The following is a 69055-nucleotide window of genomic DNA, read 5'->3' on the forward strand; positions in this document are numbered from 1 at the left end:
ACCAGAGCAGAAGTCCCAAAGCGTCCGGAGCCCAGGCTGGGCTGGTGGGGGTGGGGAGAAACTGAAGGTGAGAACGGAGCTCCCACGTCTGAAGTCATTGCCTCCACCCACCCCAACACTCCTCTTGGTTGACCCTGCAGAGGGAGAGCAATGGAAAACTCCCAGATGTTTGCAGGAGACCCTGAAAGCAGCGCACTGAGCACCAGGTTCTGTGTGCATCCGTGGGAGCAGACAGCTTCTCAGAGGGCTCATGGGGGGGTACCAGACAAGAAGGGCCACCACGGCTGTTCAGGTAGAGGGAGGCCTGCGAGCCCGCTCAGGTCCCAGGACCTGAAGATCACATGAAAATAAGCCAAGGGTGCCCACAGGCCCCAGGATTCCTAGCCACAAGCAACGGTTGCTATTTAAAGCAGAAGAAAATTTATTAAAAGGTAGAGGGAGATAACCATTTCTAGGGAAGCCAGAGACCCAGGCTCGGAAAGAACAAACCAGCAGTGATGCTCAAGGCCATCCCGAGGCTGCTTCGGAGAGAGGCCATCTTCACGGTCGCTCGCTGGCAGAGATCTTGTTCCTCAGTCCAACATGCTGGAGTCTCACACAGGATGCCGACGAGTGGACACCAAAAGCTTGCCACGCAGGCCGTAAAGACTGGAATGCTTCCACCACCACCTTGCACCCACAACACACAAAACAAGTTCTTTCTCTCCTGCTTCTCCACCTCTCGCTCTGAATCAATCTTGCACGGGGGCATCTGAGGAGCCGAGCCTGAGTCATGTAGCTCCAGGCAGCCAGGAAGACCTGGGAATAAGGTCTGCTCCCATCCCCGGGAAACAGGATTTATGAAATGGGAAACTCTCTAGTTGGAAGAAGGGTGTTCAAATGATGCTGCGCAGCCCAAACATGACAATTTCCACTGTCGGGGAGCCATGGGTGAGGTGTGTGGCTGAGAATCAAGAGTCCCTTTTCCCAGGCATTGCCCTGAGCAGGCAGGAGATGTGCTGGGAAAGCTGCAGAGCCAAGAGCCCAACCAGGGAAGGAACGAAGGGCCAGAGATTGAGGGGACTCAGAGAGACCCCGGCGGAGGGGCTCCCATCAGGGGAAGATGTTGGAGCCATGCCGCACCCCCAGGGAATTACAAAGCATTGTCCATGATAAGAAATTGAAACACAGGTTACACTGGTTGTGAGCCTCCAGGAGCAAACACAGTGAGAAAAGAGGTGAATTCCCAGAGCCCCAGAGGCCCTGTCCCGTGCCCTGGATAAGTCAGACCCCCCCCCCCCACCGTTCCGGGTGCCACTGTTGGAAAGAAGAAGGGAGAGGAAGACCGTTGAGTGGGGAGAGACGAACTTAGAGAGTGTTTGAACTCTGAAGTTCAAACTTGACAGAGCGAGAGACTATTTTAAAATGAAACGGTATCGTACAACAAAATTTAAATTCCATTTTTACTACTGTATGGGAATGGGGGCTCCAGAACAAGAGGCGACAAGATGTACAGTTTTTAAAAAGTCAAGGTAGAATGTTTGCACGCTAAACCCCGGAAAGCAGATTTCCATTCTGCTGTGCCTGGGGTTCAAGGCATCCTAGGGTCTGTGCACAGCATCAACCTGCAGCCCCTGAGGGAGGCCCGGGAAGCTGTCCTCTTGGAATGAGACCAAACTGCAGGGACAGAGGCACCAGAGGGTCAGCAGAAGGAAGCCAGGGATATTGGTCTTTCTTCCGCACTGAAATTGTATTTTATTTTTCTAAAGATTTATTTATTTATTTGAGAGAGAGAGAAGAGAAAGGGCAGAGGGAGAAAGAGTCCTAAGCAGACTCCACGCTGAGCATGGAGCCCCATGTGGGGCTCGATGTCATGACCCCGAGGTCACAACCTGCACCAAAACCAAGAGCTGGACGCTTAACCGACTGCACCACCCAGGCGCCCCCACGATGAAAGGTTACAGAGTGAAATCCCTCAGCAATGCAAAGGCAATTTCAACAGTGTCACCTTGGGCCGTAGGGCAGGAGCCTAGTGCTTATCTGGGGCGACAAGGCCTTGGAGGAAACGATCCCACAGTCAAGCCAGAAAGCAAGCCCGCAGCCGAGGAGCTCTGGGAAACCGAGGGCAACCATCAGCAGCTGATGAGTGTGCGTCTCCGAGCTGGAGGCTCTCCGCAGTCATACAACTGAGGCCAAAGACTGGGCAGAGCGCCTGGGGAAGACCTGGGCCCGGTGCCCAAAGGTGACCTCCTGCCCTGTGAGGCCATGCTGCTGTGGGTGGTCCACTGGGGAGGAGGGGTGGGTAGCCGGATGCTGGAACGGGGGCTGTTCCGGGGAGGACACGTCCTGGGGAAGGAAGTAAGAGGCTCACCTGGGACCCAGGCTTCCCAGTGTGAACCTGGGAGGTCATAGAGGGAGTTTTGCCCCCAGGTGTCACAGCCCCCCTCCCCCCCCCCGGGCATGATCTTCGCATCCCTCTGCCCTGAGCACAAACCCACCTGGGCTTGGAAAGGAAAACAAAACACATTCAGTGCAGGCCAGCAGTGTGGAGGGGAAGGACTAGTAGGCCCCCCGAGGCCCTGGTAAGGATCAATTAATTTAGAATTCACTTCAGCACATTGTGCTGTCAACGGGAAGGGGATATAGCTCAAATGATGAATGGTCCCCATGAGGCTCACAGGGCTCGAAGCCACCCATGTCTCTCTCTAGGCTGGTGACAAGCAGACAGACCTCATTACAAGAAATGCACCTCATTCCCACGGGCAGACCCACGGACCTTCCCCTCCGAGGTGTTCAGAGCGTTCCCAGGGTGTGTGAGGGGGTGTGTATGAGAGGGGCTGCTTGCAGGAGGTGTGCAGGGCCTGCCGGGCATCCAGACGGTGTGGCTGAAGTTCCTCTATTTCCCATCCTGAGATGGAACTCAAGAACCAACAGTCTGAGCCCTTACCCAGGTGCAGCCACTTTGCCCGAGGAGTCCAGTGGCCTTGGACATCGGAGCGGGGCAGACGGACTCTCCCTTACCAGGTCGTGCCAAGCGCGCAAACCAGACCCGATCCTGCGACGGGGATTGTTCTGTGTTCCGTGCCTGGCTCAGCGGCGCTGGGTGCTGTGAGCAGAATGGCTGGGGCGGCTGGAGGAAGAGTCCGGAGGGGAGGGGAGCCAGGGTGCGCGCCCAGGTGTCCGGGGGAAAGGGGCCACGGCTTTCCAAGGTTTGGAAATGGTGGCTAATACTTTTATTATATTGCCTCCAACCTCTGAACCTCATTTCTTCTCAAATGTGAAATTGTGTTTGTAGAGTTTTACAGGACACAGAATTTTACTAATATGATATCTGCTTTTGCAAATATTTCCTAACACTGACTGCCAGGAATGTTGGAGAACAGAGGCTCCTGTACCCTGGAGGAGGAGCTGATGTCCTCTGTGTGTACACCGTATCAGGGGTCAGTCACCAAATTCCGGCTGGATGACATCCGGCCCCCCGGCTGCTTTTGTAAATAAAGTTTTATTGGCACATAGCCACGCCGATTCATCACATAGCATCCATGGTTGCTTTTGTGCTACAACCCAAAAAGTTGAGTACTTGCAACACAGACCATATGGTCCACAAAGCCGAAAATATTAACTAACTGGCTCTTTAAAGAAAAAGTTTGCAGACCCCTGCTCTAAATCAAAATGAGGTGGTCTGAGAAAGAGCTGGGTAAGCTCGGTTCATGTAATAGGTGTCATGACGGTTCACTAAGCTCCCTTCCGACTACAAAACCCTGCAGCTCTCTGACTTCACATGTGATTCAAGACCACACAGCACACCCTCCTCCCGCAAAGCAAACACTGCCTGCCACCTCCCAGACGGATTTGGTTTCGTGCTCTCTTTTCCCATAAAGCAATCCTCTCTCTCCCACGGAGACTCCCCAGTGCATTAAGCAGAGTTTGCTGCCTCTGCCTGGAATTGGCCCAGGCTGACTGCTCCCTCTGGGTCTGCAGGAGCCCCTGGGAGGGCAGAGAGCTCTCTCCACAGTTTGCCATCAGGGCGTGCCTCATTTCAGTCTTCACAGGGAGGTTCCCAGGCAAACAGGAAGAGGCCAAGGGCCACTGAGCCCTGGTTTCCCTGAGCTGGCTCCTTGATTAGTACGGTCACCTTGTCAACCTGAGCCCACCAGCAAGGGAGCAGCCATGCCTTACCTCTATCGGGCCGCAGGGCCCCAGAAGCACCCAGTTCCCAAGGATGCCCGCATCACCCACTCCTCAGGCCAGAGCTTCGAGCAACTGAGGCAGGAGTGCGTGCAGAAGGGCGTGCTGTTTGAGGATGCAGACTTCCCAGCCAACAGCTCCTCTCTCTTCTATAGTGAGAGGCCCCAGATCCCCTTTGTGTGGAAACGGCCAGGGGTGAGTGCAAGAGGAAGTGGTGGGGGTGGCAGGCAGGGGTGTGGGCTCAGCAGCCTGGCAGAAGGCAGCGAGGAGAGGAGGGGCTGGGTGGGTGGGCTACACACAGACGCATCTGCCAGGCACATCTGCCAAGTCTACTGTTGAGATGCTATGCAGTTTGCAGAGGGAATGACACGCAGGGGGCATGCACCAGCAAGCCAGGGATGGCTCCGGCACCATGCCCAGGGTGTCTGGCTCCACCCCACCCCCAGCTCTCTGACTCCCACCAAGGTGAGCCCAGGACGGGAACCCAGAGCCAGAGAGGGTCTTGTCATTAAGTGGTGAATGGGAGACAAGTCTCAGGTGACACGTTCTATGGGAACCCAAAGGCAAACATGCAGAGCTGGGTGGGAGGCAGTCTTGCCCCGTGTGCTGAGGCTGCTGGGATGCATGTGGGGATCCCGTAGCTTCTGGCTGCAGCCCAGGATGTTCAGTGTGGATGGACACTCACGCAGCGAGTGCTCAGTACACACGTGAAGGATGGAACACTCGGGAAGCAGGGCCTCTCTCCCCAGACCACAAATCTCCCTTCCCAGAGGGGAGCCAGCGTCCGAGCTGCCCCACCCCCAACAGTCTGGAGGTGACGGGCCCCAGGGGCACCAGCTGGTGCCTCCCACAAGGAGTCAATATTTGCTGTGCTGGATTAGTCAGGCCTTGACCTCCGCCCGGGCGCTGCTGGCTATCATTCCTTCCAGGTGGGGACACCTTCCAGGTGGGGCTCCTACGGGGACGGGTTGCTATGGACAAGGAGAGCGCAAAGAGGGCTGGACAAGAGGTGAGACCCTGAGTGCTGGTCCCACCCTTCCACTGATTTGTCCCGCGACTGTGGTCCTGGCACTTAATTCCCCCGAGCCTCAGTCCCCTCCCCTGTGAAACGGGAACAGAAACGACCAGAGAAACGACCAATGTAGATCCAATGTCCAGCAACAGTCCGCAGTAAGCGGCAGCTGATGTCATGATTGCTATTACGGGTGTCACCCCAGAGCAATGCCACCTACGGCTACATGACCTCCTCTCTGGACCCCACACAAAGAGCACCCGCAGGACGTTTATCACAGGTGTTCTCAGGATCAACACCTGCGGCCGGACGGGGAGCAGGAATGAGCAGAGGGAGCCTCTGGGCTGTCACGTGGCCCCATAAATGGCTGCACAAAGCCCTCAGCCGGTTACACGGGGTGCCCTGGAGCTAGGATGGACCGTCAGAGTCGTCTTGTGTCGGGGTGACAGTGTCACCGGTGTCTGTGGCCCTCACCAATGAGTACCCCCAAGAGCCATGACCTTGGAAAAGGTAGCTTTCTCAGCACCCCCAACAGAGGGAACGAGCCGAGCCCGCCCCCGCCCCCCGCTGCGGGGGGTCCAGGCCATGCACCACACGGAGCCTCACTTTCCTCTTCCACAAAAGGGGGTTATAATGCTGCTTCCTTTGCGGAGCTGTTGCAGGGATTCCCGTGTTAGCGTGTAGAGCAGGCAGAAAGGAGCCTGTAGAAGGGTGTCCCTGACTGTGTTTACACGACCCTGCTTGTAACCAGACTGTCCCCTCCCCGCTGGAGGAGGGCGCCCTGCCTTTCGGTCTGCACCGCCACCCACTGGCTTAAGGTGTGATTCCGCCGCCGCGTTCAACTCACCTTCTCTTTGCTGAAGTTGGAGTTTCTCAGCTGCACACAGGCCAGCATGGAGAACGCCTTTGTTCCCGCACGTGCAGTGGAGCAAGGACCACTCAGACCCCCAAGGGAGTCCAGAGTCCCAGATCTCAGCTCTAGGAGGCAGTCATCCTCACTACTGATCTCTCTCGGGGTTGCCCCAAAGGATGGGTGAGGCCGCCATCCACTTGGGGGCCCTCCACCCGTGACCAAGGGCAGAACGATCTCTCTCTCTCTTTTTTTTTTTTTTAAGATTTTATTTATTTATTTGACAGAGAGAGACACAGCAAGAGAGGGAACACAAGCAGGGGGAGTGAGAGAGGGAGAAGCAGGCCTCCTGCCCAGCCGGGAGCCCGATGCGGGGTCCGATCCCAGGACTCTGGGATCATGACTTGAGCCAAAGGCAGACGCTTAACGACTGAGCCACCCAGGTGCCCCAAGGGCAGAACGATTTCTTCATTTACCTTAACTCAGGTCTACTGTTGCTGTCTTTCCTATGGATTCATTCTCAGAATCCGTTCTGCCTTTCCCTTTGCGTGCCCCTGACACGGTCCTTTCTGTCTTCACTCCCAGAAACACACCCGTCTGTTTGCAATCCGGGGGGCTAGGGGTTTTACAGACTTCTGATAGACTTGTGTGAAGTCAGCAGCAAGGGGCTGGGTGGTGGTGAGGATTGAGATTCCTCCTGCAGGACGGAGGGCCAGGGTCGCTGGTGTGCAGATGGGCGGGCGGCAGGAGGGAAATGCTAAGCGTTGCCAGTGTCCCTCCAGAGGGCTTTTGTGGCCTGGGTGCTGTTTGCATGTCTGCTCAGCACTTAGGTGGTGCATGTTCGGGCAGCAAGTGCCGAGCTGCCCAGTGGGACCGTGGTGCCCTCCCCAGCACCACCTTCTTGGCAAACACAGCTGTGCTCGCGGGCGGGGTCGTGAGCACCAGAGCAGTCGGAATCAGAAAAGTCAGGGGGACACCAGAGAGCAGTGGGCAGCCGGGCTCACCCTCCAGAGAGCCCCGGGCAAGGCGCTCACCGAGGGGGAGCCCCCCGGGGCCTGCAGTGGGGGTGGGGTGATAGGCTCCGCTGGGAGAGAAGGGGAAATCCCCTCCAGTGGGCCTCTTGGAAAGGGCTGTGTGTCGGAGTGGGGAGGAGTGGGTCTGGGGTGCAGCCAAGGGCCTGCCTTCCTGGGCCCGCAGCCTTGACTTCCTCAGCTCACAAGCGCTTCCTTCGGCTTTTTCCTCCTTGCCTCCCCGTCCGCCTGCATCCTTCTGTTTCTTCTATGCAATATCCTCCCTAACTTCTCAGCCTAAACCCAGGGTACCTCTTCGCTGAAGATGCTCATAACCCTCTAGCCCAGGCTGACGGCCCCCTGGCAGCCTGTGGCTGAGACTGCCCTGCACACTGGGCCTGCCCTGTGCCTCCAGAGACACCCCCGTGTCCCCACGCGCCTTTACAGCCCTGGGTAGCACACAGCTGCCGATCCGAGCCCAGCCTCTCCAAACGTGTTACAAATGCGGCTTCTCCCCTTTCAAATTAATGACTAAGTAAAGAAAAGTCTATGTGCGTGGCTGAGCCCCTGATGATGTACGAAGTGAACAGAACAGGCCCCAAGAGGGAACATTCCAGGACGCCTGGTCCTCTGTCTGGGTTCACCTCGGGTTTGTCAAGACTCCTCTGATCTTCCTGTCCCAGGACTGTAACAGGTAACCCTCATCCTCAAGCCCCCAAACAGCATTTCACAAGAACAAAGGTACCTCTGGGCCCCACACACGCAGGCTGTCCAGGCACAAATGCAATGCATCCAGAGTACACACGAACCAATATGCGTGTGAGACGGGCGCACGTCACACGCTCCCCACACCTGAGACCCACATCTGTCGGTGTTCGTGGCCACGCCCCTTCGGCCTGAACATTCACGGACCCCACGCGGATTCATTGACTCCCAGGAACACTGGACAGACCCCTGTATCAGCCACGCGTCCGGGGAGTTCACCACTCCATACCCGATGGCTAACTCCTGTTCACTTGGTGAGAGTTTCTGAGTTTTCTCCTTCTGTGTTTTTCTCCATCCATCCACAGTTTGAGGCAATTTGGTAAAACTCTGCTGGACAAAAACAACTAGCTGCACGATGGAGCCGAGACGCAGTGGCAGCTGTTGGCCCAGTTGGTGCTGTTGGCAGGACGGGCCAGCCGAAGGCGGGGGAGGGGAGGGCCGCGAGGGGGAGCGGGGCGGGGGGGCCTCCTCGCCCACAGCCCATCTGGTCTCTGGGAGGTCCGCGTCTGCCACAGCCTGCTGGGCAGGGTCTGCCCGCCTTCAGAGTCGGAGATAGGGATGGGGCCACGGCGGTGGGAGTTTTGCTGGCTGGAGCCCTGCGGCGCTCCCCCGATAGGGGCTGGCTGCCGTGGGAGCTCCTGGGGTGCCCTTGGGAGCCGGGGCTCCAGTACACATTGTGCACCTGGCCCCGAATGTCCAAGACGGAGGAAAGTGGCCTCACATGACGGATGGAGACAGCCTGGAGAAGTTAGATGGTGCGCCCAGAGCCCCTCTGCTGATCGAGGAGGGCTCCTGAGGGGAGCACGTTTTCCTGGTTGGTTTGCACCTTCCCACTGGCCTGGCCCAGAGCCACCTGCAAACACCTGGGGAAGAGGAGCCGGGAGAGCGCCGTGTGAGAGGGTCTGCACGGGCCAGGAGACTGGCACAGAGCAGCTGCCCCCACCCCCGTCCATGGCCTCGCCTGCCATTCTGGAGCCAGCATTCGGTGTGTCAGTCAGACCCCCGCCACACCTGGGATTGTGGTGAGCCGATGGCACAGTGTTCAGAGGTTCTCCTGGCCCCGTTTACTGAAACACTGGGAAAACACATAAGCCCACACAGTGCTCTCTGGGCAGATGTCCAGGGTGTCCATCACTCCATGAGACCGGCACATCACGGGGGCTGCGGGGAGAGTGCCGTCATTTTACACGTTGGCTCTTCGCCTTAAGCAGTCCCCCTTCCTGCAAAGAAATCACCATCCTCCTGCTGATACTTTGGACGCAGACCAGAGACGTAGGGTCCCGGGGAGCTTGAGGAGGACTGTTCAGGGCAGGGCTGGGCCCCGGGGCACCACCCAGGTGCTGGTGAGGACTCTTGCCTCCAGTCCTGTCTCTGAAAAGAGGTGGGAAAAGCCCCTCACTCGGCCTGCATTCAGATCCTCTTAAAATGACCGAGCATCTGCTGTGTGTCAGAACTTTCCTCTATGTCTGATGATTTGTTGTTTCCTCGCCCTGGACCCTCACGTGACTCCCTACTCAACTGTCTGCTTCCCCAAGAGGTCCTCCCTGACCGCTCCAGCCCCCACACAGCCCCCGTCCCACACCATTACTTTCCATCCTGGAACTCACCGCTCCTGAACTTGGATGTCCGTGCCTCTGTTCATGGTCTGGCCCCCAGTCCCTCAGCAACTCAGGAGGGCAGGGATTCCCTCTCTCTTGTTCTTTGCCTTAGTCCCTGTCAGGAATGGAGACTAACGACTCAGCAAAATGTAAAGAATAGACGAATTTTATATAATTGCTTTCAAACACTTTTTTGTTAATGCTTTATAGTATCCCTTTCTCTCTCTATATATGTATATATAAGTAATTATGTACACATAATAATACAATTATGTGCAATATAGCATAAAATATATGTAATGCACTGAGGTAAAGTTACATGAGAGATATGTGCATGTATCTCCCACTATATAGTGTATATATACATTGATAGGCATTATATGTGTATATATATATATATACAAAATGCATATTTTAAAAAAGAAAACAGTTGGGTGGGTGAGCATGAATTTGTATTTAATCCTAGGCACTGGTCTGTGGTGTGTGTATTACCTCAACTTAAGATGAGGAATTTGAAGCCCACAGAGGGTACAATGCCCGTAAGCGGAGAGTCAGGATTCGAACTCATGCCCTGCCCCCGCCCCACCCCGATTGCTAGCCCAGGGCCTGAGTGGCAATGGGAATCTTCAGTTCGTGGTCCGTTGTTTGTCCAGCACTGAGGGGCTGCCCAAAAGGCAGGATCTCTCCCCAGGCGGTGCCATCTACCAGAGACAGGCCCAGGTTTGTGGCACCCCTCCACCGGAAAAGAATCAAATACAGAAAAAAGCCCTCTGCTCCCAGAAAGGAGAGAGACCCTGAGCCCGCTCCAATCACAATGGCCCAGTAACACCTTTGTTCTTCCAGGAAATAGTGAAAAACCCAGAATTCATTCTCGGAGGGGCCACCAGGACAGATATCTGCCAGGGGGAGCTTGGTAAGTGTGAGGGGATGGAGCACGGAGAGAGGGGGGCTGGAACAAGCACCCCTGGAGGCCAGCAGGGCAGGGCCTCTGAGCTGCCCCCATGGCAAGAGCAACGTAGGACCCCCGGGGGGCACAGGGTCTGGGGGAATATGACGGCTACCACCGGCTGCTTCCTCCTCTCCTCCCTCCCAGTCGGCCGCCCCCCCAGATGGAACCCCGTGGACCCCAGGCTCCTTACACTCCTGTTTCCCTGGGGGTGGCTGTGCTGCAGTGTGGGGCTCAGTTCACAGAGAACAGAGATACCCCGCGGCGCTGGTCTGGCTCCCTGCACCATGACACGGCTAACACTTGCGTGCATTAACTCAGTCCCTGGATCTCCGTCCTGATCACCCTTCCTATTTTACAGATGAGACACCGAAGCTGAGGGAGGCTGAGTAACGTAAATCACAGGACTGGTAGCAAGGTAGTCAGGATCTGAACTTGCTCTTAACCATTATGCCACAGTGCACCAGGGGCTCAGACTTTGGGGGGTCCCCCCGGGAGTTTCACAGTCTCCTTCCTAAAATTAACCTGCGAGTGCCCCCAAGTCCATTAAAGTGGGTCTTGCATTTCAGGATTTAGCCCAAAATTGGAGTGAGTTTACCTTTATTCTATCTACGGGGGAAAAAAAAAAAGACGTCCTAAAAAAACCCACCAGTGAAGCTGTAAGCTTATGAGGCCTGGCCTACAGCTGAGTTACCACTACGGTCTAATGGTTGCAGTGGATCATGCTGGAGCCTCCGTGTTCACCAACCAGCTACCCCAAACCAAGAACGCAAAGTCACAGACCTAGAGTGATGATAGCTGGTGATAGATCAGTAGATTGATCCATGATACAGTTGATCCCTGAACAACACGGATCCACTTATACATGGATTTTTTTGAATAACACAGTATCTTACTGTCAATGGATTTTCTCTTCCTTATGATTTCCTTACTAACATTTTCTTTGCACTGCATTCCTATTGTAGGAACATACAAAATACATGTTAACTGACTAGGTTACCGGTAAGGCCTCAGGTCAACAGCAGGCTCCTGGCTGTTAAGTTTCAGGAGAGTCAAAAGTTATACGTGGCTCTCCGACTGTGCGGTGGGTTGGGGGTGGGGGGTCAGCGCCCCTTCCCCCATGTTGCTCAAGGGTCAACTGTACACAGATGATAGAATTACACATCCTAGCTATGACTTTGACCTTTCGAAAAAAAATTACATCCAGATTGGTCTTCATTTGTTGGGGGTCAGCCTTCTCTGGGAGACTCTGCCTGCCCCTTCCTCATGTCCTCGCTCATCTCTCCCTGCAGACTCTTCCTCTGCCTCCCCTCACTGCCCCCCTACCCACCCCCCGCCTTATCCCTATGCTTCTGTTCGATAAAAAGGCATTGTATAGACTCCTTTGTGTTTCAAGGTTTTAGTTTGTGGCATGAGTGCAAGTATCTATTTGGAATTACAACTGCATATTTAACCTTGGTTGGTGTTGAATATAACTATTATTTTGTAACACTTTAAAAAAATACTTTATTTATTTGAGAGACAGAGAGAGCAGGAGTGGGGGGGCAGAGGGAGAGGGAGAAGCAGACTCCCCACTAAGTGGGGAGCCCGACCATGACCACGTGGGGCTGGATCCCAGGACCCTGGGATCATGACTTGAGCCAAAGGCAGACGCTTAACCGACTGAGCCACCCAGGCGCCCCATTTTGTAACACTTCTATTACTTCCAAATACTGTACATAACATCTGTATAAGCCAGGAAGGATAACAATAAAATGAAGGGCTGTGAGCCTGACACCCAAAATAAGAGCTAGAACACGACCAACACCATCGCCAGCCCCTCCCTGCTAGCTAGCGGCCCCTTGCATGCTCTTGTCCACCCAGCTGCCCGGCGAACTGACCTTCAGAGGGTACCCTCTTCTGGTTGATATGACCAATGCCATGCATCCACACAGACCCAGCAGAGAGATAAAGCCATATTGCTTTGTTGCTGAGTCTTTTCCTTTGCTTTAAATTGCATGAATAGCTCTAGCTTCTGCATGCCCCCCCTTCAAAAGCTCAGGGCCTTCCTGGCTGAATAGACAAGAGGTGCTGCGCTCTAGGGAAAGAAATGCATTTTCCTCCACTGGGCAAAGCCCTAACTTGGAGAAGAACCGGGAGGAGGTGAGCCCACAGCAGGGGGGCCCTCCACCGGACTCTGGCCAGGACCACCCCAGAGCTGAGAGCAGGGACCGCCCCCCACCCCCCGGGAGGCACTCAGTGAGGTTTGCTGAACAAATGATCATGAAAGATTCTGTGTCCCTTCTCATTAGCATCTCCATCTTAAGAGCAGCAGATGCTTGAGGAACCAGTTGGCATGTTCCCCCCGGTGACATTCTAGGGAAAGCCAGAAGCAGGGCGACTCTGCAAGTAGATTTCCTGATGCTACACCATCTGTGAGTCACTCTAGCTTGTGCACAACAATCAGAAAGGGGTCGTGGGCTGTATGGTATTTTCCAAAAATGTGAACCCCGAGGACGCCGAACTAAGTGTGCTTGGGGTCTTGAATTCCAATGACGGCGGTGTTATCAACTGCCAACAAAGATATCAGGGATAAAACAGAGAGGTTGGGTAAATGGATACTTGCAAGTATCTGCTCACACAGAGCTCATAGGCAGCCCTGGCAAGAGCGCTGGTCCCAGCCTCAGGGCGGACGAGTGGATGCGTCCGAGAGGCTGGCACAGCACAGAAAAAATGCTGTCTGATATCTGACTTCCCTTTGGAGTTGTCCTCCAGATGTGTGTCACTGTGAAGTCACGGCTGCAGAAATCAGTAGACCAGTCAGCAAATCTTGAAAATGAAAAATAACTGGAGCTACTCTCATCTCTAACTCAACCGAGTCTGTGCTGTGGGGAGGCCTCAGTCCCAGAAATGCACTCCCCGGGCGCCACGAGGGGCTATTTCTGAGGACCCCCAACTTCTTGGGCTGCAGCTAGGAAATGCCTACTCACCCAGCCCCGCTGACATGAGCGTCCGCAGCCTTGGCCCTCTGGTGGGGAAGCCTCTGGAACTGCACAGAGCTGATGCATAATGGAGCATCAGTCTGAAACCCAAGTGAGCGTGTCCTATAACATGACCCGGACGACAACAGCTGTGCGTGATAAACCGGGCACGGAAAGAGCCAGGAAGGGAGGCAGAAGGGGAGGACAGAGGTATCTGTTGGTATTCTGTCCATTTTCCTAAATGCGGAAAAGATGTGGCCACATCTGGAACGCCCCACCTCTCCTTTCCGGCATAGAGCTTTCCCATTCATTGCGAGTTGGCAATGAAAACCGCGATGTCTGGCTCTCGTTTTGCAGGGGACTGCTGGTTATTAGCTGCCATTGCCTCCCTGACGCTGAATGACAACGCTTTGGCTAGAGTCGTCCCCCAGGACCAAAGCTTTGGACGCGGTTATGCCGGAATATTCCACTTCCAGGTAAGAGGGAGCCTGGACCGGGAGTGTTAGCTCTTTGGGGTCCAGCATGACATCATGAGCCTCTTCAGCTGCTCGGTAATCCTGGGAGGAATGTGACCCCATCTGTGTGAAAGCTGCACCCCAAACCACGCTGCGTCACGGGATTGCCTCTAAATGTGTGAGGAGGACAGTGAGGGCATCCTGTGGTGAGCCCTTCCGGAAAATAGACAGTAAGGCTTTAAGTGCGATTGTGGCAAGTCTGGAGGTCCTTGCCAATGGGTTTTAGTCTTCAGAACAGCTTGTGCTTTTAGCACAAATGGCCTAAAACAATTCTACCTCCCTGGGACTGGATTATTTCTCATAAACTGGGAGATCCTCTTTATTGAAGAAATACAGATTTGGAGACGTGAGTGAGGGTAAGAAGTAGAAATGGACAGAAGCACGGAGGCATCGCCTGCTGGACGTCGGGGGGAGGGACACACAGTCGCCCCTGTGGGACCCCCGCAGAGCCACCCTCGGGGCACAGCCTGCCTGGGGGCTGGTTTCCCTTTGCTCACGGCCCTGTTCTCTGTCGTCTCCTCCCCTGCATCCCCTGCAAAGGGCCCCAGCTCACACTGACGCCTGCCCTGCCCTGTACGTCTGAGGGTTACCTTGGGCAGATTTCACACGCTGTCTGGAAAAAGGACTCATATCTACCTTGTGGGGCTCGCAGAACTAAAAGGGATCCTAGGAAGGTGGCAGCATGGGGCCGGCACGCACTTCTGCCCCCGCACGGCCACCTTCCCCTCCCAGGCCACCACACCATCCCCTCCGTCCCCAAGGCCAGCCATCTGAGTACTCCCTCCAGTGCCCTGTTGTGCTCCACTGCCCTGCCTCTGATCGGGCAGGGGCTGGCCCTGTGGGGGCCCTGTCAGTCACATGCTGACATCTGGGAGGGGGGCGTTGGGAGTGAGGCCCCCTCGCTGCTCCTCTCCTGTCCTCAGCCACAGTGTGGGCATGAGGGTGCCGGTGGGGCCATCTCTGTGCTGCCCTGTAAGATCCCCTGAGCCAGCTCCCCCCTGGAAGGCCAGCCCAGAACCGCCCCCAACACCGCACCTGCTTCGGAAGCCCCGAGCAGTGTGTCCGTAGAACCTGAAGTCACAAAGGCCCCCAAGAAAGCCTGAAGTGACACGTGCTGGGAGGGTTAAGCCCCCAAGTGGGAGCCCAGCTGGGGGGGTGGTGGTGGTATTTATTGTCCCACGCCATGCTGCCTCCCAACACACCCCTTAGAGCCCGTCACTGGGAGCCCAGGGGAATATTCTCCTTCAAACACACAACCTCGGCCGGACACTGGGCGGCCTGGTCTGACTGGGGCAGGGTCGCTGACACGGAACCGATTAGGATGCCCCGGCAAAGCTGGACATGGACTGCTCCTGGAGCCCCTGCGTGTGCTCCCCTCTTTCTACTTTCTCTTTCTTCTTCCCTTAGTGTCTCTCTCGGGCCAACTGAGTGAGAAGGAACGCACACGCAGATACACGCACGCACTCATACGCACATGCACGCGTGCACGTGAACACATGCACACACGTGTGAACACACGGACACACAAGCACGTGTGTGAGCACACGCAAACACATGCACAGGCCAACTGAGTGAGAAGGAACGCACACGCAGATACACGCACGCACTCATACGCACATGCACGCGTGCACGCGAACACATGCACACACGTGCGAACACACGGACACACAAGCACGTGTGTGAGCACACGCAAATACATGCACAGGCCAACTGAGTGAGAAGGAACGCACACGCAGATACACGCACATGCACGCGTGCACGTGAACAGTGCACACACGTGTGAACACACGGACACACAAGCACGTGTGTGAGCACACGCAAACACATGCACAGGCCAACTGAGTGAGAAGGAACGCACACGCAGATACACGCACGCACTCATACGCACATGCACGCGTGCACGCGAACACATGCACACACGTGCGAACACACGGACACACAAGCACGTGTGTGAGCACACGCAAACACATGCACAGGCCAACTGAGTGAGAAGGAACACACACGCAGATACACGCACGCACTCATACGCACATGCACGTGAACACATGCACACACGTGTGAACACACGGACTCAGAAGCATGTGTGTGAGCACACGCAAACACATGCACACACACACATATGCACACACTCACCTCGTGTCTGCACACCCGGCACAAGTGTCCACCTGCCCCGTTACAGCCCCTCTCTCTGTGTGAATGGCCAAAAAAAAGGCCGTCTGAGAGTTTCCACCCCTGGGCAGGGAGGGCACTGAAGATGAAGGAACATTAAGACGCCCAGCAGCCGGCTGACAGAAGGGCATAGAGAACCGCGCTGTTGCAAGAGCAGAGCAAACCCCACACTATGCCCCTCCCTCGGGAGACAGAAGAGCTAACCCAGCCCACCCGCGGTGTCCGCGTGCGACCCTGTCCCGCCGGCCCCCGGCTTTGATGGGTCCACACGGGGTCTTCAGGCAGATGTCCGTGGTGGGTGGGGTGCTCAGCCTGTGTCTCAGTGGACACAGTCCAGGGGCCCCCATCATGGGATCCGCATGTGATTTTCCTCCGTACCCTAAGGGCAGTGTGTGGTCTGAGGGAGAAAGAGCCAAGTGATAAACATTCACGGATGGGGCTGGACTCCCCTGGGACTCACGCCCCCCCCGCCCCCCGTGCTTTCCGTCTCCGTCCTGGCCAACAGTTCTGGCAGCACAGTGAGTGGCTGGATGTGGTCATCGATGACCGGCTGCCCACCTTCAGGGACCGCCTGATCTTCCTCCACTCCGCCGACCACAGTGAGTTCTGGAGCGCCTTGCTGGAAAAAGCCTATGCCAAGTGAGTGCTCCCTGCCCGGGGAGGAGGGGTGCTGTCCAGGAAGCAGGTCTCCACCCCTGGGGCCTTTCCAGGGACTTTCAGTGAGTGGCGACACATGTCCCTCCTGTGTCTGGCCTTCCGAAGAGCTGGGAGAGTAGGCGGAGGAAAATCTGGATGAGTTACCAGAACTTGGCTCTCCCAACCTGCCACCAAGCACCGTCATAGCTCAAACATCTGGGCTGTGGTAACAGGGACCGTTTTAATCATTTTCAAGTGTACAGCTCGGTGGCGTTAAGTACATTCACACTGTCGTGCAACCATCACCAGCATCCACCTCTAGAACTTGCAAAACTGAAACTCCGCACCTGCTAAACTCCAACTCCCCGTCCCCTGAGCCCAGCCCCTGGCAACCGCCATGTTGATTTCTGTCTCTGTGGATTTAATGAGCTGAGGAAGCTCAAAGTAAGTGGAACCCAAACATTTTTAATCGCCTGCCAGATGACCTTGGTTCCCTCCAGCACTCTCGATGTCCGGCCCGTCAGCTTGTCAGCAAAAGGCCAAGCAGCCCGAGTTCTGTGCTCAGCTGACAGCAGAGCTGCCCTGGGAGTCCCTCTTGGGCTCATCCCGGATCTTTGGAGCATAGGGAACCTGTCTTCAGAGACGGGAACTGGGAAGCACATTTGTGTTTCTAATTCTGGCAAGTGGCAAAATTAAGTGAAGGGAAATGGAGGTTTAACTGATCCTGAAATCAGCAGGACAGAATTAAAGCCATCAAAGAAGAACCAAAGGTATACTACCCGCCCCCCATGCCCATCTGCTCCAGCTAGGTCTATGCACACGCCTCCGAGGCACCAGACAGGTTTCAGGTGGGCAAAGGGGCAGAGGACAGCCAGGGAGCCCAGCCCCAGCTCTACCCCATGGTGAGTCCCCACCAGGAGACCTCGGCAGGATCCTCTCCAGGGCTAGTGCCTGTGCTCTCCAGGGCTGGGCGGGCATGGCTTCATCCTCGGTGAGCCCAGCGCAGGGAAATCCTCCCCCTGCAGCTGTGGAAAAGTCTTGAGTCAGGAATTCCAGCTGGCGGGATCCAGTGGAACTTGAAGGGTATTCACTCAAAGAGTGGAGAGTAAGTTTCCTAAAAAAGAAAATCTTTAATTTTTGGTCATTCAAAGAGGCCAAAAATGATTGGGATGTACCTCACCAAAAATGGCAAATAAGCACATGGAAAGATGCTCAACAGTATTTGTCATTAGGAAATTGCAAATGAAAACAATAGCAAAATACCACTACATACTTGCAGCACCAATTGCTGACAAAGATGTAGAGCAAGAGGAACTCTCATTCACTTGTGGTGCGAATGCAAAATAGTTCAGCCATTTCGGAAGACAATTTGGCAGTTTCTTATAAAACTAAACTTTCTTATAAAACTAGTCTTACCTAATAGTTCAGCAATCAAACGCCTTGGTAAATGAGTCCGGTAAAAAGTCAATTTTACCCAAATGAGTTGGATATAAACTTATGTCTACACAAAAGCTGCACACAAATGTTTATTGTGCTGTTATTGATAATTGCCAAAAACTAGAAGCAAATAAGATGTCCTTCAAGATGAATGGATAAACAGTGGTACATCCAGGCAATGGAACATTATTTAGTGATTTAAAAATGAGCTATCAAGCCATGAAAAGAAATGGATGAATCTTAAATGCATATTGCTAAGTGAAAGAAGCCAATCTGAAAAGACTACATGCACACTGCATGATTCCAATGATATGACATTCTGGAAAAGGCAAAACTATGGAGACAGGAAAAACATCAGTGGTTGCCAGGGGTTCAGGTGGAGGGAAGGACAGAGGTAGGGGTGAACATGTGGAGTACAAGGGATCTTTTTTAGGGTGGTGAGACTATTCTGTATGATACTGTAATCGTGAATACGTGACACCATTCATCTATCAAACTCATAAAACTTTACAGCACAAAGAAAGAAGCTTAATACATGAAGATTTAAAAATCATAGAGAAGGATGACGAACCCCAGGATGAAATGCAGACCATGCATTTCATCTAACTGTATTGCAAATTTATGCAACAAACTCATTGCAGGGGTAGGAGAAAAAGGAGCTGACCTGAGTAACTGTGGGCATGAATGGGGTCTGTAAGATTAAAAGCAAAAGGAAGCATTCTACTCAGGCTGATTAACTTGTTTCTCATAGGGGCAAGGACAACAATTCTGATACCATTATATGTATATAATGAGTTGAACAATTAAGGAGATGAATGGCAGGCGATGGAGCTAGGTTTCTCACTTTTGGAGAGGAGGTTACAGAGAAGCAAGGGGAGGAGGCTTAGAATGATGCCTATGGTCATGGGTTAGGGCTGGAGACTCAGGCTGCTCTCACGTTTTGTTTAGTAGAGATGGTTCCAGATAGACACATGTATACATCCTGGGTTGGTGTACATACATCATCTCCTCACTTTGTCAGCACAGGGGGCCTAGAAAGAATGGCAGCCCCACAGGAACAAGCACCCCTACTTCCCGGGTCTTGGTCTCTAATACTGTTTTTCCAAAGAAAGGAACCAGACAGCCTTGGAGACAAGGTTGATTCTAGGACTGGGCTGGGAAACTCACAAGATGAGCCTAGAGCATCTTGTAGTACCAAGAAGTGAGAGAACATGGTTTACACACACACACACACACACACACTGGTGGGGTTACGTCAAAAGGACGCAGGAACCAGCTGAAGAGGTTGAGAGTAGCCAAAGCTGGGAGAGTTTGAGCAATAAAATAAGCAAAGTGGTATTGGATTGTAAACCAAAGTACAAAGTAAATATCCCTGAGTCCATATTGATATAAATAAATGACTGAATAAATAAATTGGAGAAAAGAATAAATCTTCCACGTAGAAGAACTGCAAGTAATTAAAGGTGGAGCAAATCCCTCTGCTCCTGAAGGGAGGGCTGCACATAATGGTGTCCTGCCAAAGAAGACAGCGTGGACAGGGGGAGGGAGAGTAACTACAGTGGAGAAGCCTAACGGACATGACCTCACCATCGACAGCGATGGGTCATGATGACGGTATGGACCCTAGATACAATGTGATGAGAAGGACATGTTACTTCTGCGGTCTTCCTCCCCTACACCCATAACCCCAGTCTAATCAATAGAAAAACAGCAGACAGATCCCAATCGAGAGACATTCTACAAACACCCGACAGTATTCTTCAAGATGGCCAGGGTCATGGAAAACAAGGAAAGTCTGAGACACTGTCACAGCCAGGAGGGGGCTTAAGGACTCAGTGTGATGTGATATCCTGGGTGGGATCTCGGAACAGAGCATATTAGGTAAAAACTAAGGAAATAAGAAGAAAGTAGAGACTTTAATAATAATAACGTATGGGTTCAGTCCCTGTAACAAGTGTACCAAGATGTTAATCCTGGGGGAAATTGGGTGAGGGGTATACTGGAACTCTACTGTTTACAAACTTCTCTATAAATCTGAAACTGCTCTAAATGGAAACGTTTATATTATGTTAATTTCTTATATCTATATATTATATTAATTATATTATATTAATATATTAATTAATATATTAATATATTATATTAATAATATATTAATATATTAATAATATATTAATTAAAAAGACCATTATGAGGGGGGAAAATGGTTGTGAGTATGTGAGACCAGAAAGGAAGAGAAAAATCCTCAACTTTGTCTCAGTCTATGTATAACACCTTCATGGTCAAGTCCTGGTCCCTGTTCCGTGTAAGATGAGGGAGAGGGAGGGAGGGCAGGCGGGCGAGCCTCATTTACACCTCACAGTAGTCCTGGCAGGGAGCATACAGGCATCACCCCCATTTTGTAAATTTGGAAACTGAAGCACTGGGTGAGTTGTCCCCGGAGCCCTCCGTTTGTAAGTGGTGGGTCTGCCGCTTGCACCCGCGGCCAGTCGGGGACCAGAGTCCACGCTCTTTACCACCGCACCGCACTGCCTGTCTCTAAGAGAGCCCAGGATCCTTGGAGCTCCACGTAGAGCTGAATCCCTGCTTCCCTTCTTCCTTCCACACCACCCAACCCAGGGCAAGGTCAGGAGAGACAATGGTCCTTAGAAGAGTTAGAAAAACTCTGGTCAAGGGGCGCCACCTGGTGGCCTTTCTTGTTCCCTGCAGCGGTATCCCTGCCTTCCTTCCGAGACAGGCTGAATGGGAGCTATGAGGCCCTGAAGGGGGGCAGCACCATCGAGGCCATGGAAGACTTCACCGGGGGTGTAGCAGAGACCTTTGCAACTAAAGAGGCTCCAGAGAACTTCTATGAGATTCTAGAGAAGGCCTTGAAGAGGGGCTCTCTGGTGGGCTGCTCCATTGATGTAAGTCGTTCATGTGCATGTTCACATTCCTGGCACTGCCCTTGGGCTGTAGACCAGCAGGTGCCCTGGCTGGGTGAGAGGAGGGGCATAACTTTCGAGGGCGGGGGGCGGCGCAGTGGTATCAATGTTTATGTATTTTCATTAAAACAGAAGTTCTAATGTTTTTCAAATTACAAAGTTGGGGCACACTTACTGTATTAGGCGGAACAATCCTCAATCTATAAAGGCAAACTTCGATGTCCCTGCCCAAGTCCCAGCCCTGGGGCACCCAGTGTGTGCCCTTCACACCCCCCATCCTTACTCAGACATACGGGCATGCGCCTAAATACACAACCATAGGAGAAGTCCAGTTTGATTTTACTAAATGGAGTCCTACTCTGTAGATTTTACTAAATGGAGTCTTACTCCATACTTTTCCGCAACTTGTTTTTTTTCTACTTCCTACAGCATTAAAACATTCACATCAGTAGATAGGAATCTAACAGTATTTTCTCCAACGTCTTTATGCATGCAAACATACACACGTATAGTTTTACCTCATCCAGTTTTTAGAACCTATTCAAGTTTTGTGTTTCCTCTTGCATTAACCTTGGGAATATCTTCTTTGTTACTAAATTATCCCTTTCCTCTGTGTTTCCAAGTTTGTGACATAGGGTTGTACGTGACATAGGTTGTATGTGTCTCACATACACATAAGAAGTTAAATGCTTCTTATCCTCTCTTCGGTGTATGGGATCATACTTCTATCTTGTGCTGGGCTACATGATGGGGGGGGGTCAAGTTGCTCTGTGTGGGGGCAAAAAAGTGAACTTTTCCCTGGAGTCTGAGCTGGGAATGAAGGTCTCCTCACCCTGGTAAGAGACTGGGGATAGCTGTATGTCCCTGCTAACCATCTTAGGGGTGACCTTATATGCGTCAGGCACATGGCGGAGCAGAAGGGGCCAGGCCAGGCATGGAGCTGGGTCTGGGCAGGTAGGGAAGGCTTGACTTACCTAATGGGTCCAACGCTGCTTTTTTCACATTTTAGATCAGAAATGCTGCAGAATCTGAAGCCCGGACACCTTTTGGTCTCATTAAGGGCCATGCCTACAGTGTGACAGGAATTGACCAGGTAGGCGACGTGAACCTCTGTAGATAGGGTACAGGAGTAGACTCAGCAGTGCTAGTCCCTTATACTGATCTAGTGCATCACAGTATAAACCACACCTTCAGATGTTTTAGAGAAGGTCTCATCTAAAGGAGGAAGGCTGGAATCCAAAAGAGCAAAACAGGAGAGAGAGAAAGAGAAACATGTGATTCTACCACAGTACCAACCTGGTTTAGCTAGTGTAAGAGCCTAGGCTTTGTTTTTTCTTTTCTTTTCATTTTCTTCCTTAATTCTAGAGTTCTCTAGAGAAACAGAATCAATAAGATATTGATAGATGATAGATAGATAGATAGATAGATAGATAGATAGATAGGGAATGAGGAATTGGCTCCGATGATTATGGAGGCTGAGAAGTCCTATGATCCACCATCTGTAAGCCATAAACCCAGGAAATCTGGTGGAGTTGTTCCAGTTCAAGTCCAAAAGCCAAAAACCAAGAGAATCCATGGTATAAGTCCCAGTCTAAGAGCAGAAGAGAATCAAAGTCCCAGCTCAGCAGTCAGACACAGAGAATGAATTCTCCCTTCCTCCACCTTCTATAGTGCTAGTCAGACCTTCAGCGGATTAGATGAGGCCCACCCACATGGGGGAGGGCCCTCTGCTTTACTCAGTCTCCCAATCCAAATGCTAATCTCATCCAGAAACGCCCTCACAGACACACCCAAAATTGTGTAAAAGCAAATATCTGGACACCAGTGGCCAAGTCAAGGTGACACATAAAAATAACCATCAAAAGTCCCGTTCTCTGCAGCAGTGGCCCAGTGTAGAACTGATCCCCAGGGGTTACTAGACCCCACACAGTACCCCTCTGACTTTTAGGGAGTGCTTGGTTGCAAAGGCTCTTTCCCCCTCCTTCCCTGTCCATAATGCCTTGCCACTCACTCACTTGAGTAGGCATGTGATTTTTTTTAAAAGATTATTTATTTACTTGAGAAAGAGAGTGAATGAGCGAGAGAGAACACGAGCGGGGGTTGGGGGCAGAGGGAAGGGAGAAGCAGGCTCCCTGCTGAGCAGGGAGCCCGATGCGGGGCTCAATCCTGGGACCCCAAGATCATGACCTGAGTCAAAGGCAGACGCTTAACAGAGTGAGCCACCCAGGCGCCCCAGTAGGCATGTGATTTTTAATGTTACAGCTCCCAAATATTGTTTCCAGTAATAGAAACTTCCCACCCCATCTGTTCAATGGCTTTTCCTTTCTCTCCACCTCCAAGACATTTACCTTCCCGGCACATTTCACGTAATGAACATCTTAAATGATGAGCTGCAAGCTGCATCCTAGACTCTGGAGAGGTTATACTAACTTAATTTTTACACATCAAAAATATGATTTGTGCCCAGCGCATGAGGATAAAGTGTTTTGAGCTAAAATTTCTGGTTAGTTGATGAATAGAAATTTTTTACTTCTACTCTCTTTCCTCCAAAATCTTTCTAAATGCACTGGCCCTTTCTCTTGGTCCGGGGCAGAGCATGAAGGGCATGGCTGAACATCTTTCTTTACTGGCTCAAGGGTTCTCCATACGGACAGCAGAAATCCTCACCTGACACCTGGAAGGGGGAATATTGGATTCAGAAGACTTGGAAGTGGTTTTTGTTTATCGTTGTTTAAATTCCCGGCGTGTGCCTATATACTTTTCGTTCATCTGTCCGTAAGATATTAAGGATGAAGAAAACTCACTCATAGGTCCCTGAGCACTTGGGACAAACTACTCTTTACCTCTCGCTGTGCTAGATGCTGATACACTGATAAATAGGACGCGGCCCCTGCCTCTAGGGCAATTCCAATCCAGCGAGAAAACTCATTCATTTGAAGATTCACGTGAACTAATTTCTTGTTATGTATAATTCTACTTTATTTCCCAGATGCAGCGTATCCATTCTGGGGTGATTAATAATCACAGTAGGTGATGCCAGCCACTGTGCTCACTAGGAATTAGAAAGTTCCAAGGGCTAGTTAAGAATTGATGAGTTTTGACATGTCTTTTGCGTGTCATAGTCAAGAGGCTTTTGGGAAAGCCAACCGTGGCTGGAGGGGAAGTACTCTGGAGCTCATGCATGAATTTATCATTCCACATTGCCCTGATGTTTTTCCCCTCCAGGTAAACTTCCGAGGCCAGAAAATGGAGCTCATCAGAGTCCGGAACCCTTGGGGTCAGGCTGAGTGGAACGGGTCCTGGAGTGACAGGTCAGTCCCCGCCTCCTTGCCTTCCTGGGGCTTCTGCAGGCATATGAGGGAGGCGCACTGTGTCTACAGTTCCCTCCTGCTGCTGGTGACCTTAACTTCCTCCCTCTTCAGCCCTCTGGCCCACCATGCAGTCAAAATTGAACACCCTTGTAACGGCTTTTTCTCACCTTTCCAGTTACTGTTACTTACATTAGTGGATATATTCCCTCCCGTGGGGAGATGTGATCTCCCCATGATATTGTGAGAGGCTTTATCTCCAGTGATGAGTAGCTCCAATATGCAGGGTGTGTGTGTGTGTGTGTGTGTGTGTGTGTGTGTGAGCGCACATGTTGGGGGGGTGGGGGTGGCCATGAATATTTGAAGTGTGAGAGTCCCCGAAATATTGCCAAGCACGTCACCACAGGGTTCTCTCTGATTGGTCACTGGCCATTGGCTAGAGCCCCAGCGGCCCAGTAGAGAGGGGAAGCAGAACAGGAAATGCATTGCTTCCAGAGCAGTCAACCAGGGTTATTTCTTGGCCCCCAATTATATAGAATGGTCTCCCTTACGGGTATGCGTCCCTCCTCATCCCTCGCGAAGCGGCCCAGGTGGCTAGCATCCGGGAACGTTTAGATGTGCTTGGGCAGGGCCCACCCTGAGCCGCTTGCTCCCTCAGCCAGGACTCTGCCATCTCGGGGTCCTGCTGTCCCACCCCTGCCTGCTCACAGCTCGTGGGACTCTGGGGAGACCTCCAGCATGTCTAGAGCCTGAGTAGACGAACCTGAGCTGTGTTTGTCCTCAGACCATGAGGCCACCATGTCGCCAGCCATCAGCGTGTCTGCATCTCTGTTAACCTGACTCCAGCCCGAGGGTCCGGGGGCTTGTGGACCCATCATGGTTCTTGTTCACCACCTTCCCCCCACTTTGGCTCTCACCTTCTCAGAGCCCGGGGTCTTTGGCAGACATGGATTCACACCAACATCACAGGAGGGAAGAGATCGGCTTCCCTCTCCTGGCAGAAATGGAAAGAACAGAAATATTGAAATTGAAATTAATGAGCCTGCTTCATATCACACATAGACTATTAGAGTGTTCTTCCGTTAAGAGAACACAGCGCATAAAAGGGCCATTTTTTTTCTTCTCCTGGGAAACATGCAGAGGGAGAAATAAGGGAAGTGCATTTCCTGGGGTCAAGGCTGGAAGCGAGCTTTCCTCCTGCTCCCACTCAGCCTTGGGGTGACAGAGGGCAGGTCCCCATCCTGAACCCTGCTCCTGACCCCACCTGTTAGGAGCGAAGTACTGAAAACGCGTTAGCCCGGCAGGCCCGTTTTGGGGTGTGAGCCCCTCGGAAGGTCCTGGCTCTGGGTACTGCTGTTCTGACCCTGGCACGCAGGGCCTGGAGAGGGGCTTCTCCTGGGTCCTTCCTGGGATGAGCTCTGCAGGGTGTGGATGAGGGGGCCATACCAGTTGGGTACCCCGGTGGCGGTTACTCAGTGGAACCATTTGAAGGTGTAGAGACACGGTGAACTTGGAGGCTTCTTGGAGAGCTCACCTAAAGAAAATGTTTAGTATGTGAAATGTCAAGCCCAAGCAAACATAAGATACTATTATCACTTTTCGAAACGTCACTTACCAATGAAGAGGAGAGATCGGGAGATGCTCCGGGGCACACGTCAGTCCCCTTCTGACTTCCGGTTGGAAGTTTCTGCTACCTTGCTAGCGTTCAACATCCTATGATGGTCCTGTGATAAGCCCCTACAGAGGGACTTCAAATGATCCCAAGGACCTTTTACCATTGGCTGCTCTTGGACGCCTACTTTGCAACCAGCCTCTAGATCCCCTGGGGCGTTCCCGGGGCCCAGGGAGTAGGCACTGACCAGGATCAATCCCCACATAGCCACCACCCAGGCACCTCGGGAGGGACGCTCACACCCCGACAAGGCAGTCTTGTTCCAGCCGGCTTTGCTTACCCCTCCTAGTTCCTCCGAGTGGTGTTCTGTTGGCCCAGCCGAGCAAAAGCGCCTGTGTCACACGGCTCTCGACGACGGGGAATTCTGGTACAGTGCTCGTCTCTGTTTTCCTTTCTGTATTGACTGCATAACAGGTATGAGGGCAGGGCCCTAGAGACCTTGGCTTGCTTGCTTGCTTTCTGTCTGTCTTGTTCAATTTCTTTGGTAAATCAAATACATTGGTCTCAAGCCCCTTATGTTCACCCAGGTTGGCAAAGAACTTGGTATGAACACGGGGTTGAGCCTGGGTCTCCAGACCAGCATCCCTCCTCTGAACTCCCCGTCATCCAAGTTCGCATGGTGTGTTTGAAGACAGACAGGCAGCCCCGCTGCTCCTGGGGGCTACTTCCTTGCCCCACTTGATGACAAGGGCCCCTGAAGGCAGCGACCTTGACAGCACCCAAAAAAATAGACCTAAGTGGGCAGGAAACATTCCTAATCTCGACTTTCTACAGGGTGGAATCTCTTTGCTTAACTGGGAGTTTTTAATGGGCCTTTGTTTCTAGAAGCTTCTTTTGATCTTGTTTCTTCCTGTGGGGTCCAGAAAACAGTTGGCTCTTCCAACCCTGCAAGACCACACATTTCTGATGTCCAGCTTTCTTCCCTGATGAGCAAACCAGTCGATTCTTGTCTGAGCTCACTTTTTTTCTTATAGGCCTTATTAAACACAGCAGGCAAAAGCCAGCACACAGGTGGCTGTTCCCCTTGAACACAGCCTCTGTCTTCCGTATTTTGACAGTTTTAACAAGTATATTGCCATTTGTAATGTGGATATCTATTTCCCAGCTCTAATATTTCCATGAAACCTGCCCAAGTGCTAAGCTGATATCACATAGTTTAGAATTCTGTCACAGTGGCTCCATACTTCAAGGCACCAACGACTTAGGGTCACACCAGCTGCTGTAAGAAGTAGACTCAACACGTATAAAGACTCAAATGCAGTAAAGTTTATTTCTCACTCATTGTAACAGTCCAGCAGGACATCCCTATTCTGTGGGTGGCTCTCCCCATGCAGTGATTCAGGGACCCAAGCCCCTTCCTCTCTGTGGTTCCACCATCCCCTGGGGTCACCCAGCCATCTGCAGGAAGCCAGCAGCAGAAGAAAGACAGGAAAGATTGGAGGAGACACCCCCACTTCCTAAGAGCCTTGACCCGCACATCACTGCTTACATCCCACTCTAGATGCCAGGGGTGGGCTGCAGTCCCTGAACCTGGGTTTTCCTTAGCTTTGCTTGTGTATTTTCTGTCTGCCCACACGTGAGTTCTCCCTGTCCTTGAGGACAGGTGCGGGCCCTCACTACCGGTTGGTTAGATGATTAAGCGAACGAATGGATCATGACATCACCATCACTTCCCATGGAGAATGGTGTCTCTCCACCTTGTTGCAGGATGGCATTTAGGGACTTCAAGGCCCACTTCGACAAAGTGGAAATCTGCAACCTCACTCCTGACGCCCTGGAGGAGGATGCTCTCCACAAGTGGGAGGTGACGGTCCATCAAGGAAGCTGGGTGCGGGGCTCCACAGCCGGGGGCTGCCGCAATTTCCTGGGTTGGTAATCTGCTTGTCACTCTCTCTGTCGTTGCCAAGTGTCCAGTGAAGTCTGGGGGACGTCAGCGGGTCAGCACCAGGACCCTAGAGAAGGCCTGAGTGTGGAGTTAGTAGGATTTCTGGGATGGCTGGTGAGGGCTGCAGAGATGTAGCAGGAAGTCAGATAAGAATTGCTCGGGGAAACTCTTGTTTGGTCACTTAGGTTATCTCCCATGACAAGTAATAGAAAGCACAAGTCATGCTAGTTTAGCAATTCAAAGAATTTTTTCCTTGCATGGCTGAAAAGTACAGAGAAGTAGGGTGGGCTTCAGGCGTAGTTCCCTCAACCCACTGGTCTGGAAATCTCTGCTCTGTCCTCTTTCCTCTGTTGACTTCTTCCTCAGTCTGGATTTCTTTATAGAAAGGAGGGCAGGAGGGCTGCCAGCACCACTCAGGACTTCCTGAGCCCTCACTTATGCACAGGGTCATCCAACGAAAGTCCCCAGCTTCACTCTAACTGGGCATTCCTTGTACCCATATTGGCTGGTGAATGCTTCGGGCTGATTGGCTTTGTTCCAACTGTCCACAGCAAGATGCACTAGGATGAACCAATCAGCGTTCGCCCTTGGAACTGGAAGCGGGGTGGCTTCTGTTCACCTTGCACAACCAGAGGGGCACAGCACTCTCCTTTGAAGTATCACAAGGGAAAAATAAGATGGAGCAAATCGTAGACCCAGAAGAATGTATGGGAAATGGCTCAAGAGAAGGTGGGGTTGAAAGGGGAGCACTTGGCCTTCTCACCAGGGTTATGGGAAGTAGAGCACAAGGGTCATCAGAACCGGGAGAGAAGAAATGAATGACTTTCTCAGGTTTGGGAGGATGTGGTGGGGGTGGATGGAGTGTGTGTGTGTGTGTGTGTGTGTGTGTGTGTGTGCACATTTTTTGTGGTTTTTTTTAAGGAAGATTAAAGAATTCACCTCTTTCAAAGGGCAGATACCTTCTGGACCAATCCACAAATAAAATTGTCCCTGACTGAGAAAGATGAGGGGCAGGACGACTGCACTTTCCTCGTAGCCCTAATGCAGAAAGATCGAAGGAAACTCAAGAGGTTTGGAGCCGACATGCTGACCATTGGCTACGCCATTTACCAGGTGGGTAGGAACTAAGCCGCTCTTCGGAGCCCGCCACCTAAGGTGCTGGACTCTTAGCTCCTCCTTGGCCACATGCCCGAGACTCAATGGCCAGTCAGTCCCCCAACTGTGTCCAAATACCCAAGACCAACAGCTCTCCTTACAGAACCAACCCCGTTATGCTCCCATCGCAGAGCCCCGGCAAAGACGAACACCTGAACAAAGACTTCTTCAGGTACAACCCTTCCCAGGCCAGAAGCAAAACGTTCATCAACCTGAGAGAAGTCTCCGACCGCTTCAAGCTGCCCCCTGGGGAATACATCCTGATTCCCAGCACTTTTGAGCCCCATCAGGAAGCTGATTTCTGCCTGAGGATCTTTTCAGAGAAGAAAGCCATCACCCAGTGAGTAACAGGCTCAAGAATTCCTCTTCATTTAGTGGCTCAGTCCCTGGGAAGTCACAGGAGATTGTTGGAGCCATGACCCCTTTCTTCCCTTCTCCACGATCCACCTGAGAAACCAGGAGGGTTTCTTAACCCATTTGCAAAGCAGGATATGATTCCATTTTGATTCTGCTCCTTCCTTCCCTCGAACTGAAAAGTTGCTCTCTCCAACCACTCCCAGAATCATGCTCACCAGACCCTCTCGGGTGGAGCCCTTCATTTTCCAAACCCTATTCTCAAGAAACCTCTGGAGTGGGACCCACATTTAGAAGTGCTAGACTCATTTTTGAATACAGTGAAGGGGATGACTATTACAAGTTTCCTAAAAGACCCGTTCTTTCAGCTTCAGTTTAAATAAATGTCACCAAATTGTTTGGGGTTGATCCCAGCCTATGGGTAGTGATGCCATCAGCTAGGAACGCCCGAGAGCACTCACCTGGGCCTGTACTTCCTGTGCTGAACCCCCAAAGACGTTTCCCCAACCGGAGCCAACGTTGAGGCCAGACTGACCCTTGTGGATCTTTTTGTGATTGCAAGATGTATCTTGGCAACAACCCAAGGAACTTTGAAAAGACAAGGTTTATTACTTACAGGTTCTGGAGCATACATGGCACACCTGGGGCCACAGAGTGATGTCCTGACTAGAGAGAGAGAGAGAGAGAGAGCACACAGGCCTGGGGTTCTGCCTTTATTGGGGTCAAGGGTAGGGCCCTAGGGTTTCGCAGGTGCTCCTTATTGGTGAACTTCAAACATAAAAGCAGGAATTAGTGCTTGAAGGAAAAGCAAGCAGTGGGCCAAATGGCCTACCAGAGCTTTCTAAAAAAAGAGGGAACCTCATGGGTAGGGTGGCTGGGCTTTGTATCTAGCTGTGTAGCTGGCAGTGTGTTTGAGATGAACGTCTTTGAAATGGATGCCTCAACGGTCAAAAACTTAATGCCAGGCACTTACACTACAATCAAAAAAGCTAACTGTCAGGTGCTTACACTACACAAGTCTGCCTTCTATTTTATATACCCGACATTCTGCCACCTCCCCCTTTGCAGTGTCTTAGCAAAATTATTTTGTGTTAGATACTTCTATGAAAAGTTTCCCATTACTACCCTTTTGCCATCGGTTGCTCTATGGCAGAGGGAAAAAAATGGTACAAGATACTAGCATCCACTTCTTTTCCCAGTAGAGATATTCTAGATATCGCAGAAAATGGCCAAATTGGCTAATTCTGCATTTGAGCTAGATTAGTCCCCAACTAGGGACCGGCCTTAGATAACAAGATGGAGCCAGCTCTGAGTTAGTGGCCTCTGGTTTTATCTTTTGTTTAGAGGGATAAGATTGGATTGGTGGCAGGCACTGAGAATACCCCCAGTTGTCCAGTCTGGTTGGGTTTCCCAAGCTGATTACAAAAGGTATGGTTCCTTCTCCTCAGCTAAATAGAAGCAATTAAAGATCTTTCTTTAATTTTTGAAAATTCTGTTGGAGAGTTGCTCTCCAGTCTTCTCCCAGATACTGGTACAAGCTGAGGATGAATTTCCCAGGACCTGTTCACACAAAAACACCCACACGAGAGGCGTGCAGACTGTTGTGGGCAATAAGAACAAGAGAGGGGAAGCCAGGCTGTACCTGCCCCACACCTGTGTTCCCTGACCCAGCAGTGGGGCACGGTCTGAGTCCTGGGCATTCGTAGATGGTTCGACACGGCAAAGCTAAGCCCATACTCACGCTTGCTCCCAAATGAGGTCCTTTAATCTGCTGTGATCTGGAACATAAGCACCGGCTTGGTAGCTCAGTGATTGAAGAACCGCATGAAGCTCTATTTCCATTGGCTTCGTCCTCATGAGAGGATCCTAAACAACCTCTGAAAAGCGTTCTGTTGTGCGTGCCCAGGGGATAAGGAAGAAGGGGGGATCTAGCCTAGTTCCATCTTAATGTTTGCTTCTTGGTATCCCCTTTGACATTTTAGCAGTTTTTCTTGGGGAGTGCTTCATGTTTACTCTGCAAGATTAGATTCTTCCAAATGTTTTAGCATCACCAAAAGCTAAGCCTGCTCCTCTTCTCAATATTACCGCTTCCCAAACACTATAGGTTCCCCTAAATATGTGAACGGGAAAATAAACATCTCCATTGTTTTTCCTCTTTTCCCCAGACATAAGCACACACACACAGCCTACTCCCAACACCCACAGTGGGAGCAGGGATTCACTTCCTCGGAGAGGGGCCAGGGGTAAAGGATGGAGCTTTTGCAGGGAATTTTAAGTTCTGACTCAACTTGCTCTATAATCTTTTCCAATTCCCCCAGAAATAATTCACCCTCAGTAGACTGAATGACGCTGTCCAAGGAACTGAATCTCCTCTGGGGATGTAGAGCTCATGGGGCATATTTAATGAATCTGCTTCACTTGTGGGTCCTCTGGGGCTCTGCTAGCCTACATAACACTTCATAAATATCCCTTGTTATGGGGCATCCAGGAAACAGGGGTGGCAGCTGGCTCAGTTTCTTTTACTTAGAAGTTTAGAACTTACAAGTTTTCCTTGGCCAATGGCTCAATTGCCTCCCTCTTATTTTCATGCCCAGCAGGATCTGAGTAATAGGGTGGGAAGAGAGGGAGGTCAGTGCAGGGGGTCTGCGGGCCTTGTGAAAGGTAAACCTCATGGAAAAAGAAGGGCTTCAATGGGCCAGAAACTTCCCCTACCTCTGGGCCCTTGAGTGTTGCAGATCCTAGAGAGGAAGTTAATCCACAAGTGAGCCAGCATGTTTTCTGCCCCCCAGGGACATGGACGGGGACGTGGACATTGACCTTCCAGAGGTGAGCCTTCCCAGGGTACTCTGGAGGGTGGGGTTCAGTGACTGTCCCAAAAGTTCCTTTCGATCACAGTGTCATTCAGAGCTTTGAAGTTCAGGGAATGGTTTATCTGCGATCCAGTGAGTACCTTGATTCCATCCTCGTGGGGGACACGCCTTCTACCTTCTAAGGCTCTCATGTCCCACCAGGACCAGGCATGGGAACGAGGTAGATGCGCTGAAGAAAGCTCTGTTTGGAGCAATGTTTCTCTGTGCGATGTTTCTTCACCATGAAATTGCAAACATGATTTTGTCCAACTCGCTCTGTTCCGAGAGTCGGGTGCTGCTTCTGAAGGGGGTGGGATGTCTTTAAAATGCATTCAGATTAAGAAAAATAATCAAGAAGAAAATGAGAGTGGCTAGTAGGTTCCCTGACAGTGGACTTCCTCCCTACCATATGTGTGTTGGTAGGAGGCAGTGGGGGTGGGTTTTATACTTGTCCAAGGGCTGTAAGACTTTGAAGAGGTGCTGAGGTGTACCTGGGACAGTGTGACGCTTCCAAAGTCAGCACTGATCTGCACAAAACTAAAACACCCAAAGCATTTACTGAGCTCGTTCCATGCGCTAGGCCCAGGGCTGCCTGCTAGAGACAGACTCCGGCCTTCAAAGATCTCACCACCTGTCAAGACAGATGGTTCGGCAAGTAATTACAGCTGAGAGTGGTGAGGAGTCCAATAGAGGAGGTGCAGGGAGCCGTGGCCACCCTGGCTGGGACCCCAGCTCGGTCAGGACTCCAGCCTCCCTAGGGCTCCTATCTGCAAATGTTCCCCCGATTAGTCCTTCCAGATTCTCCCACTGAAGAGCCTTCACAAGGAATCCGACTGCCATTCTTAATGCTCCAGGCAGTGGCCACTTCTGGCCCCTCCTCACCGCAATGAGGTCCCAGCCTCCCCCGCAGGACCACAAGGTCTCCCGTGCGCGCCTCCTTTTCTTGCTATTTCTTTGGGATAATCGTAAACGCCAAGTGTCTTTTCTGTGAATCCATGTAAGTTCCTCTGGTTTCTTTTTAGCCTCCGAAGCCGACTCCAACTGGCCAGGAGACAGAGGAGGAACTGCAGTTCCGGGCCCTGTTTGAACAAGTTGCGGGTGAGGTAGGGCTGACTGCAGCCTGCCCTTGGCCTTGACCCCCTGCAGTGCTGAGGGGCCTGGTTTCCTCCACAGCCCAGGGATGCAGGAAGCTGTTTGTCAGCAGCACTTCCCAGAGGCCTGGTGGAGCTAGAGCCAAGGGGAGGCCAAGCCTGGTCATTTGGGAGGCTCCAAAGACCGCCTCCCCCAGCGCACCCCTCACGCCGGGTTGCCACCGTTGGTGGGACAAGGGCCCCCAAAGGAGCTCAGCCTGGCCCAGGGGCTTTCTGTGGAAGGCTAGAGGAAGCCTTGAAGAGGTGGCTCATTGCACTCTGTCCACAAACCGCTGCCTTTAGAATGTTCTCTCTGCTCTGGTGGAAGGTGGTATTGTTCGGGGACGTCACCATGAAATTGCAAACATGATTTTTGTCCAGTAACATCAGCGGCATGGCTAGGTTTGGCAGTTCGGGCCAGGGCCAGCCACTGGGGAAGGAGAGGATCTGTCTCTCGCCTCCTGCTCTCTGACCCCTACCCCATTCTTGCCCCCTCGGTTGTCAGCTTGTTTGTTGGGGGCCCTGGGTATCTCTCGCCCCAGGCTCCATTCTGCTAGAAACTGCCCCACCTGTGTTCCCTCGTAGCCATAAATAAAATTAGCCTGATTGACTGTTTCATGGTGGGTGCTGATGACTACATTTGGTTCCTTCCCTTGGCAGGGAGCCTGAATCATAAAAGAGGTGTGACACCTGCAGCGGGGCCGGGGCGGGGGGTGGGGTGGGGGTGTTGATGTTGGGATTTCAGGCAGTGTAAGAAAGAGCAGGGCAGGGAGACTTGGGGACTGCAGTCTGGGTGGAGAAAAATGGGGACTCGTGTGACTTACTTTGTGTAAGCCACAGCAGGCAAGGTGGCCATCTGCTCTTCCCAGGGCGGCCGGCAGCCCCGGGCAGGACGGAGCAGGGCCGGGTGGCACAGGAACGCCAAACGTCCAGCTCTGGATGCTGGCTGGAAGATGGGCCTGGGTGAACTCCTCCTCACGGCTGAGGAGGGACAGAAGTTGCCAGAAATGGAGACCCAGGTTTGGAAGGGAAGTGAGGGAATGTTGCAGGAGATTCTTTCCAACTTTACTAATGACCAAAAAGCACCTGTAGAATCAGCTCACTGGTTCCAGTTCCGCTCTTCTTTGGACTGGCCTGATGGTTCAGACGTGTGGCTCCACCTCTCTGGCCTGCTCTGTCCCGGTGGGGGCTTGGGCTGCATCAGCGATTCTCCTCTAGGGCTGAGCACCCCAACCCCCGTTCCCCAGGCCTCAGAAGCTCCAGGGGTGGAACCTGGGCAGGCGCATATGGAAATAACTTCCTAGGTGACTGTTTCACACCACTAGCTCAAAACCCTGGACCAAAGGAGCCCTGAGTGTGTGCTACTCAAACTGTCATGCACAAAACCCTTGCTGGAGCATCCTGAGAAAATGCCAATTTCCTCCCCAGAAGGTCTGGGGCAGGGCCTGAAACTCTACATTTCTGACAAGCTTCTAAGGGCCTTGGATGCTGAGATCTCGCAGACTTAGTGGACGGCCCGAGATCAGTGGTTCTGAAATCACCCTATAGGTTTTGAAAATAATCCATGGGACATCCTCCCAGTCTTCTGATTGAAATGGTCCCTAGAGTGAGCTCCCAGCACGGAGTGAGCCCCCAGGGTGGGCATTTTTAATACTCTCCAGGCGGTTCTGCTGTGCAGGGGCTTGGAGACCCAGACACGAAGGTCCCCCAACAGAAGCGCCATGTGGGGAGCTTTAGCTCAGAGGGTAGGGATGCTTGCCTCCCCTGGACCAGTTTTCCCATCCTTTCTGGGCTGGGCATGCAAGTCTCTGAGAAGTTAAGCAGGCTGCAGTCATGGGAATTGGGTACACGGGCCCGCAGCAGGGTCCTTGAGGGCCAGGCTTGTCGCTTGAGCCAGATCAAGCTCAAAACTAGAAGCAACTAACAAAGAAGGCGCTAAGGGCCATAAAAAGCAATTGTCTATCCTTCAACAGGACATGGAGGTGACAGCAGAGGAACTGGAATATGTTTTAAATGCTGTGCTGCAAAAGAGTAAGTGCTCACCCCCCACCCACCCATCGGGGACCCCAGGGCTCCTCTGGAGGGGACGTGTCACCTGTGACCTTATGCTGCCTGGCTCTCCTCCAGCTCCCCGGGGCTCCCTGCTCTCCAGGGCTGACTTTAGGTAGACTTTCAAAATAGCCTTCATTGCTTATTTCCTGATTACAAAAACGATGCCCGTTGTAGGAGAAAATGCCATAAAAATGCAAAAAAGCCTAAAGACAAAGACAAAAGCCACCAATAATCTAAGCACCCATAGATAACTGCTGTTAAGATATGTGTGTGTGTATCGTGTGTCATCCGTGTGTCTCTCAGTGTGTGTATATATGTACACACACACAATTGTCATTAAATTATAGATACAATTTTGTTAGTGTAACAGCTTTGAGACATAATTCACATACTATACAATTCACCCACCATGCTTTTTAGTGTGTTTGTAACATTGTGCAACCAGCACCACAACCAATTTTGGAACATTCCATCACTCAAAAACTATACCCAGTAGCAGTCACTGCCCACCTCCCCCAGGCCCTGAAACAACTGATCTACTTCCTGTCTCTATAGACTTCGTGATTCTGGACTTTTCATATAAAAAGAATTATGTGGGGCGCCTAGGTGGCTCGGTCGGTGAAGCACCTGCCTTCGACTCAGGTCATGATTCCGGGGTCCTGGGATCGAGCCCCGCATCGGGCTCCTTGTTCACGGGGAGCCTGCTTCTCCCTCTCCCACTCCCCCTGCTTGTGTTCCCTCTCTCACTCTCTCTCTCTCTCTCGTTCTCGCTCTCAAATAAATAATTGTTTTTTTAATTAAAAAAAATAATAAAAATAAAAGGTATCTTGTAATAGGTGATCCTAAGTGACTTCTTTTACTTAGCATAACATCTTCAAGATTTATCCACATTGTAGTGTTTGCCAGGACTCTTCAATCTTTTTATGGCTGGATAATATTTCATTGTAGGAGTATACCAGGTTTTGTTTCTCCATTCCTCGCGGATGGCCATGAGGGTTGTTGCCACTCTCTGGCCGTTATGAATAATGCTGCTGTGAACATTCATGAACGAGTCATCTGTGTGGACATTTCTCTTGGGTATATACCTCGGACAATTGCTGCCTGACATGGTAACTCTGTACTTCCTGTTTTAAGGAATCTTCCGACTGTTTTCCAAAGTGACTCTTTTACGAGCAGTGTACAAGTGTTCAAAGTTCTTCAATAATTTCAAATCCTGCCTTTTAAACTGACTTTTTATGAGCATTTCCCCAGGTCATTAAATGTGCTTCAGAAACATGGTTCTTAAGGACCATGTAACAATCCATCCTTCGCACCTAAACTTTTCTGCTCCTCCCCTTCCGTTGGTCATCTATGTCATTTCTAAATTTTTGCCATTATACATAACCAGATGATAAAGATGTTAACTTGTAATTCTTTGCTTGGGATCCTTAAAACTAGGGTAAGTGAATGGAAAGATCTTCCCGATGTTTATATTGTGCAGTGTTGCCTCCCCAAAGGCCATGTCAGTTTCTGCTCTCACCAGCAGCCTGAGAGTGAGCACGTCTCCCCCTCACCAGCCCGGGATCTGACCACGCTCTTGGACTCCCAGCAGCTGGGAATAGGCTTATCTTATCCCACGTCCAATGAATTCTGCTTTCACGTGTGATTTCAGAAAAGGACCTCCAGTTCAAGAAGCTAAGCCTGATTTCCTGTAAAAACATCATTTCTCTAATGGATGTATCCTTCCAAATCTGTGGGCAGAAAGGACTGTGTTTTCCTGTCGTGCAGACCCTCCTAGAATGTGGCACCTTTACCCGGTAGGATAGTCTTCTTCTTGGAGAACATCCAAAGACCGGGCAGCCCCTAGAACTGGAACAGAATCAAGAGGCACAGACTGTCCAGTGGGGGGGGGGGGATGCTTTGGAAGGGACTTTAATTAAGCCACCTCCCTAGGAGCCCTGACTCTGTGCCACCTGTCCCCCAGGCCAGCCGGTTGCCCCTCCATCCCTGAAGTCCCGCGAGGCACCTTGGGTTGAAACCCTGCTCGTCTTCCTTCCTTCCTTCCTTAACGCGCTCGGCACAGACCAGTGGCAACGGGAAGCTAGAGTTCGGGGAGTTCACAGTGTTCTGGGACAAGCTGAAGAAGTGGACAGTACGTGACCCCGCCGGGCATGGCGTCTGGGGATTGCGCCAGCCTGGAGCAGGAGGGGGTCTTCAGCGGCCAAGGGAAAGGGCCGGAGGGAAGGAATCGTGATGCAACACCCCAGTTCCCTTCTCCTGCTTACAGAAGTACCCCAGGGCTTGCCCCCAGAAGGGAAAGGAAAGCAAAAGGTGGAGGAGCCTCTCCTCCTGTCCAGGCTGTTACTGTCAAGGGTGGCGCCTTCGGGTACCCTCCCTCTGGTTCTTAATGCCTCTGTCCTCCCCATAGAACCTTTTCCTTCAGTTCGACACTGACAAGTCGGGCACCATGTCCTCCTACGAGCTGCGGAGCGCCCTGAAAGCTGCAGGTGAAGCAAAGCCTGGGAGGTCAGATGTGGGCTGCGCGTGGCCAGGGACTGTGGACGGCCCCTTGCTTCTCGTGCCCTATGAGGTGGTCGGTCTTTGACCCGAGTTCATGCTTCCTGAGGGCACAGCCCTGTGAGCGCCAGAGCCAGGCCTCAGGCTCAAGACTCGCTCGCCCACACCAGGGCCCATGTTTTAAACCACTGTGCAGATATTGGCAGGAATCTGTAAAATGGATCCACTAAAGGTGAACTTAGCCTGACCCCCTCTGCCACCTCTGGCCAAATTTTCTGGCCGAGCAGAGGTACATGTGACCCTTTGGTGGCAAGCCGCCGTGCCTCCAAACCTCTAATTGCTGCTTTCGGAGGGTGATGACCATGGACAAGGCAGGGCAGATCCCATGATTCAGGGTCAGGGAATGGAGCTCCTCTGCCACCTGCAGCCCTGTTCCTGGCTTTGTTCCCAGCTTTGTCCCCAGCAGACGGAACCCAAACCGGATGGTAGTCACGATTTATATCAGCTCTGTACACAAAGGATGGGATCCAGGTGGTGTCCCTCGCCCTCTGGCAGTCACCACCAGGGCAGCCTGAGTCTCTGGGGCTCTGCCGTCCTGGGCTCGCAGCCATGGGTCTGCGGCCACTGCAGCCCCCAGCCCCTGCCAAGTTGCGTGGTGTTTCTCACAAAGCGTCCTTCACAGACGTGCCCCCTGGGCCCTGCCAGAGCTTAGAATCAGGTTCCCTCCCAGGTAAGCCAAACATCTGGAAACATCGTCAGCTTCATGGTCTGATAGAGACAGCATGTCCAAAATCGGGACCATCTTGGGTCCTACGTAAGGGAGGAAAAAAACCAAGGTTAGTTATAAAGTAGAAAATACCACAGAGGAGGAGGGCCTGATTTTCTTAGGGGCTGGTGACCCTGTTTCTAGGGGAGGAGGATGGAGCAGGGGGGCAGGCGTGGGGGGCAGGAGGGTGCCCCGCTCTCCCCTCCTCACCCCATGGAGAGCAGATGCTAGGATCTGGGGTATCACCAAGACCCAACACCACTGGCTGGCTCCAGAGACCGCTCCCAGCGTCTGACTGGCCCCCTCCTCTGTCTGGGATTGAGACTGAGGAGCGGGGAAGACCTGGGTAGACGTCTAAGCAGTACATTGAACGTCCCCTGGGGAGTGAACATGTAGACTGAAGTCAAGGGGGGCGATCCCTGGGATGTAGGTTAGACATTGAAGCATTGAATGTTGGCTCTAAAGTGACTTTACCTGTCTAAAGCCCTCATTTAACCAATAAGGACAGGAACCCCAGAGAAGCAAAGCAGACCGCCCCTGGCTCAGCCTGGGTGGGTGAATGAGCCCCTGCCCCGGGGGGGTCACTCACCTGGGGCAGCAGCATCCCTTCTAGAAACACGATTTCCAGAGCCCTCAACGCCTTTGGGTTAAAGTGCTCTCCAGAAAGGGAGGTGGGGGAGAGGGGGTGGGAGTAGGGCTCAGACACCATCCGGCTTAAGTTCCCGCAAGCGAGGCTTCCTGAAAAGTCAGCAAGATACAACGGGTAGGTGAATGTCAAAACCAAGAGCATGGCCTCATGGGTCCACCAGCATCCCTCCTGAAGGAGACGCACACTGTCACGCTGCCTCCACGCTGAGGACGGGGAGCCCACCTGCTGACCGGCTGTGCACTGCCTGGGTGTGCCCCAAAGGTGCGCCCCACGGGGCCCAGCCAAGACCAGCTCTGTATCTCCTCCCCGGCCCCACAGGCTTCCAGCTGAGCCATCACCTCCTGCAGCTGATCGTCCTCAGGTACGCGGACGAGGGGCTCCAGCTCGGCTTCGATGACTTCCTCAACTGCCTCGTCCGGCTGGAGAACGCGAGCCGTGAGTGGCTGGTGGGGTTGCGCCCCCTGGGCCCCGAGGGGGATCTCCGTCCCCTCAGTTGCCTTCCAGGAGCAGGTGACAGCCAGCCAGCCATAAATCCTGGTGACGAGAGGCTCTGTCGTGTGACCTCTGTGCCGTGTGCCTGGTTAGCTGAGGGTGGGGGTGTGGGAGTCTTCTCTGCCGGGCTGTCCTGAAGAATCTTCTCATCCGTGGCCTCTGGGTTAGGGCCACTCCTCTGGCTAAGAGTCATCCTCCGTGTGTACACCTGCAGTGTCCCTGCAGGACAGGGTTGAGGGGGGGGTCCCGCCTCCTATTTGAGGGAAGTTCTGCTCCAGGGTCAAATGCATCATAGCCCATAGAATCAGAAGAGTCTCTCTCCCTTGTCTTCTCCTTTCCCCTCTGCCCCGCTCCCTCCACCCTACCTTTGTGTTTTGTAAGCCCTAGACACTGACCTGGTTTTCCCAAACAAGATGTGTTACCCCAAGAAGAGAGAGACAAATTATGTGTAGGGATCCTTAGAGCACGCAGTTTGTGGTCACACTGCCACCAAGTTGAAGCTGAACGAAGCGCATCCAGGGCCCTGGAACCCAGCGCCAGGGTGGCCACCATGATTGGGGGTGGGGGAGAGAAATGTGTCGGTGCCCAGCGCCCCGCACCCCTGAGGATGCCCATGCTTGGTTTCATGCTTCAGTGTCACCATCTTGAATCCTCATCATTTTTTAACAAAGGCTCCCACATTTCCATGCTGCGCTGGGCCCCATGAAGTATGGACCTGTCCTGCTTGGCATTTTCTAAAGGATGTTTGCTAGGTGACCTCAAGGACTCGCCAAACCAAGGCAGGGTCTGTGATCCTCGGGTCTACTGTGCCAGAGGTCCCTTTGCTTCTTTTGTGACACTTAGAACACATGTGATTACCTGTCCCCAGGCTGTAATCCCCGGGAAAACCGCCCTTAGTGGACAAGTAAGGCTTATGGGTGGGCTGATCGGGATGACTTGAGAGAGGCAAGCAGGTGCTGAAGGGCCTTGCACGCCAAGCCGGGAGGCTGGGCTTTCTCTAGGTGGTTACCACTAGCTGGTAAGAGGTGCGTTTTAGAAAGGCCCCCGTGAAAGGTAGTCACTTACTAGAATTACACAGTGGTCAAAAAGGACCTAAAAAGAATGAGATGTAGTAGCTTCTCTTCTCTCAGCTGCCCTGGTCCTTTCTAAATCCCCTTAGCCCGATCCTTCCCAGCAGGGGGTTCTCAGCTTGTTCTTACAAAATCGAGGACTACTAAGGAGAAGGCACTTTGGGCTTAACACCACCCTACTCCAGGATCCTCTCCTTAGATCCACCACCTGGAGAACTTTTTAAAATACCAAGGCTAGGGCTTTACCCCAGAATTATTCAAACTTTTTATTCTCAAAATTTTTAATCATACACTTAAGTAGAAGGAATAATGATCAGTCCCCATGGGCCCCACACCAGGGTTCCTAAACTTTACCACACATTACAATCCCTCCGGTAGCTTTAAAAAATTTCGATGACCTGGGGTTGGGGGGGTGGGCAAAACAGGGGAAGGGGATTCAAAGGAAAAAATGTTTTGTGATAACCATGCTGCACAGGAGGCCAATTAATTAGAATCAAGGGGGTGGCACGCACCGTCGCTATTTATAAAAATCCCCCAGACGGTTCCAGCACCTTACACCAGCCTCAACAATGATCATCCTGCTAATCTTTCGTATGTTCTTCTAACATAGACTTTTTTCGAAGTATCTGATAACAGAGCTCAGAAACTCAGTCCTTCCCTCTGTAAATATCTCTAACAGGTGGGCTTGTTTTCAGCACAGTGCTCATGCCATCTGCACCCCCAACACACTTCTCAGTGAGCCCTCAACATCATCTAAGACCTGGCCCGTGCTGAACGTGGCCAGGTCCTCTTTCCACGTTTGCTTGCTTGTCTCGGGATCTACTCACTGCACTTGGCTGTTGGGTTCTGTCTCTTTTGTTCTATGACAGTCTCCTCCCCCTTTTTGTTATATTTTTAAAGCGCCTGGGAGACTCTTAGGGGAAGCCAGACTTGACTGGCCTGGCCACTTCGATTAGAAGGGGAGGCCGAGGCCCAGTGAGTAAAGTAGCTTTCAGTGCGTTAGCTGAGACGTCCAGCTCAGCCAGCTCTCCGTCCTCCCCCTGCTCCTCCCGGGTGTGCGGGTGCCTACAGTGCTCACCTTCTCCTTAGGGACTCGTAGAGATTGAACGGCTTTCAAGACTCATGCAAAACTTCATGTACATCAGCTTTTTCTCTGGGAAGAAGGCCCGTGGATTACGAGGGGCCTGTAGCTCCCCAAAAAGTTAGCATAGGGGAGATGTTTGGGGTCCAGCAGCTGGCCAGCTGACTGGCATATTGTAGAGGACAGCGCGTGCCACCCGATGCTAAGGCCACCAGCTCTGCCATCCCAGGAATTCAAGAGCCTCCACCGTGTGACAGAAACCCCCGTGGAGTCGGCCTGAGTCTGGCCTGCCATTCTAGAAGATCCTTGCTTACCGCCAGATGGAGCAGCTCCTCCACGGGCTGCCCTGCAGGCCCCAAGGTCACTAGGAAAGAAAGAAACCTGTTGAAGGAACTGTCCCCACAATGATGCCTTTCTCATGTCTCTCCTTTAGGGGTGTTCCAGGCTCTCAGCACAAAGAACAAGGACGAGGAGTTCATTCATCTCAACATAAACGAGGTATGATGCAGCCAGGGCGAGGCAGAGTACCCGCTCTATAAATGTTTGCTGAATGCCTGTGAAGGTCACACTCAGCCATGGGCGTAATAACAACAATGAAACTGCTAACATTTTTTAGGTACTAGTCAGTTAGCAGCCAATGCAATCGTTACAATAGTCCTGTGAGCGAAGGATTAACAGAACCCCCATTTGGCAGAAGTGGAAACGGAGGCATAAAATGATTAACTACTCAACTCTGGCTGCACAGTAGGATCACCTGGGGAGATTTTAAAATCCCAATGGCCTGGCCATGACCCAAACCAATCAAGTCCAAATCTCTCGGGGTGGGGCCCAAGCATTGATATTTTTAAAATTCCCCCATGAGTCCAGTATGCAGCCAAGTTCAAGAGCCCCCTCCCATCCACCTAGGTAACAATTGGATCCTTGCCTCACCTACAGTTACTCTGCTAGAAGAGCCTGTGCGTCTTCCTTCACCCAGCTGCCTTCCCTGACCCTGACCTTGGCATACGCTGTGTCCAGGAAGTGGGGCAGAGGAGAGAGAAGAAACCATCCCACATAATTGTGTTTCCCCGTGACCATGCTGTGATAAGAAAGCAGGGAGCAAGGGGAGAAGGGGCAGGAGGCCCTCAGGCTAGAGAAGGAACTGCATGCAACTTCTCCACCAGTTCACTTGTAAAGAGCCCCAGATGCGGAGCCTGCAGCCTCTTCCCGATGGACCACCTCTGTCCTCACCGTCAGGGACCCCTCATCAAAGAGGCACTTCATACTGCCTGCCCTGCCTGAGGTGCCTCGGGAAGCCTCTCTTCTTTGCCAGGGAGAAAGTACATTTCTCTCTCTCTCTCTCTCTCTCTCTCTCTCACCATCTGCACTTGACTTGAACTAACTCAGAAAGATCTCAGGATCTCTGGAAAACTGAAAGTGCTGGGAATTCATTTTTTCAAAAATATTTCATGTTGAAGCAGAAGTCCATATTCGCAGGCAAGACGACTGGATGGCGGAACCGCTGTGACACAAATCAACCAGGGCTGGTAGGGGAGTAGAGGGATAACCAATTCTTCACTTTCTCTCTCTTTTTGTTCCCAGTTCATAAACTTGACAATGAACATCTGAGGCTTCCCCAGCAAAGATGCAGTCTGTCCGGCAGAGTCTTGACTTTTGGACCGTGAACTTCAGAACGTTTCTTGGTGTGGAGCTCTCCTCGCATTATCCAACCTTCTCCTCCCCCTGCCCCACCATCCTGATCTTGGAAGAATGAAATGGATTCAGCTATGATCTCTGATTTTATGCTACTTCTTTGTACAATCCCTGCCCTAAGAAAGGCTGAGGTTACCACCTGTGCCTTACGCTCAGGTTCAGGCATTGTTAGCAATTTCTCCCCCCACCTTCCCCACCTCTTCCCAGTACTAATTATCCAAAGTGTAACTCAGTGCACAGAGCCCTGGCTTCAGTGGAGTGTCAATCATTACACTCGAACATCCTATACAGGACAATGTTTTTATAAATGTGTTGGGGCCTGAGATGAGAACAGAAAGTTGTGATGTCATAATTAAGTATTGTCTTCATCCTAGGTGTGTTTCCTTATTGCGGGACAAACCTTGGGGGAATTCCGGGTGCTTACTTGTAAGAGTGGAACAACATGAAAATCCCTATTTCCTCCTCCAAGAGGTGGTAACTAAGATAGTCTCTGTCCAGGCCAGACATCCTTTGTGTCTAAAGCTTTGGGTCAGAAAAGCCAGGTGCAGTGCTTTTCTTCTCAGTAGCCTGGATTCAGGTCAGACTGGATTGCATTCATTTCTACCATGATGGGGAAGAACAGAGTGGAGAAGCCTTGTTTTAGTTCCCTGACACTGAATAGGAAAATCCCACCAAATTGGAATAATGGGAAATAACGTGATATTGCCTCAGTAAATGTTAGGTCTCATTTTCTTATTTATATACTTGTGGCAGGTGAGGTGGAATGGAGGGGTGTGCAGAGAGAGAAGGGTGGGGACAATGGTTGGGATGAAGATCTAGTTAGAAGTGAAACTTCATCAGATTCCTGTCTCCTGGCTAAAGATGCCAGGGCAACATGATCTCGTCTCAATTCCCAACCCTTCCCTGATCTCACCCAGCAATAGGAGCATGATGCAATAACAATGTTTTCTAGTTTCTGTACTTGATATTTGACATCTTGAGGCTTTGCTAACCCTGGAGGGATTGCCCTTCCCAAGGCTAGTCAATTCCCAGAAGTAGCAAACAGCTTGCCTGCAAGTGTGCCTTTCATATACAAGCCAACCAACCCAGAGCCCACACCCCAACCACCTCCTCTACGGGACTTTGACACTCCAGGCCACTATGCACCTACCCTGATCACCACAGGGCCAGGTTTGAGACAACTGGGGACACTTCTAAGCCCTAGAGCCTACTGAAATTATTCAAACTAGCCAATGCTCAGACTGCTGACCCTGCCTCACCCATTCCTTCCCATGGAAACCACAATAAAGACTCTTGCCCACATTTTCCCTTTTTCCCTCTGCTTCCTGATCAACCCTGGTGCCTCTCTGTATGGCCCTGCATGACATGGCATGCCCCCTCCTTTTGGTATTGGTGAATATAACAAGTTACCTTTTCAGTAGCAATTGTCTCCTGATCTTTTGGCCTCACCAGATAATAACTTGAATTTACAAGAAATGAACAGCACTACAAATGGTATCTGTGGGTTAATATAAAAGTCTTTAAATGTTTTTTTCTCTTTTCTTCTAATTTTGTTAAAAGACATAAGGTTATATAAAGCAATAATTATAACACTCTATTCTTTGGTTTGTAACATATGTAGAGATATATAATAATAATAGCACAAAGGAAAGGAAAGAAATTGAGATATATTGAAGCAATATTGCTATATTTTACTGAAATTAAGCAAGTATTAACCTGAAGTAGATGGTATAAGTTAATTTGCATATTGTAATCTGTAAAGCAACCTCTAAGAAAATAATAAAAATGCAGTAAAGCAACAGAGGAATTCAAATGGTATACCTAGAAAGAATTGTTAGCACAAAAGCAGTAAAGGGGGAACACATTTTCAAAATGAGACACAGAAAATGAAATGGCAGACCTAAATCCAACCACATCAATAATTATATTAAGTGTAAATGGATAAACACCATAATCAAAAGGCAGTGATTATCAGAATGGATTTAAAAAACAAGATTCAATGGCTACCGTCTACATGAGACACACTTCGCACAAAAAGACAAAAATAGGTTGGAAGTAAAATGATAAAAAGGGTATACCATGCCAATGGTAGCAATAAGTGAGCCAGAGTGGCTATATTACTATCAAACAAATTTAACTTCCAGATAAAAAATATTATTAAAGACAAGGAGGGTCATTACATATGATAAAGGGTAAATACATTAGGAAGATAGAACAATTATAAATGTAATACTACCTAATAGTAGAGCCTCAAAATACATGAAGCAAAAATGCATAGATTGAAAGAAGAAATAAACAGTTTAACAATTAGTTCAATACCCCACTTTAGTAATTGATAGAGCAGCTAAACAGAAAATCAGCAAAGATGCAGACGACTTGAACGACACCTGTCAAAATAATAGACATTTTTAGAGCCCTCTACTTTAAAATAAATACACAGTTTTTTCAAAAGCAGATGGAATGTTCTCCAGGTTATATCATATACTAGCCATAAAACAAATTTCAATATATTTAAAAGGATTTACATCATTCAGAGTATGTTCTCCAGCCACAAAGGAATTAAATTAGAAATCACAACTAGAAAGAAATTTGGGAAATCTCAGCTTTTATAAATTAAACACATTTAGAAGTAATCCATGAGTCAAAGAAAAATCACAATGAAAATCAGAAATATTTTAAGCTGAATTAAACAAGGATACAACATGTCAAAATGAATGGGATAGGACTAAATGAGGACTTGGGAAAGCAGAAACTTCTCACATCAATAATTTAAGCTTCCGTCTTAAAAAAACATGAGAGACCAAAAAACAAGAGAGAAAAAGAGGTAAATTAAATCCAAAGAAAGCAATAAGAAAGAAATAAAGATCAGAGCAAAAATTAATGAACTGTAAAACTGAAGAATAGAGAAACTCAAGGAAATAGAAAGTCAGTTCTTAGAAAAGATCAACCATAAAAAGAAAAGGATCAACAATATTGATATACTTTTAGCTAAACCGACCGAGAGAAAATGATTTGTTTCCAGAATATATAAGGAACTACAACTCAACAGGAAAACAAACAACCTGATCTTCTAAATGAGCAAAGATTTCAATAGACATTTCTCCAAAGAAGATATGCAAATGGAAATAAGCTCATGAAAAGATGCTCAATATGATCAGCCATTAGTGAAATGCACACATTCACACCACAATGAGATACCACACAGACCCACTGTAATGGTTAGAATGAACAAGACTGAAAATACCAAGTGTTGGCAGAAATATGCAGAAACTGCACCCCTCATCCATTGCTGGTGGGAATGTAAAATGTACCGTTCCTTTGGAAAAACAGTTGGGTTTCCTTTAAAAGTTAAACATATACTTACCACATAAATTAGCAAATCCACTCTTAGGTACCTACCTAAGAAAAATGAAAAGATAGGTTGCATACACAAAGACTTGTAGGTGACTATGAGTAGCAGCTTTATTTATAAAGCCAAGACAGTGAAAACAATCCATAGCTGGAGAGCAGATTAACAAAATTCCTTACAATGGAATTATTGTAAATATTGTAAAATAAGCTGCTGATATATGCTTCTTCTACTTTCCATTTGCATAAACCTTTTTTAAAAGGCAAATCCATAGAGACAAAAAACAGATCTGTGGTTGTCTGGAGCTGGAAATGGAAGTGGGGATTAACTGAGCCAGCACGACAACTGCGTGGGGTGATGGAGATATTCTGAACCTGGATCATGGTGATGGTTCCAAAACCCTACCCATTTACTAAGGAGCATTTGTTTGTACACTTACAATGGGTGTGTTTTGTGGTATTTAAATTATACCTTGATAAACCCTTTAATAAAAAGTACATGATCTGTGAGATATGAGACAAAGACAAGCAGATAAGAGACATGAGAGTGTAAGCAGATAAACAATATTGAATTAATTACTGCCTACCTTAGTGACTGCTTTCTGTTAAAGTAGTCAAAATGATAATCCATGTTAGTGTTTTTTTCTTAGTTTCAAGAATGATTAGGTTAAGCCTCCGACCCTTGATTTCAGGTGAAGTTCGTGGGATCAAGCCCCACGTCTGGCTCAGCACTCAGTGTGGGGTCTGCTTGAGAGCCTCTCTCTCTCTCCCTCTGCCCCTCCCACTCATGCTCGCTCTCTAAAATAAATAAATAAATCTTTAAAAAATTAATCAGTCATACTTTATAAATAGCTCATTTAATATTCAGTCTTACAAGTTTGGTTTTCTCATCCCCGTAAAACAGACTTCTAAACTACACAGACTGAGACTCAGAGGGGCTCATGAAGCAGCCGAGAGTCTTTTGAACGCAATGCTGCTTCCTGTTGGAGCAGAATTTGGATGAGGATGTTCAAGCCTCTATAGGAGGAGGCGGCGTCCTCCGCCATCTTGAGATTCTATGATGCTATCAAGTAACCTGAAAATTATTCTCACCACAGTATAAGTGACGAATGATACTTAAAAAGAAAATTTTGGGGCGCCTGGGTGGCTCAGTCGTTAAGTGTCTGCCTTCAGCTCAGGTGATGATCCCAGGGTCCCGGGGTCGAGCCCCGCATCGGGTTCCCTGCTCCACGGGAAGCCTGCTTCTCCCTCTCCCACTCCCCCTGCTTGTGTTCCCTCTCTCGCTGTGTCTCTCTGTCAAATAAATAAAATCTTTAAAAAAAAGAAAAAGAAAATGTCCTCTCTTACTGACATTTTGAAGCACGATGAAAGCTTTAAGCCTAAGGAGTGATGTTCCTCGGCGGGATTTCAGCTTGAGAGGAGGATACTTACCATTTTTGCGGGGTGGACTCCCCCCGCTGCGAGAAGCTGCCTGCTCACCTCCACCAGCTTCGCACACAGAGGGTGGCTGTGCATTCACGGAGTACCTTAACTTTCTTGTGACCTAACTCTGCAGGCTGCAAACTCTACGATGGCTCATAGATTGCAATTCCTGTATGTGATCGCAGTGTTTGACACATTGTAACACCGTAAGCCCTCAATGAAGGACAAGGTGAGGGAAAAAATTCTCTAAATAAAGACTTCCGTGGGCTCTCTGGGGTAGGCCGGTGGACGATCGTAAGGAGTGGTCACGCCTCCAGCCCCGTTCCCTCAGATAACAGAGATGCCCTACCTCCCCAGTATCTCTCCCCACGGGGCTGCCCCCAGCCCTCGCATCAACTGCGGCCCTGTGGTCACATGTAAAGAGCTGCACCCAACCCAGAGAGTGGAAATCGTTTCCCATAGATCCTCAGACCAAAGCCCTCAGGCCCTACCAGGAGGGAGCCACGGGCCTCAGCCACCTTTCTCTGAAATGCCCCAGGCTCTTCTCGGCCCTGCCCTGTGCACAGTCACGCAGTGAAGGGTGCCCACTGAACCTCTGTTTACTAGCATGCAATACTGGCTCTGCTTTGCTCAAGCCCCAGAGCAGGGGACCCACTTGGCAGGAGTCCTGGGGTCGGTGGTGCCAGCTCTACTCAGTGCTCTGGATCATTCATGGTAACAAAGCACCATTCTACTGAGAGCCAAGACCGCCTGCCAAGTACCAGTGTGGGCTGTGTGGGCACAGACCGCAGGTGCGAATCAACAGTAGGCTGTGCTTGCTACTGATGCTCGCCCGGGGCATTTTCCCAGCCCCACAGTGCCTTTCTGAGAGGCGGCAAGGGGCTGGGGGATGAGGGAGGGGGAGGGGGAGAAAGAGAAAAATGCAGATGGGAGAGGGAGAGAGGCTCTTCCTTGATCCCCGAATGTTGCCTCTGGAGGGAAGAACACAGCCCCATGGTGTTCTTGAGGAGATTTTTCTGTGCATTACCAGTCGAACTCTGCTAGGAGGAAAAGTCTCTCTCTTTCCATAGTCAGGCAGCCGAACCACATGGAACAAAATGCGGGACCACGTAATGCAAAGGGCATTGGATTCAGAGTGCAGAGTCCTGAATTCTAGTCTGTAATTTACCTCCAGCTAGTTGTAGGGCTGTAGCCACAGCACTTAACTTCTCTGGGCTGCTTTGCACTGTGCAATTATATGATTCCTTCTCTGACTCTGGGGCTTTGAAGGCGAGTCAAGTGTGGCTCAGTCCTGGTCCAGTGGGGCGGATGGGGAGACCGGTAGGAAGGAGCAGAGGTGGGGCGGGCTAGCCTGAGAATTCACTTATCTGATTCCCTGACAAAGCTCAGGGTTCTGAGAAGAATGGGGCCGTCCAGAGGAGTATCTCCATGCCACAGTAGGACCTGGCTTCTAGGAAATTCTCTGTGCTCCTCCATCTTCCAAACTCACCAGAAGCCAACTACCCATGTGCTTTAGCTTCCTCTCTATTCCCTCACAGGTGGACTTCTAGGTTCTAAAAAGACAGTCATCCACCCAGACGGTCTCCCCCGTGGTCACTTCTCGACACACTGCTAGAACAGACTTCCTCCCCCCACCACTGGGCTGGCACCTCTGTGGGGACAGCTCCAGGGGACAATGGGGGCCTTGTCCCGTGTGAGGTCTCTGCAGCATGGGATGCTCCTGGCCATGTCCTTCTTTACGAACCCACCTCTTTGCCCTGGGCACTGTTACCCCCTGGCGTCCCCTGCCTTCCCGGCCAGTCCAGCCAGTCCCATTCCCATGCCCCTCCCCTCTGTTCGGACTTGAATATTGGTGTCTTTAAGACTCAGCCATCAGCACTTTCAGCCCATGCTGCACACGCCCGCATTTTGTGTGCTTGTGGATTCAGTCACCATTTCTACACCACTGACTCCCAACCCCGTGTCTCCCTCCTGGCCCCTCCTGAGCTCCTTGACAGCACACTGTGCAGGAGAATCGTATCTCCATGCGCCTCAACCCAGTTCTGGGAGGACTCCCACAGGCACCTCCATTCTGCATTCTACAAATATTGAATACTCAGTCAGCACTATGATGGGCGCTGTGTGGCCCTCCTACTTAAGATACAGTCAGGCCTCCTCCTTGCTCCCAGAAAAATGCCCAAAACTCAGTATGGCCCTGCTTACTGCTAAGCATGTTCTTCGGGATGCAGCCCAGAGCTGGGTTGGCTGTCCTTCCATTTGAAACCATGTCCCCTAGCCTTGCTGGATCACGGCACTGCCTCTACTGTGCACTCGCTCTTGCACACTCTAGGTGTCCCCTATAGACCAGGAATGACTTGCTGGCAGGGATGAGAATCAAGGCATACCCACCTCTGTGCGTCCCATGTGCCCAGCACAGCTTCTGGTCCACATTAATGTTTGGGCTCTCTGTCTCTAATGTGCATGGACCGCAAGCATGGAGGAAGGGAACTCGGACCCGGAGTATGTCTTCCTAACCCCTTTGATCCCTTTGCTCCATCAGAATAGGCTTAGCTTTTGTGGATACTTGAAGGGTGCCCACTGAACATCTGTTTGCAAGCATGCAATATTGGCTCTGCTTTGCTCAAAAACCATGCAGGGTGTTCTGCTCCAGAGATGGCATTATGCCTTCCAGATATGAGAAATTTCAAGCATACAGGGTGGTCTTCATTGAAGCAAGGAGCACTCTGGTAAAAACCTTTGATAGGAAACAGATGCAGGTCCCCTTTTCTAAACAGAAGAATCAAAGTGCCGTTCACAGAACTTGCCTGCTGTATTCAATAACACAAGTTTTTTTTAAAAAAATCACCCTATCTGAGCAGCATTCAGTTGGTTGAAAGTCCCTGGAAAAGTCAGAAAATGTGGGGTTGAGATTCCCACAGAAGTCCTATATCATGTTCATCTCTGTTATTGCATTTGGTAGAAATATATAAAGGTCAGTCTGTTTTTGCAAAGCTGGTATTTCTTTTGTTGGTAATTGGTCACTGTGTTTACAGAAACAGAACTTTCTTTGGCCAAAATCACAGAGCTATGTGGCCGTGGATGGCATCAGATCACAGGGCATTACACACAAAAATAATGCACGGGGCTCTTGCAGCACAGTTCCAAGGCCTGCTAGAAGCCCTGATATTTCTAAAACCCATCCCAATATTTCTTAAATCACCTTGTTTTGTTATTTTATATATTTATTATAAAGGGTTTAAGTGATAAAAATAAAAAGGATGATTCTACACTCGCCAATAATTTTGACTATTTATTTATTAGTCACTTTCTTCATCTCTCCTGCCAAGTGTGCATATGTCCACTTTCTTGTCTTTGTACCTATTCATCCTACCTAACCAAATCTAGACTTGGCAAAGTTCAAGTCTGCAAACACACTGTGGGAGAAATCAGATACTGTATGGAGTAGTCGCTTGCTTATTAAGTGTTCATCTAATACCTAGGGGTGCCTGGGTGGCCCAGTCGGTTGAGCATCCGACTCTTGGTTTTGGCTCAGATTATGATCTCAGGGTCATAAGATCGAGCCCCACATTGGGCTTCATGCTCAGCATGGAGTCTGCTTCAGATTCTCTCTGCCCCTCCTGCTCTTGTTCTCTCTCTCTCAAATAACTAAATAAATAAATCTTTTTTTAAAATAAATGTTCATCTAATATGTAATGTTTATAATAATAATTATAATAATATTACCTATAATGTATTTACTGCATTCACTGTACAAAGACCCCACAACTGTTTTACATGAATTATTTCATTTAATCCTGACAATGACAGGGGAGCCTGGGTGGCTCAGTGGTTGGGTGTCTGCCTGCAGCTCAGGTCATGGTCTCAGGGTTCCAGGATCAAGCCCCAACTTTGGGCTTCCTGCTCAGTAGGGAGTCGCTTGTCCCTCTCCCTCTGCTTGTGCTCTCTCTCTCTCTCTCTCTCTCAAATAAATAAATAATCTTTAAAAAAATAACCGGGACAATTACTTTTTCTACTTGAGGTTAAAATTCTCTGATTCCAAAACTCTTAGCTTTGTATTAGTTGAAATGATTGGGTTGCAAGCAAGAGAATGCGACTTTTGAGTAACTGAAGTAGAAAAAGAATTATCACAAGGATACAAAGTAGCGCACAGAATTGGAGAGAACACTGAAGAACCAGAAATAACGACAGGCGTCTTGGTGGCAAGAACTGGTGTAGTAGTAGGGAGTGCGTGCTTCAGCCGTACGGAGTTGTCTTCTGGGTGAGGAAAATGCTTTTGAAACTAGAGAGTGGTGGTGGTCAAACAGCGCTGTGATCGCACTGAATGCCGCTGAATTGTACACTTTAAAAGGGTTGATTGTATATTATGTGAATTTCATCTCACTAGAATTTTAAAAAGGGGGGTGAGGACTGGTAGACATTTGCCCCTGTGGAGTGCTGCCTCTGTGACCAATTGCCACCAACAAATTTCAGGGTTGTTTTTGGTTTTGTCTTGGTTCATCTCTGAAATGCAGGTGAAGAATGTGTGGTAGACTTGGCTTGGGCCATACGCCCACACCTTCGGCACAATGAATGATAATCCTGTCCGATCATATCCAATTCTGGCCACAGTAGTTCCCATAAAGAACTCTCAGGGTGCTGAGGGAGAAAGGGGAGAATAGATACCGTACATTGAAACCAAAACCACGTTTGTCTCCAGCAGCTCTTAGCTACTATAACCTATTTCCTCCTTTCTCAGGAATTGTGTTAGGCTGGAGAAACTAGGAACAAACAAAATGCAATTATTCTTCTCAATGATAGCAACGGGTCTCGAGGCACAGTGGACCTACATAAAAGCAAAGAAACCGAGTAACATGGAAGGGGGTTAACAGCTGAAATGAAATGTAAGAGACGGTCCTAATTTCCTCATTATTGGTGAATAAGCTGCTCTGATCATTCTCTCTGTTAAGTTGTTTTCTCCCACAAAATTCAGAGATCAAATTCTAGCACTTCCATAAGTGGACGGAAACAGAGTGAAGGAACAGCAGAAATGGTGTGGCATCTTGGAGTCGGGAAACCAGGCCTCTGAAAGTAGTCCAGTTGAGACCATACACTGAAAAACGACGAGGGGCGTGTTGCCATCTTGGCAAGACGCTGACCTGAAAGAGAAAGGTCAAGGGAGCATACAACTGCAGTACAGCGTCAACGGGTCCCATTGCCTCCTATTGAGGAAACAGAACCCCTGGTTTGACTCAGCCTAAGTATAAACTCCGAGCCAGGATTCACAGGAGGTAGAATTTCCCCTAAAACCTAATGAGAAACATGCTTCCATAAGTCTAGACAGAGATACATGGATTTCAAACTGTGCTTGACCAGAGGACACAAGCAGAGTGAAGGAGGTGATCAAGTCCAGGGCAGGATGACCTGACGCCGTGGGATGACTCTCAGACATCTGGGCAAACTCCTTCTACAATCAGAGGTTAAAGGAATGGATAGGCCACCAAGGCTCCAGTCTGACGGAGTCCATGGGAAACACAGGTGAGGAGCAAAGAGCACTCTATATACATGAATGAGGTTGAACAAAATCATCCCAAATATCATCATCCAGATAAAAATATTTTTCTTACTTTATTTTATTGTGGTAAATATACGTGACATCCGATTCTACCACGTTAGCCGTTTTTAAGTGCACAATTCAGTGGCATTCAGTACATTCTCAGTGTTGTGCAGCCATCACCACCATCCACTTCCAGAACTCTTTCATCATCTCTGGAGTCATTAAATACATAAACACCACCTTTCCCTCTACACCCAGCCCCTGGGAGCCTCTATTGTATTTTCTCTATGAGTCTGCTCTTCTGGATCCCTCTAATAAGTGGGATAATACAATTTTTGTCCTTTTGCATCTGGCTTATTTCACTTAGCATTATATTTTCAAGGTTTGATCAAGTTGTAGCATGTGTCAGAATTCCCTTCCTTTTTGTGGCTCAGTATTTCATAGTTATGTATATAGCACATTTTGTTTATCCATCCGTTGATAAAGATTTGGGTAGTTCCCATATTTTGGCTATTGTTTTGTTTTGTTTTGTTTTTGTTTTTGTTTTTGTTTTTTAGAGAGACAGAGTGTACGTGTGTGCTAGAGGAGGTAAGGAGGGAGAGAATCTTAAGCAGGCTCTATGCCCAGTGCAGAGCATGACACAGGGCTCAATCTTGTGACCCTGAGATCATGCCCTGAGCTGAAATCTAGACTTGGATACTTAGCTGACTGAGCCACCCAGGCAACCCTCATATTTTGGCTATTGTAAACAATGCTGTTATGAACTTGCATGTATAAATATCTGATTGAGTCTCCGCTTTTGATTCTTTTGGGGTACATACCTAGGAGTGGAATTGTTGGGTCACATGGTAATTCTATGCTTCATTTATTTGAGGAACAGCTAAGCTATTTTCTACTGCAGCTGCACCATTTTATATCCCCCCTAGCAGTGCACAAGGGTTCCAATTTCTTCACATCCTCAGCAACCATTGTAATTTTCCTTTTCTATTTTTTTTTTCAGAATAGCCATTTTAGTTGATGTGTAGTGGTATCTCATTGTGGTTTTGATGTGCATTTTCCTAATGACTAATGATGTTGAGCATCTTTTTAGAGAAATAAACATTCAAATCCTTTGCCCATTTTTGAATTAGGTTGTTTAGATTTTGTTCTTGAGCTGGAGGAGTTATTATTCTAGGTATTAATTCCTTGTCTGAGACATGATTTGCAAACATATTCTCCCATTCTGTGGCTTGTCTTTTCCTTCTCCTGACAGCATCCTTTGATGCACAAAAGTTTTAAATTTTGATGAAGTCTAATTTATGTATTTTTTCTTTTGTTGCCTGAGCTTTTGGTGTCATAACCAAGAAATCAAGCCAAAACCAGCATCATCAGGATTTTCCCATTTTTCAACTAGATTTATAGGGTCAGCCATTAAGTCTAGGTCTTTAGCCCATTTTGAGTCAAACTTTGTATATGGTGTAAGGTAAATGTCCAACTTCATTTTTCTGCTTGTGGATATCCAGTTTTCCCAGCACTGTCTATAGAAAAGACTGGTCCTTTCCCCCACTGAACGGTCTTACCATTCTTGCCGAAAATCAAGTGACCCTATATGTGACAGTTTATTTCTGGACGCTCTATTGCATACTATTGGTCTGTATATGTCTGTCCTTAGACCAGTTGCACACTGTTTGATTATTGTGGCTCTGTAGTATGTTTTGAAATCAGGAAGTGTGAGTACTCCAACTTTGCTCTTTTTTCTCGATATTGTTTTGGCTATCACCCTTGAAATTTCATATAAACTTTAGGATGGTTTTTTTTATTTCTGCAAAAAAAAAAAAATCCCATTGGGGTAATAGGAATTGTGTTGGAACTGTGGATTGCTTTACATAGTACTGACATCTTAATTATGTTTTCTAACCATGAACATAAAATAACTTTCCATTTATGTCTTCTTTAATTTCTTATAGTAATGTTTTGTAGTTTTCAGTGTATAAGACTTTTGCCTCCTTGACTAAATTTATCCCTAGTATTTGATTCTTTTTGATACTATTATAAATGGAATTGTGGGTTTTTTTCCTTTTGTGGGTGTTCATTGCCAGTCTATAGACATGCAACAGATTTTTATGTGTTGACTTTTGTTGTGTCCTACAATTTTGATAATTTCATTCATTAGTTTAACAGGGTTTTTCATGGACTCTTTAAGGCTTTCTATGTATAAGATCAGGCTATCTGTAAAAAGAGATAATTTTACTTCTTCCTTTCCAATGTGGATGCTTTTTATTTCTTTTTCTTGCCTAATTGTTCTGACTAGGACTTCCAGTACTATGTTGAATAGAATTAGTGAAAGCATGTATCTTTGTCTTATTCCTGACTTTAATTAGTCTTTCACCATTGAATATGATGTTAGCTATAGGTTTTTCATATATGGCTTTATCATGTTGAGGATATTTCCTTCTACTCCTAGTTTATCGAGTGTTTTTATCATTGAATTGTGTTGAATCTTGTCAAGTGTTTTTTCTGCATTTGATATTATCATGTGGGTTTTTTTAATTCATTCTATTAACACGGTGTGTTGCATTAATTGGTTTTCATTTGTTGAACCATCCTTGCACTCCAGGAGTAAATTTCACTTGTGCTTGGTGTGTAATTAATATGTCACTGACTTCGGTTTGCAAATATTTTGTTGAGGATTTATGTATCATTATTCATCAGGGATATTGACTTGTAGTTTTCCTTTCTTGTGGTGTCTTTGGCTTTTTATCAAGGTAATACTGGCTTCATAAAATGTGTCAAGAAGTGTTCCCTCACCTCAATTTTTTGAAACAATTTGAAAAGGATTCACGCTAATTCTTTAAATGTTTGGTAAGATTCACTAGTGAAGCTATCTACTTCTGGGCTTTTCTTTGTTGGGAGATTTTAGATTACTGATTCAATCTCCTTAACTTGTTAGAGTTCTATTCAGATTTTCTATTTCTTCATGACTCAGTTTTGATAGATTGTGAATTTCCGAAAATTTGCTCATTTCATATAGGTTATCCAATTTATTGGCATACAATTTGTTCATTGTATTCTCTTATATTCCTTTTTATTTCTGTGAAATTGGTTGTAATGTCCCTTCTTCCATTCCAATTCTAGTAATTTGAGTCTTGCAATATTTCTGATAAGAAAGCTATTTTCATCTTTATTTTTGTTTCTTTGCATATAATGTGACCCTATTTTCTGGCTTCATTTAAGTATTTTTTCCTTGTCACTTGTAGCAAGCAATATGATTATAATGTACCTTTGTAGTTTCTTTGTGTTTCTTGGGCTTAACATCCATTGAACTTCTTGGGTTTGTGAGTTTATAGTTTTCACTAAATTTGAAAGTGTTCAGTCTTAATTTTTTTCAAATATTTTTGTCCTTCCACCCTGGAATTCTGAGCACTTCAAGGTTACTTGAAGTTGTCCTATAGCTTATATGATCTATTTTTTATTAGCCTTTTTTCTCTGTGTTTCATTGGGTTTCTTTTGCTATGTCTTCAAATTTACTGTTTTTCTTTAATGTTTACTCTGCTATAATCCCATCCTGTGTATTTTTGTTCATCTAATCCACTTGTGGTTCTCATCTCTAGAAGTTCATTTTGGGTCTTTTTACATCTTCTGTGTATCTACTTAGCAGGTTTAGTCTTTCCTATAACCTCCTGAGCACATGGAATATAGTTATAACAGTGTTTATGTCTTGTCTACTAATTCTATTATCTGTGTCAGCTCCAGGTCAGCTTCTACTGACTGGTTTCTTTCCCTCATTATGTGTTGTGCTTTCCTGCTTCTTTGCATGATGGACAATTTTTTATTTTGATTGACTTCTTTAAACTTAAGACTTTTACCTTGGTTTCTGGATGTTTTTATATTCCTATAAATATTCTTGATCTTTGTTCAGGAACACAGTTAAGTTATTTGAAATAAGTTTGATCCTTCTGAGTCTTGCTTTTAAGCTTTATTAGGTGGAATGACAACAGCATTTAACTGAAGGTTTGTATTCCACACTATGCAGAAAATCAAGACTAAATGTCTATTTAAAGGTCTGTAATCTTAATTACATTTACAAAATCCCTTTCGCCAGGTAGTATAACATAGTCACAGTTTTCTGGGATTAGGGCATGAACATCTTTGAGGGGTTGTCATTAGGCCTTACACAATTCACCCTCTAGTGCCCTTTCCCCCAGATTCATGTCTGTCCCCCACACAAAACATACAGGAGTCCATGAGCCTTCCTCTGCTGCTGTAACCATCACAAACATCACAAAGATTGGAAATGCCAAACAGGTGCTACAGCTGCCGGCCTCCCAGAGTCCAGAGCAGCTTTACCTCTGCTCCAACATCACTCCACTCCTGCTGCTCTTACAGCTGCCAGGAATACTACACTGCCAAAACCAGAAATAGAAGGTTCTCCCTTCCTTCTGTGCTCTGATCTCTCCCAGGCCTCTTTCCTATTGGCAGTATGCAGTAGTTTATAGTCACGAATGTAGCCTGGCAGTCACACAGTCTACAAAGATGAGTGTGGGGCTAGGTGGGTCTGGCTGCACTCAACCTCTCCTCTTCTGTCAGATTACAACCAGTGGGAGCAATGCATGAAGAGCAATAGCTGGTGAATAGTGAATGAAGAACCAGATGTAGTCATCAGTGGGCAAACCCTCCTTGAAGTGATGTTAAACTCTGGATTGCAGTGGGCGAGGCCTGAAGGTAGTGTGGCATCTGAAGAGGGTGCCATTAGGCTGGCTCTGCAAGAGTTGGAGAAACTGAAGACCTCATCCTCTGCAACAGGAAGGCTTGCTTCTTCTGGGGTAGAGAAGCATTGCAGGGTGATGCTCCCAGGAACAGCAAGTGGACAAGAAGCCGGGAGTTCCCTCTTCCTCCACACACTTTGCAGGCTCCGTGTAGGTCCCTTATTGGCAGGGTCCAATGGGGAGCAGATGGCAAAGCAGAAATGGGTGTTGCAGAGAACCAGCCTCAGCATTGCAGAGGCGGGTCTGAAAGAGTGAGTGTGCAGCTGAAAGATGAGAGTCCAGTAACTGGCACGCCTTGCACATGGGTCATCCTGAAAGTGCAGAGGTTATGCCCACGACCTCTCAGTGCAGTGACCCTGCAGACACTGGCTTGTGGATGTCAGTCCCTGAGTGATCCTAGTAGCCACTCTTCCAGGAAAAGAGAGAGCCCAGGATGTAAGGAGAGCAGATTGGTCCTCTCTAGCATGCCTCCACGTGGGGAGAGGGCGTGGGAGTCCTCGGCCGCTGAACCAGGGCTACAACAGGAAAGGAGGAGCAAAGCCCTCCCTCCCCCCTCTCCCTCCCTCCCCAGTGGCACCTGGCTCAAGCATGGTGACAATTGCTGAGCATGGTGGTTGTGTACACAAGGAACTTTCCCACTCTGAGTAAAGATTCAACTTGCATCATGAATGTGGGCTGTCTGGAGGCAACATGTCTAAAGTTGTCTTCAGTGACAAATACAAAAATTGAATTTTAATTCCCCATTAGATACGTATATATACACACAATTGCTCACTCTGATGATGAAATTCTTCCTGAGAGAATTTCCTATAATACAACTATTATAAGAAGGACCAGATGTAATGCAAATTTTATGCCTTACACTGCACAGAATAAATCTTTCTCAAAAACGTGTAACTCAGATGAATAGTCAATCACCTCAGGTCTCAGACATTTTTTCTAAGTATAAAGGAGTTTTCTCTGAATTAATTCTTGCCTTTTTTCCACAAGCATCAGAAGATACCTACAGAACTGTACAACACCGAGAGTGAACCCTAGTGTAAACTGCGGACTTTAGTTCATAATCATGTATCAACGTTGGTTCACCAATTGTAACAAATATACCACAATAATGCAAGATGTTAATAATAGGGAAAGTCAGGGGGCAAACAGGATGTATGGGAACTCAATGTTTCTGTAAACCTAAAATTGCTCTAAAAAATAAAGTCTATTAAAACACTTAGACTGTGGGGTGCCTGAGTGGCTTAGTTGGTTAAGTATCTGACTCTTGATTTCAGCTCAGGTCATGATCTCAGGGTCCAGGGATCTAGCCCTGTGTCGGGCTCCCCGCCCACTAGGGAGTCTGCTTAAGATTCTCTCTCTCCCTCTGCCCCTCCCCCCACTCATGCGTACTCTCAAATAAATAAATAAATGAAATCTTTTAAAAAACTTAACATACGCAGACTGTAAAAGAACACTTTAATCAGGGTCAATTCCGAAGAACACTTGGGTGGGGGGGCGGGGATTTCAAAAATATCTTTCTTGGGAAGATTTAGGGCTAATTTCCAAGAAATTGAGTCAAGAGAATTGGATTAGTTAATAATTTTTTCTCCTATTTATAAAAGCTTACTTGCAACTTTTTTTCCTATTGCTTTTAAGTTGAAATCCATTTCCTGAAAAATTGCCACCACTGTTTCCTAGAGCTTTGATTTCTTATCATGGCAGTAGGATCAGGATTCTCCAGAAAGCTCTCACCTCCCTTGGTTCAGGAAGGTGTGCAAGCTCCTCACTGGAAATTTCTGAGACTGAGGGGCCATCACTTCTCAGACACGTTTTGCTTAAACACAGCTGTAGCTGCCAGCTATTTGCACTTGAACAAGAACTTCACTAGGCTTGCAAGCCTTTGGAAACAAGACCAAGACTGGGCAGAGCTTTTTTCCAGACGCTGCTGAGGTTGAATTTTTAGATTCCTTCCGAGATTTGTCAGTATTCTTCCCCAAATCTAGGGCACCAAGGGCCTCCCAGGATGTCTTAGGCATCTGTCTCCGATCTTGGACCTCTGTTCTGAAAGCTTTGGCAAACATCACTTTCTAAATGTAAATAGCAAACCTGTAGAGTCAGACTTTCCTTTTTGACAAAGATTCTCTCCTTGATCAAACTCAATCAACTTCTTCAGAATCTTTTTCCCAATGAGGCCTCGACTTTTGGACATCTGCGTTCATCTCTGCTTTGTCCAATTTGAGCAAGAACTCTGCTCGGTCAGCTTCTCCAACATCCCGCCGCCTTGCTACCTGATGGGACTACCCTGCTCCCCCTGGGTGACATGTGACCGCCTGTCCAGCCCTCAGCAAGAACTCTGTTAGGTCAGGTTAGCCAGAATCCTTCCTTACCCTGATGTTTCCCCTTTGTTTTCCATCCACTGGCCTCCCCTCCCTGCCCTGCTCCCTGCCTGTAAATTCCTACTTTTCTCTGTCCTATTGAGGGTGTGGCCCCATTGCTCTCCCCAGCTGCAAACCCCACTGCACTGGTCCCTACACCTATTACACTGGGTCTGCAGAAATTCTGCCCTATCACCTTTGCCAAGCACCACGAATAACTTTCCGTGGACATCTTGTCCCCCCCCAGCCCCTCCCACCCCTGTCAAGCCCCGCCTGGAGTGGGGGTCTCCAACCATCTGCTGCCCAGCCCCACCTCTCAGCCCCTGCTCCTAAGTCAACAGCATTTATTCTGCACACTGAAACTTTTCCTCAAACCAAACTACAGGCACACATCGCCCAATGTATTTTTATCACCGCAGTGCTGAAAGAAATATATGGAGATTTACTGGGGCGCCTATATGAATTGGAACAATGCATATAATCCCCACGCATGAGATCACTTCGAAGGAAGCTGAGGGACATTATGTGCCTATTAAATAATGGAAAATGAAATGTGCACTGTAAAAATAAGCCTTTCAGCAAGATAAATGAGATCATTTTCTTGGAAAGAACTCAGCCAGGAGTGGAAAAACTCCCACCCTCCTTCACACATGTGAAGATGTCAAAAGGCCAGAGGCCAAGGCTGCCTATGTGCATTCACCGAGGGCGTGGGGTTGGTACTACTTTTCTTGAGAAGGAAGAAAGAGAAGCATAGAGAATTCTGTCCCCCTTACATCTTAACTCTGGATGCTGCCCATAGTCTTACTGACAAGATAGCCCAGAGAAATAAAAAACAATCGGTACCTCACTTCCTTACTCCATAAATCCAGAAGTTGCATCACTGTTTTTGGAAGAGGGTAGAAAATGTACCCAGGAAGGGTTACTTATTAGTGTTTCCACAACCTTCTAGAGTAGAAGTGGCATGCCCATCTGAAGCTCAGTGGAAGAGGGAAAATGGGGGCAGTCGTCACAGGAAGGAGGAAACCAAGAGGGCCGACAAGAGACCAGTGGACGCGGGAAGGGCAGAGAAATGGGGCAGCTAACAGAAACGGGTAAATCGGGATGGGGAGCCTGTTTCTATTTGAGATTTGAGCTCTTTATAGAGTATCAGTGTGAATCCACTCTGGCAGGAAATAGGAATGAAGGAGTGGATCCTGAGTGGGATTTTAGAGCTGGTCATTTGAATTTGGAAGGTACCAATTCAGATAAGCTATTGAAAAGTCAGGCTTTCACAAGAAAATGAGCATAAAAAGAGAACATCTGAGGGGCTAGAACCTTAAAGGAACCTAATGTCAAGACACAGAAGGAAAGAGAAACTTTAAAAGAGAGAGAGAGAGAGGTGATTGAGAAGGAGACAAGCAGAGAGAAATGAGAAATATCCTGTGTCCCAGGGTTTGGTCAGGTGAAGGAGAGAGGGATCTGAATTGAATTCTGGTCTGTTTAAATCTAAAGTCTGCTTTTCCTACCACTACTTCCAGAACAAAAATGCAACCCCTCAACTCAACCTTTCCCTCTTCTTGGGGTCCAGAATCTTCTAGAAGTGTAGAAAACCTCTGGGTCTTCTGCAAGAGTCTGGCTGAATGTCCCTGGTGAGCAAGGGGAGCGAGCCCACAGTTCAGGCTCAGAGGAGAGTAGACTCTGCATCATTCCTGGTCAAGAGTCACAGACCCAGAAGGCGGTTAAGCTGGGATTCAAGATGGGTGTCTCTGAGGCCAAAGGCCAGGCTCTATCCACAGTCCTAGGCCGCCAGAAGGAGAACCTTTTGAAGAGCAAATGACCATTCATTACTAACAAGTGAGAGAGGCTTCGAGATGCTGATGAATAGTTTGAATGTGGGAAAAGGCGCGCAGTGGCTTTGAAAAGTCCAGTTACGCATGGGCATAAAGGGGTGTGGAGGAAGGGTGGCTCCAGACCGGCTGGTCAAGTGACTTGACCATGAGTCAGCGGGGAACTCAGAGGGGCAGTGGGGGCAAGGCAAGGCATTTGGCTACAGATGAGAGAGACGTCTGTTTAGAAGCAGAGCATAATGAGCTCTTTGAGACTGAGACTGAGATGGGAGAGCAAATTCCTTCCAGTCAGCCACCAGTGAGGACCTCTGGCTGGCAGTGGTGACACGATGGTGAATAAAACGCAGTCCCTGCCCCCACAGGAGCTGGTGCCCGAGGGCGAGGGAGAAAGGCAGATGTGTAGACAGACCGGTGTAACACAGAGAGATGAACACGCTCCCGGCCACTGGAAAGCGTGCTGTCTGGGGAGGGCTGATTGCCTCATGGCCCCAGCCTTCCTCCTCCTCACCGTGCCCCTGGAGTGCCTCCCCGCGGACTCTGGGACCAGTCACGGGACCTGCTCTGCGTTGGCCAACGGGACCCAACTGGAGGATTGAGAAGGCTCACACATTTGGGCTTATTCTCTGCTCCCACCAAAAGAACGTTCTGGGCTAGCCCTGGGGCAGAGGAGAGACACGTGGCTGGGTCATCCCGATGTCCCAACGCCGCCTGACTGCAGACATGTGAGGAGATCCAAGATAAGAACTGACTGCTGAGATCCCCCAACCTTAACCCACAGAACTATCAGCTCAATGAATGCCATTGTTCTAAGTCCCCGAATTGTGATATTTTCTGCAGTGTTTTGTGGCTGTAGATAACTGATACACATTTGAATAGAAAAAAGGGAGCCTTGTTTTGGTTTACTTTGGGGTGGCAGAAATGACCAAAAAAAAAAAAAAAAGAGTAAAAAAAGGGAAAGGATGCAAAGCCACATGAGTAAGATCAGAGGAGACAGAAGTACCTGGCGTGGAAGGGGGGGCATCCGTTGGTGAGGGCAGAGCTCAGGCCTGGGGCGGAGGAGGCACGCCTGCCTGGGAGGGGCCCGAAGCCCCGCTCCAGAAGCTTGGATTCAGTCGTGTGGAGACAGGGAGAAGCCTGTCCTCCTGGGTGGGAGGGATAAGCTAAAAGACTATGTGGAGGGCAAGCTTTGAACACACAAGGTTGTCTCCGAAGTTGCCAGAATAAAGCTGCTCTCACTCACACAGCGATTACTCTGGGGCCGGGTCCTTCCTCGCCGTGTGCTGTTGGATCCTCACAGGAGCGCTCAGAGACGGCGCCAGCACCACTCCCCTCACAGAGCAGGAAGGCATGTCAGGAAGGGGTCGGACACCTTGGCCACACCACGTCACAGGTGGCCGTGAGAGTGAGGGGAGGAGAGGAGAGCTGAGGCCAGGCAGCGGGCTCCTTTTCCAGAATGCCAGAGGAAGGTTCTGGGGAGGAAAGGTGGCAGGGGGACAGGGGGCTGAGGAAGCGACTCTGAAGTGACCCAGCTGCGACAGGAAGGGAGGCAAGGCTTCCCTGAGAGAAGACAGAAAGGGACAAGGGTCCGCCCTGCCCAGCAGCCCAGAGGTAGGAGCAAGGAGATGGTGGGGAAGGCTTTAGCAGGAGCTCCCACAGCCAAGGAATTTAAAGTGGGGGGAAATACATATATGGGAAGGAAGAAGCCAGGAAACCCAGCAGAGGGCTGAGGACCTGGAAAGGGAAAGAAGACAAACGACAAGGTCCCCCGCAGAGCTGAGCATGTGTGGGTGAGGGGGGAAGAGCCCCCGTAAAAGGGGGATGTGATCAGAGGGGGCGTCTGCCCACCGTCAGCTCTGTCCAGGCCACAGGAGACACTGTCCTGGCAAACTGTAAGGACCTGGACAGAGATCAGGGATGATTACTCCCCCTGGGTCAGGTGACCCCAGGCGTCAGGACACTAGGGATTCGTCTCTTCAAGATCTTTACAAGATCTTTCACAATGAGGGAGACAAGAAAATCCACCCAAGATCTAACGACGTCCATGCGGTAGGGCAGAATCCGTCCCACTCCTCCTCTGAGGCCTGGCTCCTCCTCATCTCCCTGTGACGGGGCCAGGCCTAGGCCTGGCTGACAGAAAGGCCAATGTCAATGATGCGGGGGTCGTTTATGGCACGGGGCTCAGGAGCTTGGGCTTCGCTGGAAAAGCCCTTCTTGCTCATCTTGTCCAGGGAAAATATTGCCTCCGTCCTCCGGGAGAGCTAGGTTCCGGCCGGCTGCTGAGGCCGCCCAGCGTCTGGCAGGGTATTAGCCATGAGGCCTTTGGGTGGAAAAATGAAATTCTCCACCTCTCCTGCCAAAAGGATATGCAAACTGGCAGGCCTATTCTAAACGGGGGCTGAGAGCTGTCTGGGGAAAAACAAAACGTATACAAAAAAATGAGCTGCCCACGAGCATGAATCCAGGAGCAGCAGGTCCAGGGGAGGGCTGGCCCGGCAATCTTGAGGCCTGTGGGCTGGTTTGGCCTGGATTTCTAGAAACAGCCTGTGGTGACGCCTGCAAGGGGAGACGTCTTCTCCCAAAAAGACTGGGGAACTCAGTTCAGATCATTTGCCTTTGGAGGTTCAAGTATTTCTCTTTTTTGCCTCCACATCCTGGTGGCTGACCTGGAACTGATGCTTGGTCAAGGGTCTCACCCCCAAAAAGTTGGAGCTGTGGAACAAGAGAGTCCACCCAGTAAGCATGACATCCGCAGGGACTGGGTGTTCACTTCATCCAGTTGGTGAGGCTGAAACCCCCACGCCCCAAACTAGCTCGGTTTATGAATTTCTGCCCTGTCCTAAAGACAGCAGGGAAAAATAAGGTTTTGTAGAGAAAACTGACAAAACTATTTCTGTGCATCCAGAAGCTACGGGGGCTTAGGGGGCTGCGAGCTACCGTGGATGGCATTTTCCTCTCTAGCAAGGGCCCTGGGGCTCAGGTGGCAGCCACCCCCTGATGTGGTACAAGAACCGCACCAGATCACATCCAGAAAACAGGAGGATGGAGACGAGAGCCGCTCCCAAGCAGCTCCCCGCTGCTGCCCAAAGAGACGCCCAGAGCCTGTGGCCAAGGAACAAAAGGAAATGGCCCTAACAGGAGCATCTGTGTCCAATTACTCCGGAAGAGCACAGCACTTTGGAGAGTGCATTTATTTCCACAGTGCAAGGAAGAAATACAAGTGCAATCCAACAGACCCTCTCACCCAGCTTCTTCTCGGGGACAAATCTGTCACATGGGCCCCCTCAGAGTCACACCCCCAGGGCCCCTCAGAGTCACACCCCCAAGGCCCCTCAGAGTCACACCTCCAGGTCCAATGAGAGTCATATTGCCTGGGGCCAGATTGAGACAATACCTCTATCAATGTTAGAAACCTGTGGACGGGACCAAACATCTGTAATTCAGAAACCTAGAATGTATGTGATGGAAAGAGCCCCAGTGATCACACTGTATAGTGATTCTTATTTTTGGGGGTCAGGGACCCTTTTGAGAATCTGAAAAGAATATCATGGGCCCACAAAAAAGGCCTATCCCTTTAGAGTTCACAGGTTCTCTGAAGCCTCATTATGGACAGCAGGCTAAAGCCCTTGTCTCTTCTGTTTTCCTTGAGTTGTAGATATAGCTTGAGGAGTGGCTGATTACTTGCAGAGCAGGACCAGACCCAACCCAGAGCCTTCTTTTCTTTTCCCACTGCATCTATCTGCCTGATGGATTTCAGAGCCTTTGGAGGTCCCAGGGCCCTTCCTTGGAGGACTGGAGCTTCCCTGGCTCCCAGCTAACCCTGACCTCTTCCACACCTGTCTCAAAAACTCCTGTTAGGTCCTGTCACCCCTCCCACCTTTATGACTTGCATTAAATGGCTCGAAGTCCCAAGCCCCCAGGTAGGCAGCTCTGGGTCAACTGGGGCTCGGACATCAGCAGGCTTGTCTAGGAGCCCCTGTGTCCTCGAGGGAGCTGGGCTCGGCGTGCAGCAGGTCTCCCCCATGAGGTCTCATCTCGAACTGGCCATAAGGGACCCAAGGAAGTCACAAGGAGACAGTATACCACCTACGTCAAATCACTCTTCCCTTCCATGGATAAGCTCTCCAACATTTCCAATGGCCTGCTTAGGGACGGTGACTCACTTTGTGGCACTAATATCCAGGTCAAGCTGAGCTCCTGTCTGAGGGCACACGTGGCCCAGGGAGGCCCCTCTGTGCTCCAGGTGATGGGAGTGCAAGTTGCTCCTGCTATTGCTTTCCATTCTGCCTCAGAGACTGTGCCGGCCGCCTGCTGCCATGCTGGGCACTGATGGGTGAGCGGGAGCAGGAAGTGAAGACCTGGCGCAGCCCGTCAGCAGAGAGGCAGGCACAACAGGCGCCAGCCCTGGAGGCCACAGAGTCTGCAAGCCCGACCCGCTTCCTGCCTCTAAGGAGCTTGGAGTCTAGGGGACCCACCAGTAAAGGATGCTTTTAACTGGTAGCGGGAAGGGAAATTTCCTTTGAGATATGACACGATTATTAAAACCATGGAGAGCAGAGACTCCCACTCATGCCAAGGTTTACTGAAGTTGAATCCAGACAATTTGAGGAGTCACCTATCAGAACTGCATTTCAGGGAAGACGGCAGGGGGCCGAGTGAAGAACATCAGGCTGTGAGGGGAAAAACGGACACTTCACAAACCTAGCACCGGAAGCGTAGCCAACACCTGTCCATGGTTTGGGTTTGCATTTGCTACATAAGATAAATCCTGATAGAGTGAAACTGTGAGCAGCAATCTAAGCTGTAGAATACAGATATCACACGGGGTGCCCGGGTGGCTCAGTCGTTAAGCATTTGCCTTCAGCTCAGGTCATGATCCCAGGGTCCTGGGATCGAGCCCCACATCGGGCTCCCTGCTCAGCAGGAAGCCTGCTTCTCCCTCTCCCACTCCCCCTGCTTGTGTTCCCTCTCTCGCTGTGTCCCTCTCTGTCAAATAAATAATTAAAATCTTAAAAAAAAAAAAAGGGCAAGAAAGTCTCAGGGAGCTCACTCTCAGGCTGCTTCCACACTAGCTCACTCAGAGCAGCAACACGTGTCAGGTGGTTGCCTGTTGGCTTCACATTTCTACTCAGTCCTCCCGGAACTATTATCTTACCCATATTCTACATGAGGGACCTGGAGAACAGAAAAGTTAAGTAATGTGTCCCATGTGATATACTAGTAAGAAGCCACTTAGAAACCCAAATTCGTTGCTGTAGGTCATGGGAGCAATTCACAATGGCTCCCCTGACAGGGGAAATAAGTGAAGGCATGAGGGACTTTTGGTGAGTGGTCTGGTTCTAGAAAGCAGGTCATTTGTGGAATAGCACAGTCTCCTAAATGGTACTGCATGGCCGAGGGTCCCATGGGACTTGGGGTGCTTGCAATGAGAGGGAGAACGGAGAAGCTGTCTGGAAGTGCAGGCCTGCAGAGCCCCCACTTGTCCCCAGGCCCCCTGCATGGACCCTGGCTGGGTTTGGGAGACAGGGTATGCAAGGTGAATGATTCCACAAGCGATCATTGTTCTGCTTGCTACCGTGAAGCGGATCCCAAGCTGAAAGAGAGCCAAAGCTTGGGGTGACCAGAGCTGATGTGCCAGAGCTGGAAGGCAGAAACCAGAGTCTGTGGGTCCAGCCCACTGGGACCAGTGCTGGGCCCCACCCCCACCTCTGGCCCCTGCCAGGCATGGAATGCACCCAGGGGAGGAGCTGAGCAGACAGGGCGCTGGAGGGTGGGAGCTGACACGTTGAGGGGCACTCATCCTGGCCCCGAGCAGGCACCTGGCACCCCCTCTCTAGAGGCAGCCCTTGGGAGTCAGGAAAATGGCAGGGCAGGTGTCAATCCCGCTGCAGGGAGCCTGCCCAGCAAGGTGGCATGCAGGAGAAAGCCAAGGAAAGTGCCCACCGAGAGCAGCCTGCAAACTGGAACCGAGTCACAAAACGACATCATGCCCTCTAGAGGGGATGGGCGTTGCCTTGGAGATGGCGGCCATGAGAAGGCCAGGAATACGGCTAGCTGTGTGGAAGGCTTTCCCGGCGCCAGGAGGACCGGCCACCCCCCCCCCCCGCCCGGCCCCTTCTCCCGCTGCTTGCCTGAGTCAACTGCTACGAACTGCCAGGTGCAGGGCATTAACAGCACCTCTCCATCC

At 49.7% G+C, this 69055-nt stretch overlaps 1 protein-coding gene across 3 annotated transcripts; it reads left to right on the forward strand.

Annotated features, from left to right (window-relative positions):
• The first annotated feature begins 4149 nt into the window (after positions 1-4149).
• On the forward strand, positions 4150-43556 carry CAPN9 (calpain 9). 3 transcript variants are annotated; one of them, XM_028104620.2, is made up of 20 exons: positions 4150-4362; positions 10246-10315; positions 13666-13784; positions 16498-16631; positions 20803-20971; positions 21999-22082; positions 24215-24300; positions 26259-26336; positions 27677-27837; positions 28810-28967; positions 29141-29349; positions 32153-32189; positions 33235-33315; positions 35316-35373; positions 37046-37110; positions 37457-37525; positions 37802-37880; positions 39624-39740; positions 42382-42446; positions 43530-43556. In XM_028104620.2, exons 1-20 carry the CDS (start codon positions 4150-4152, stop codon positions 43554-43556), a joined length of 2079 nt encoding a protein of 692 aa, XP_027960421.1. The 3 variants fall into 3 exon arrangements, with proteins under 3 accessions (XP_027960421.1, XP_027960422.1, XP_027960423.1); XM_028104621.2 differs by lacking the exon at positions 26259-26336; XM_028104622.2 differs by lacking the exons at positions 10246-10315; positions 13666-13784.
• Positions 43557-69055: the final 25499 nt, after the last annotated feature.

This window comes from Eumetopias jubatus, unplaced genomic scaffold, assembly GCF_037043125.1.
Source record: "Eumetopias jubatus isolate StellerSeaLion01/CBP00866 unplaced genomic scaffold, mEumJub1_p1.0 scaffold_17, whole genome shotgun sequence".
Taxonomy (NCBI): Eukaryota; Metazoa; Chordata; class Mammalia; order Carnivora; family Otariidae; genus Eumetopias; species Eumetopias jubatus.

Bases quoted from the DNA above. Each gene is read 5' to 3' on its own strand.
- CAPN9 (XM_028104620.2), top strand. From the start codon at position 4,150: ATGCCTTACCTCTATCGGGCCGCAGGGCCCCAGAAGCACCCAGTTCCC. The intron at 10,316-13,665 runs GTAAGTGTGAGG...CTCGTTTTGCAG, and splicing joins TATCTGCCAGGGGGAGCTTG to GGGACTGCTGGTTATTAGCT. The intron at 13,785-16,497 runs GTAAGAGGGAGC...CCTGGCCAACAG, and splicing joins CCGGAATATTCCACTTCCAG to TTCTGGCAGCACAGTGAGTG.